Here is a 58497-nt window from a genome sequence, read left to right on the forward strand (position 1 = left end):
TTCTTGGGGCTTCCCATTGTTATTTCAGAAGCTTCTGGAGTCTTTCAGGCAGGGCTGTGATGAATGACCCTTTCTTCTTTCCAAGACTGTCATTAAAGGCACATACCACAGGGGTCCAGTGGGGCGTGGCTTAGGGGGCAGCCAGCTGGCAATAACCAGGAGGCTCTTCAGAATCATAAAGGTGGGAAGTGGGGTGCAATGGGGAGCTATGCTTTTCTGCTTTCAAGTCTTCCTAGCACAATGAGCACAGAATTGTAGGGCCAACGGAGAACCTTGAAAATCCACTTCACAGGTTTGTCATAGATGACTTTCACATTCTCTGCTCATGACTTCCAGTTGATACTTTCCAGTGACAATGGAAGAGGTGGAGGCTGCTGTCCTGCTGCAGACTCTGCCCACCCTCCTTACAGGTGAGAGGGACAGCACTCTGCCCCTGCTTTGATGGCCCATGGAGGATGCAGTATGGAGGCTCCTTTGCAGGTGATCCTGGGCTGCTGTTCAACCCAGGGCATGATAACTGCATCTAATAGGGTTTCTGATCTGAGGTACTTACCAGGTCCAGGGCCTCTTCAGTGACCTTGAAAAAACCATTTCTCATCACTCAAACCCACCAAGACTGATTCCCTCTCCCAGCACCTCACTAAGCTCAGAACTCTTGGTAAATATGGGAGACCGGAACAAGCAGCATATCTAATATCTACTTTCTATTTCATTGAATTTTTGCTCTCATCTATATTATTTCTTTCTATTTTTTTCTAGGTTTGATTTACTCTTTTCTAGCTTCTTCAAATGGAAGCTTAAATTACTGATTTTCAGCCTTTTCTAATATATAGATTAAGGCCTATGAAATTCCTTCTGAACACTGCTTTAGCAGCATCCTAGAAGTTTGATGTGTCACACTTTCATACTTTCTAGTTTTTAAGATCTATATTCTACTCTTTTTTAATAAAATGTTCGGACCAAGTCCTGAATTTCAGTTTAACCTATCAAGTTCACCTTACTTTATTTCCAGAACTACTTGGCTGCAGACTCTCTGTAAAAAGGTTTGAAAGAATAAAGCTCTTAGGAGTTTAGGGTTCCTAAATGCAACAGAAGAGGGTCAAAAGGAACAGTTTGATGACTCTTGCTTTTTGTTTTTGATGTACCATTTCAATTAAATAAAAATTGCAAACATGATCTCTTAAAATGAAACCAATAACTCATCTAAGCAAGGCCTTCTCGATGCCCATAGATAAGCCTTACTTTAAAACTCTTAACACAGTTAACAGAAAACCTGCCAACATCGCACATAATTAGGAGCTTAGAAATAGAAACCATCTGCATGTTGTAAATCTAGGCTTATTAAATTTATTTCATGTCACTGTGGTCATTTTTATATCTGTTTAGACTTATTTTCAATCACATTACTATTCACAGAATTCACAGAATTTGCTAGCAAACTAATATCCGAGGGTTTTCAGTAGCACAGGAACATAGAAGAGAGGCCCACGGGATGCTTTTCTGATTATTTAGAACCCGAGTCTGATTATTTAGATAGATGTCTAGAACATTATTGCTTCATTTATTATTATTTTATTATTTATTATTATTTCTGTTTTTAGAAATAATAAATTATTTCCAGGAAACCCACCCTTACAGGAGTTCTTCATACCGTGACTGTTCTAAATTCACTCATGGCATACCTGACACATGGGAGCTGATCAAACCACCACCTATGTTCTCTGCTGCTCCAAGTGCTGGGCCAAGGCAGAACACCCCTCTGCATGTGTAAATATTTTCCATAGCTCACCATTTTCCTCCCTGATCTTGCAGCTGACAGACTACATTCACATACGGGTCTTTATGTAAAACTTAAAGGAGACGTAAACGAGAGGGGCTTGGCGAATGGGGACAAACAGACACCATGCAGAGGACATCTGAAGCAACAGAAATACCCCAAGTCTGTTTGTGAGAAGTGTTTTAAAGAAAATGATGTCCTCAGTGATTATGGTTCAAGGTGGCTGCTTTGCAACGTGAACTTGAAGACTTCTCAATAGATTTCAAGGCTGGGTTTTCTTATTTTGTTCCATATTAATTTCCATTTTGTGAAAAACATGTTGGAGATTTCCTCGTGGCCCCCAAAGCTCTGTGGATCTGACTGGGAATAGGGGACTGGCTTCCTCGGGGACACTGGTGCTCTGACCACTTTTGCGGCAGGATCTCTGAGAAATCGTATCCTGTCAGCATCAGATTTGGGAGATGGAAGAGGATGCGGGGTGCGGGGTGCAGAGTGCAGGCTGCGGTCAGGGCCTCAGTCCAGCTTCTTGTTGTCTGTGTTGTACACAGAAGCTAAAAAGTCGACGACGAACTTAGCTGTCTTCCTGGGTTTCTCCACCACCACTGAATGCCCACAGTTTTCCAGAAGTTCCACTTGGCAGTTGGTGATTGACTTGGCCAAAACGTCTGCCCCAGATGCACTTAACACCTGCAGAACAAGAGAGGAAATGAGATAGAAAAGATTCAGATCCTTATGTGTGTTTGGTGGATAGAACTCTACCTGCAGGGGTGGCTTTTAGGACCCAGTCACTTAAATGTTGGGGCTTGTGTCTCTCTGATAGAAGTGACTGCATGCCTCATGTTTTACTCTTCAACTTGGTGCCAAGAGTTGTGCTGCTGCCAGCATCACTGAGGTAGATAGACACAGTCTCTGCCTGTGAAAGGGTTCTGATCTGGCAGGGAAGGCAGACAGGTCAACAGACAAAAGTGCAATGTGATAAGGCAGGGATCCCTAACCCCCAGGCTGTGAACTGGTACTGGTCCACGGCCTGTTAGGAACTGGGCCGCACAGCAGGAAGTGAGCAGTGGGCAAACTAGCAAAGCTTTGTGTGTATTTGCAGCCACTCCCTAGAGCTAGCATCACCGCCTCAGCTCCACCTCAGATCATCCAGCATTAGATTCTCATAGGAACACTGGTCCCTACTGCCAAAAAGGGTGGGGACCACTGTGATAAGGGCTCTGATGGAGGAGGGTCCTGGGAGCTGAGGGAGCACATGGGAGTAGAATTCATAGAAGAGGATGAGAGGCCATGGCAAGTGCAAGGGACAGCAAGTAGGTAGGTGCCAAGACACGGCACACTGGGAGCAGGGAGGGAATGGTGGAGAGCTGGGGTAGAGAGGAGGCGGCCCACTCCTCCAACCATGTTAGGGTGTCGGGCCTCAGTCTGAGGGTAGTGGAGAGCTGTGGGGATGTGTTAAGGACAGTGACATGATCAGGTTGGGCCAAAAGAATGCACCCGACAGCTGGACTAGGATGGGCCAAGCTGTGGAAAGGGCACACAGGGAAGATGCAAAAAGTGAACACTAATTACTAATTATCACAAGCTGGGGAGGAGTTCTCTCTGAAGGTCCTCTGGGGTCCCCAGACTGTGACCCCAGGCCCTTAAGTTTGTGAATAACAAGGAAAGCTTTCCCAACATGAAAGCCACCATTTTTGAGGGCTGATACTTTTCAAACAACTCATTTAAATTTCATTTTCATCTGGGTTACCTTGCTATTATGCCAATCCAACTTACTTTTTCTCCCCAACGCTCTTCTTCGGTATTGGATTTGCATTCACTCCCCTTCTCATAATCACTTTAACCTTCAACTCAGCATCACTTTAACCTCCTCTCATTCTTATAAACAAAAGCAAAACCCCAACAAACTTTGAGTGCCGTCTGTTTTTGAACTTCATCCTCATCACCTCAGATCATTAAAACCAAGATTCCGCACCCATTTGGAAATGGGGAGAGCAGAATGCAGAGCACTCCTGAGGTATAAAAAGGTACAGCTAATGGGAAGCTTAGAGAGAGAGGGGCACCCTGTGGAGGAATGGGACCCCTCTGTCTTATCCTTCGCTCACAGGTAAGGCAGTGGCAACTATCCGAGCAGAAATAAAGCCCAGCTACTGTGGAAAAACGCCCAGAGGAAATGTAAGTGGAGTCAACAGGTCAAAGCATGAAAAGCAGAAATTCCCAACTGAGTGTCTGTCCTACAGAGAGATCAGAAACCATAATTCTTAGGCAAAGATACCCAACTGTTTCCAGCTTTGAAACAGTTATGCTGTCAAATCCAGCACTCCCCATAGTTACCTAGAGGCATGTGAAACAGCTGAATGGGCCCTCGTGAGATGTGCACATCCATGGGAACCGGATCAGCTATTTCTTTGTAAGACATTCAGATAAACGGTGAATTTTCCTCCATCTCATTTCAGGCCAGGGCCAGGACAAGGGTGAGGGAAGTGGGGTACTTGACTCTAGCACAAAAGTGAGTGCCAAAAAACTGAATAATCAAGATGAATACTATTTTAATGCAGTATTTAAAAAAATAAATGTTAATATAAAAAGATCCATGATGAACAATATCAAAATCATAAGTAAAGACAGGATCTGACTCTGAACTTACACGACACACCTCACCTTAGTTCTAGCCCTGCCATGCATTCGTTATAGCGTTAGATAGGCCGTAAGCTGTTCGAGGGAAGAATCCTGTCTATCTTGGTCCCTACTGTGTTCCCAGGGCCTAGTACAGTGTCAGGCACATAGTAGGTACTCGATAAACATCTATTATCTTAAATGTATAGGCAGTCAGTTCGTGGGTTCATCACTTTGCTAGTTTGTTCACTCACTTTCTTGCTTGCTCATTCACTGTGTATTCTGGGTCTCTTGCATACCAGGCATTGTGCTGGCAGGGAGAGGGAACATAAAGAGTAATACACCTGTGTATCTCCCCAAGGCCCTCCCACTCTGGTGGACTGAACATAGAGGAAATACTTGAATGGGTGTGCAGAAATGCTCTCAGGAAGGTCTGCCAGTTTCAGCTGTGCAGGCTGTATACTGCCCAAGTCCAGGGGGTTTCATTCATATAGACAACAATACACACGGTCGCCCCTGCACAACAGCAGCTGGCCTACAGGGGTCCAAAGAAGAGGGAGACTGAAGTCAGCCTGGCAGGGGGCTGGTCTGTGACACCAAGTGTTGATGACAAAGCAGGAAAAAAGCCAGACAGCTCGGGAAGCAAAAGGCCATGAAATAAAGGGCCCCTGAAGTCTCTGCTATTTGGCCTCTGGCCTCAGGATGGTCCCCAGAATACATAAGGATCTGATCGTATTTGTAGCAGGCCCATGGAATGTTAGGCTCTTTTTCCAGAACAAAATGAACTTGAGACCTGGAAGAAATTCTGGACCTTGAGCAGAAGCCAGAAATCAAAGGCAAAGGATGTGAATAAATAATTTATTTTTGATAACTGGAGAAAGAGCACCTTCAAATACATTGTCTCACTTGAGCCTCACGATCACCCCAGAAGTAGAAGAGTGACCGAGTGACCTGATAAAGTGCAAAGGCAGGTCTGGACCCCAGACTTTCAGACTCCAAGGCCGGTGACCTCATTTCTGCAGTGTTTCTGCAGGGTGACAGATTTTCACCTCTCTCCCTCTGTTGGTCTCTGAGAGCCCAGAATCAACTTTGGGATTTTTAGAATGAAGAAAGGCCTTCATTGTTTTGACTCTGATTTCTGATTGAACCTGTTGGCCTAGCCTAGATCCTACTTTTCCACTCCAGCACATACAAAGCTTCTTTCAGAGTCTTGGCTGCTGCAGAAGGAAGCACATGAACCCTCCCTCCTCTCCACGCCCTCGTCCTAATCTGTGCATGGCTGATTTAAGATAGCTGCACCCTGATGATGCTATACACTGTGGGCACAGGTTGGTTTCTTCTCCCTGGTCTCTTCTCCTGGGCCATCCCACACAGTTGTGAGCCTTCAGGGCTGTAGCCTGAATTCCTGCCTGTGCTTTTTAATCAGGAAACACAGATGGGATGTGCCACTGGCCTAGGCAGGGCTTGCAATGCTGGCTTTCACCTTGGGGTCCTTGGAGGAACCGTCTCAATGGGAAAAGCTCCTCTATAATATACTTTTCTTACAATTTCAACAGTAAGACTCCTGAATAGTCTTTAACAGACACTATAATTCTGTCTGCCTGTAGAGCTTGTAAAGGCTCCATTTCTCACTGCCTCCTCTTGCTTTAAACTATAGAAGAACTTTCAATAAGATATGATTTCTAAAGAATAGTTGTAAACAAAAAAGGGGCTTCTAGGAATAAATCAGTATCACTTTGAAGGGTTTATTATGGTTCATCCTCAAACTCATATGTTGTAGTCCTAACCACCAACATTTCAAAATGTGGCTTTATTTGGAAGTAGGGTCATTGCAAATGTAATGAGTTACGATGAGGTCATACTGGGGGAGCAAGGGCCCTTAATCCAGTATGACTGACATCTTTACAAAAAGGGGAAAATTAAGCAGAGACACCCAGGAACAGAGAGGAAATGCCATGTGAAGATGAAGGTAGAGATTAGGGTAAGGCATCTATAAGCCAAGGAACACCAAAGATTGTTAGCAAACCACCAGAAACTAGAGGACAGGTGTAGAGAGCAGAATCTGAGACGGACCTATGGCCCAAGCATTGGCAAAGCCATGCTTCGCTGTGTTGCAATCTGCCAAGGGCAGAGAACCAAACAAAGAACAGATAGCTGCTTGTGGTTTAGCATAGAAAACCAGGTATAGACAGGCCTTGGGAAATTATTGCTGCCAGCAAGTTTCAAGCCCTGAGAAGAAGACTCCCTCCCTCCTCGACTTCAAAAGTATATAATAAATGCACAGAGCTTACTTCGGGGTCACTGTATCTCTATCCAAGTACAGTGTCCTACTTGGCCTCAGCTTTTGTATATACTGTCTCCGTGTTTTTCTTAATCCTCCGTCACTCCTCCTCAGGTTAACCGTCTAGTCGTGCAGGTTGCAGCAGAGAGGCATGGAACAGACTCTCCTACACACCTCCCAGAAGGAACTAACCGGATGACACCTTGATTCAGACTTCTAGTTTCCAGAACTGTGAGACAACTGATTTCTGTTGTTTAAGCCATTCAGTTTGTGGTACTTTGTTATGGCAGCCTTAGCAAATGAATATAGAGCCATCTGACAAAACCTATTAAAATTTAAAAATGCACATGCCCTTTTACCCAGTGATTCTACATCTATGAATTTGCCCTTCAGATATACTCTCACAATTCACAAACACAGGTATGATGGTGTTCATGATGTATTGTTTAACAGTAAAAAAAAACAAAAAACTGAGAATGACCCAAATGACCATCAGAAGGGCACTAATTAAAAACATTCTGGTAGAGCCATATAATGATATACTCTGCAGCTCTTAAAAAGAATGTAAAATGTTGTTTTGGGCAAGAATCATTCATGGATGATAAATCTAGAGGGAATGTTCAATGAGGAGCAGGATATGTGCACAGTCTCAAAGTGTCTTCTTATAGACTGCTTATCAGTTGCAAGGGGTCAAATAACTCTACAATGAAGACATCAGACAACGCCCTGTTGCACATTGGAAGATGTGATATTTCTAACTCATGGCATATTTTAGCCAGGGAATATAACCTCAATTTAATCATAAGGAAGCAGCAAACTCAAATTAAGGAACATTTCATAAAATAACTGGCCTGTACTCTTCAAATATCTCATTATCATGAATGACAAAGGTAGACTGAGGGATTGTTTCACATTAAAGGAGACTAAAGAGACATGACATGTAGTATGTGATCCTGGATTACATCTGGTTCAGGGGGAGTCCGTACAGGATGTTATCTAAACAACTGATGAATTTGGAATATGGACTGTAGATCAGATAAAAGTATCGAATCAATGTTAAATTTCCTGAATGTGATAATGTAGTGTGGTTATATGAGAAAATATTCATGGTCTCAGTAAATACATGCTGAAGTATTGGGGGTAAAGGGGCATAATGGAAGCAATCTACTCCAAACGGTCCAAAAAATATATATATATATACTTATAGATAGATAAATGAGAATGATAAAGCCAATGTGGCAAATGTTAAAACACTGTGATGAATAAAATGTGGTAATATATACCACGGAATGACATTGAGCAATAAAGAGGAACTACTGATACGTGCAACAATATGCATGAACCTCAAAAACATGCTTGAGTGAAAGAAGCCAGATGCAAAAGAGTACATATTATATAATACCATTTATATAAAAATTCTAGAAAAGGTAAAACTATGGAAACAGAAAACAGATCAATGGCTTTGAGGGGGCTGGGGTGAGGGTGCAGATGAACTGCAGATGATCAGGAGGGAACTTGCGGGAGTGACAGAAGTGTTCTACAGCTGGGTTGTGGTGGGGCGCACAACTAGGTGAATTTTATGGCATGTAAACCACACCTCAATAAAGCAGTTAAAAATTGGTGAATTTAGGTAAAGAGTATACAAGAGTACTCTACTATTCTTACAATTTTTTGTAAATTTGAAATTTTTTTCAAAATAAAATATTAAAAAAATAGAATGAGTAGATCTGCATGGGCTGATATGAAATAATTTCTAAGATACATATTTCTTATAACTATGAAGGTACAAAACAGTATATATAGCATGTTTAAAAAACTTACAGATAAAATCTATTTATACCTATGTACGTATGCTTAGAACAGGAGTAGGCAAGACACTGGCCCGCTGCCTGTTTTTGTAAATAACGGTTCACTGGAACTCTGCCATGTCTGTGTCTGCATGTTGTCTACCACTGCTTTGGCGCCACAACAGCAGAATTGAGTAGCTGTGACATCAAATGGCCCCCACAGTAGAAAATTTTACTGTCTGGCCCTTTACAGAAAACATTTGCCAACCCTCGCCTTAGAAAATTTTAAAAATATACATGAGAGAGTAAGTGCTGCCTCAAAGAAATGGGAATTGAGATGGAATGTTTTTATTATAAATCTTTTTGTACTCTTTGAAGTTTTTTGCACCATATGACTATATGGCTTTGGTAAAAATAATTTGTAAAAATGATTTAAAATTGCCTTTCATTTTAAAAGACCAATGTTGTTGCTCTCAGCTCACAGAATGATGTTCCCATAAACACTGACACCTGACCCAGGTGTGTTCTACCTCTTCCTGATATCAGAAACCAGCCAGTGTCACTGGCACAGGTGGCCCCAGGCACACACTACGTACCTGGTCTTGTTTCCCCCAGATGACCTGTGTTGGGACCTTGATCTTGTCCATGTTCTGATGGAGACAGTATCTTGACTCCTCTTTGATGAGTTCCAAAAGCACTTTTCAGAAAAGGAAACCAAAGTGAGTACATGCTGGGCTGTTCCTGTGGGCACCATCACACAGTATGGGGACAGTCATCAAGTCCAAGCCACCACATTCTCTCTTCAGGGGCTCAAGAAAACAGACTCGGAAATGTAAGAGCTAAAAGTCAGCCACCCATGAAGCTTCACTGGTCCTTGCTCAAAGCTTAAAGCAGGGCAACTTACACTTTCGATAGAAGTTGTTGTGAGGGATGCGGACGTCAACAAGACCTTGCAGGATCTAAGGATAAATAACCCAAAGTTAGAAGCCAAGAGAAGATTCATTTCCTCAGGCCCCTCACAGGGAAATAAAGTCCAGATAGTCACGGCATTGTCAAGGTTTTTAGGGCCTGGGCTGCTGAATTCCCGTGATATACTATACAGTATAATTGGGAATTAGGCTCCTTTGAGGCTTTTTTCTTTTTTGATTAGGAAGGAACTTGAGTGATACTGTGAGGCCATCAGTCCTCCTAGCATGTAAAAAACACTGGACAGAGACTCATAGACATGGACAATGGACTAGTGGCTACCAGAGGGTATGGGGGAGAGTTAGGGGGAAAAATTTTAAATCATTTCTTCAATTAAAAAATTTTTTTAAATTTAAAAAATAGTAAATAAACACTAGAGACGGCCAAACAGCCGCTTTATCTTGAGAAATTCTCTGTTTAGCCTAAGACACTATCAGAATGAAAATAATACCAAGTAATTGCTCAATAATATCTAAATGCAGAACAAGGTCCATTAAAAAAAATTAAGCCATTGGGGATGATCGGCCTCTTCAACAATGAAGAAATAAATGATTTGGAAAACCTGGGAAGGGTTCCAGAGTCCTTTGTTTACTACTTGACCTTGTATTTGCCTTCCCTGCTGAGGGCTGTGAAGGCAGCAGCAACTGTGGGCAGGCCAGATCTCTTGGACCTGAACACCGACCTGGGGGAGTGGGGGGTGCTGTGGCCAGAAGGAATACAGCCTTCTACTTTTTTCTGCCTCAGGGTTCTTGAGTTAGAGTCCTGGGTTCACATTAGCAATTGTCACTCTTCTCATCTACCCCGGAACAGTCTGAAACTCTTAAAGGCACTCTCAGGAGTCCTGTGTATAGATTGAGGGGGGAAAATCCAGCCATAACTGCTTTGGACTAAACCAACCTTCTGGAGCATGACTAGAATATGACCATACAAGAAGTGGAAGTCCAAAGGAAGGCCAATGGTAAGTTGTCCAACACACTGTGCTCAGATATTCTCTTTGTTCTACTATCTATTCTGTACCCATGCCTAATATCCATATTGCATCCATCCATCTATGCTCAATCCACATATCTGCCCATCCATCCTGCATCTCTGAATCATATATGCACATGTCTACCCACATATCCATCTATCATACATCCACAAATCTATCTACTCCCCATCCCTGCATTCTCCAGGCACCCTCCCATCCAGCCAACGACATATCCTGCATCCCTAAATCAACGATGTATGCACATGCACCATTTTCATGCATCCATCTATCCTGCATCTATCCATCGATCCATTCTCCATCCCTGCATTATCCAAGTAGCCTCGGGTCTACTGATCCACCCAATCTATACCTACGACCTACTTCATACAAACACTGTGCCACAGGTGGAGACAGGACAGCCAATTAAGACAAAGTCCCTGATTTTACAGAGGTTAGAATGGAAGGCAGAAACAACTAGACCATTGTAACACAATGGGCTGGGTGCTTAGGTGCTTCTTCTCTCCTAGGAAGGAAAGACTTTTGGAGCTGCCATTTATTTTCTCCTGGTGTTTTCATATCCCAGACAACTCGAAATTCTGGAATTTTCTACAATGCTGTTAGGAGACTCTATTTTGGGAAGTGATCAGTGATAGGAGGAGATCAGTGCAACTTCATAACTAAAAAGACGATTTGAGAGAGAAAATAGACCACAGAATCAGGGGCAGGCCATTCCTATTAACTGAGTCATATTCACAACCTCTGAATAGAGCCTGGAAGGACCTGCCCCATCCTGAGGCGGGGTCCAGCTCCTACAGTAGAGGGCGATAATTCTACAGTAGTGGGAGATAATTTGCTGATACAAAGCCTCAGCCATGGAGTCTCCTCTCTTGGTCTTTCACTCTTTCTCTAGATGACCTCATGCAGACCCATGACCTTCAATATAATCATTGGCTGATGGCTCTAATTATATAGCTCCAGACTGGGCTTCCCACAGCAAGATTTGTATATCCAACTGCCTACTTGACATCTGCACTTGGAGGCCTCACAGGCAACTTGAACTTAACACATCCAAAATGGAGATTTTAGCTTGTCCCCTAAATCCACCCTCCCTCTCCTTCTCCTATAGAAAATGCTAACTTTATCTAACTCAAGTACCAGAAGCCACCTGTGACTCCTCATCTTCCCTCATCCTTCACTTCCAATTTGCCAGTTAAGCCCCATTCATTCTTCCTCCCAAAGCCTTTCAGATCACTGTCTCCACTGCTACCACCCTAGTCTATACCACCATCATCTCCAAGCCATAACAGCACCATAATGGGTTTCCTTGCTTCTGTTTATACTCCCCTGCAATCCTTCAGGGGTCCTCTCATTGTACTTAGGAAAACCCCAGACTCCTTCCCATAACCTGTAAGGTCCTACATGATCTAGCCTAGTGGTTCTCAAAGTGGATCTTGGGAGTCCATGAGGTCAGACCATTTTCATAGTAATACTAAATGTTACTTGCCTTTTTTCACTTTTATTCTTTCAAAAGCATACAGGTTTTCAGACCCTATATAATGAGGGATAATGTCATCACTCCGATGGCTAATGAAATGAGTGCTTGTATATTCTTGTGTTTTAAGTTTTTCGGACTTTTAATTTCTAATGTGGTAAATATCAATAATTATAACACCCACAAATAAAAGCTCCTTGGGGGTTCTCAATAATTTTTCAGAGCGTAAAGTGGTCCTGAGATTTTTTTAAAAAATTGAGAATCTCTGATTCAGTCCCTGCCTCCCCTTCCAACCTCATCTCAATCCATCTTTTCCCTCAGTCACCCTGGCCTCCTTCCACCATCTTGAACTTGCCTGTTTTTTTCTACCTCTGTACATGCCATTCCCTCAAAAAGACTTATCAAATCTTCTGCTGCCTCCCTGTTTTTATTAACTGCACCATCTTCATTTCCTCTAGAAAACTTATTACAATTTGTATTTGTTTACTTGTTAATTGTCTGTCTCCCTACTAGCTTATGTCTGCCCAAAGACCTTTTCTGTCTTATTTCTTCATTACTGTACCCAAGCACAGTGCCTGATGTGTCACGGGCGTCATATAGGTACTTGTTGAAGGAATAAACAGATGAGTACAAAAAGAGGGAATGAATGAAAGCAGCTGGTACTGGCCACCTGAGCCTCTGGCAGAAGGCAGTCATATTGCTGCTGAGATTACATTACCTGCTGGGGCACCTTAAGGCGGACGTAGGAGCAGAGCTGAAGCATTTCACTCATCTCCTCTGCAGTGGATGGGATCAAGTGGAACTTCTCTGTGGTATCCAAGTTCTGTGTTCCTTCGAGCTGTAGTAGGTCTGGTGTTTCAGTTGTGTATTGCAGGCCTGTGGGATTCAAACCAAAGCAGCTTGGTGATATTTCTACCATCTTACCAACCCCCATTCTATACAGGAACTTCTAGCATCAGTCCAGAGCTAATACGTTTCAGGTATTTTCACCAAATTCCTTTTTAATTGGTACTGTCATCCTTGCTCAAAGTCAAAACCACACTCTGAAGAGAAATGTAGAAAAACAATCCTTCCAGACATTTTAGGGACTGGTGACTCAAACTGTAGTCTATGGACCAGCAGCACTGGGAGCCCATAAGAAATAAAGCCCCTCTCTAAGTCTCAGAATCTTTAACAAGTTGGGAGATTTATCTGTATGATATAGTTTAAGAAGCATTAGTCTAGAAGGCAACTTGCCTGAGCCCCTTTCACATCTGCATTATTGAGAGGAGATCTGACAAAATGCGTGGTGGGAAGAAAACACAGGACTTGGGGGACTGACTCCCTCCCCATGGCCTGAACCCACTTAGTGATCTCTTATTGAGGTCAATGCACAAAACTCAGTGAGAACAAGTCCCCTTCTGAGCTGTCCCCATGTTGGGGCAGTACCTGCCCTCTACACAGTCCCTCTTCCTCCAGGAGAACATTAGGCAACCAGAAAGCTTTGAGAATGATCATTATTTCCTGCACCCTGGAGCATGGCATGAGAGAGTTCAGTTCACATAGCTGGTGTACATAGGAGGGCAAAACTAATTTTCACTTCTGACACTAAGCAAATTTCCAGGTGTTTAACTTAAGTTGAAGAACTAGATTTTAGAAAGAAAGGCAGTGGCATCAATACTATGCTGCAGATACCACACTTTACATATCACCTATATTCAGCAACTCCTTTAAATCTAACATGGGTATCGTGTAGCTTTCATAATGTCATGAAGGTAGATCACATGATCCATTGCCTTTCGCTTTAAAAACAATCTTACACTAAATGTCGTGTAGTCTCCTCAGTTGGATCCTGGACTAGGAAAAGGATATTAGTGGAAAAACTAATGAAATCTAAATAAAGCCTGGAGTTTAGTTAATAGTAATGTACCAATATTGGTTTCCTAGTTGACGAATTTGCTTTTGGTAGAGCAAGCTGTTAACAATGGGGGAAACTGGATGAAGGGTATATGAGACTCTGTACAGTTTTCGCAACGTTTCTGTAAATTTAAAATTATTTCAAAGTAAAAAGGTTTACTGTTTCATTTTTACGTAGAAACAAACTTAATTTTAAATTCCAATCGAAACTCAGGTGTAAAACTCTCTGAGCAAATGAACATACACTAGAAAAAGCTAGTTAGATCTGACCTTCCATCAGCGATCTATAATCTAATAACCTTCCACAGGAGCTGTTTCTTCAATTCCCAGATTTTATTATTAAAAGGCCAAATGACTTCAGACATGGTGCTTGGGAAGAGGAGAAGAGAAAGACCATTGGGAGCTTGACTTCAATTTCAATGTCCTTAACAGACCTGAAAACTATCAACTTTCAGAGTGACTTAAAAGATTATAAAGGTCAGTTTAGTCACATTTCAGTAGAAGGCGTATGTGTTTAACTCATGGCTGGGTTCTAGTGGACAAAAGAGATACTTAGTGGATATGAGTCATATAAAGGAGGTAGTGAAAATGAAAGTACCTCCAAAAAAGCCACAGGTGGGGTTCTGAAGCCTGACAGCTCAAGATTGGTCCCTATCCTGGCTCTGGCACTTATGTAATTTCTTTGTGCTTCCTACCTAGAAAATGTTCCTACCTAGAAAATAAACATACTATTTTGATCTGACTAGCAATTATGTATGTAAAAAGTCCTTGAGAGGTACAGTTAAAATTTGGGCAATTCACTATGTGTAAAATCATACTCCAATGAAGTACCAGAGAAAGAGAAAGAGGGAACAAGAGAAGGAAAAAGAGAGAAAAATTAAGATTTTTTTTTCTAACGTATTATAAACCCAAGTTTAAAGACTTATATAAGAAAAATGAATTTGAAAAATCCAACTTCAGATTATAATTTCTGGGGACATGTTACAGCTCAAGTTGACACGTACACAAATAAGAATAGATAAACTAAAATTTGTCAATTTTTTAAAAAGATCTTGTAATGAATAAAGATCTTTGAATTTTCAGCAGAAAAAGAGGAGAGGCATAATAATAGTACCTTCACCTCATAAGGTTAAGGTGACAATTAAATCCATATAAAAAGCTTAGCTTAAAAGAACTCGATTAAATGTTGGCTATTAATATTATCATTATACTTCAAAGTATTCATGTGCTGCAAAGTACTATACACATTTTAATTAACTACCAAATTCTTTGTGGAACAAAGGTTGGCTCTATAATTTAAAAGTCGGTGTGGTTATGATTATGGTTAGATAATTCTTGTTAGGTTAGTTATCACTAAAACATTGCCTATCTCTAAAGTTTACATCAAAAGATAATTTTTAAAAAATAGTCATAGCAGACACTGCCAGTTGTTCCTTCAGAGATTGAGACCCTACTGTGCTCAAGTCAGTCATGGAGATACTTTAGCCTGGTCACTCACCATAGGGGCACACAAGGGTCAGACTGCCAATATCTGACGGGTAGTAAGCAGCATACACCCCAGCCACAGCGCCGCCCATAGAGGAGCCTATCAAGTGGAATGGTTTTTTGTTCAGCTTGAGGCATTCTACAAACTGGGAAGGAAAATGAGAAGAAGGCTTAGTTATATAGCTGTAGACAGTGACAACAGTGATTACAGAGTAAAAAAACCTCTATTGTCTCTGGGGACAAATGAAAAGGCCTACTGATGAAAGGGGTTTGAAACTCTACTGGATCCATTTTCCAGGTAAGCACTGTGGCAGGCATGTATTTATCTTTACCTGGCACAAATGATTGAAGGGCCATTTACAAGTATAAAACCAACGCGGTTTTCCCTAATTCATGAGTCAACGAATGTTTCTATAAAGGTCCTGAGAGTAAATATTTTCTGCTTTGTGGGCTATATGATCTCAGTTGCAACTACTCAACTCTATTGCAACTATTCAGTTGCAATTATTCAACTCAACTCAACTTAACTACTCAACTCTAATGAATGAGTATGGCTGTGTTCCAATAAAACTTAGCTTACAAAAGTAGGCAGCAAGCCAAATATAGCCTATGTGCCATGGTTTACTGACTCTTACCCTAATTTGAAGCCCTTCTCATCCATCCAACCATCTACTCATATAACTACCCATTCATCTATCTGTCTGTTCAACCATTCAACCATTCATCCAACCAACCATCTGCCTATTTAAAAATATTAATTAAATATCTGTTATGTATAAGGAGCTATGGTCAACTACTGAAGATACAGCAAAGAGCCAAATTAAAATACAAAGACCTCATTAAAATACCTCATTAAAATACAAAGTTTAACTGGAGAAGTCAGACATTAAATAAATATCCTTATCTGGGGAAAATATCTAATGCCAATTTGAAATGTAAGGACTACTAAATTCTGAAATTGTCTATGAGCCCTATGACCTTGAAATCCCAGCCAGAGAGGGGCTGAAGATAGATGCTGAAATAGAGTAAAATGCAAAGAGCACTCTCTCTGTCCATAACTAGGCAGAAGGGCTATTGCTGTCATATAACTGGTAAGCAGAAAAATAGATTCTAGGGAAATGGTCCTGAGGAATACTAAACTCCTTTTTCCAAAGAGCTGAGAAAATGCCCAGATGGTCATATTTCTTCACAAACAACTTCAATAGGCTTAGAGAAAAACAGTCTGCAATAAGCCCTGGCCTTCTGTGGCTAACCAAGGATACCTCTAGGGTGCCATTTTGTTTGCAATTACTTGACAGAATGCATTGAGACTGATTATGAGTCAGTATGGAGAACTCTCCTGCCTGCTCTCCAGTCCTGGGCATGCAATGGTGGGCAAATCCAGTCTGGGAAATTTCTGGGGGAGCCTCATGCTTACCTGGTGTATCCTCTTAACTTGCCCTTCTATGGACAGGTCATCCAGGGGAGAGCGGGTAGTACCCTCATGTCCTGGCATGTCTACGCAGACCAAGTGCAGGTTCTTTGGAAGAAACTGAGGACACACAGGCCCAGAGAGTCAGTATGTGTTATGCAGGACATGTCTGCCCACTTTTCTGGGGAAGTTGCACCCACTTAGGAAGTGACCTGGATAGCCATCCCTGGGGATGTATGAGTCTAGGCCATCCAGAGTTTTACTCTAGTAACCTCTGATGTGAATAAGCATTGCCAGTAGCCTCATAGGGAGCAGAGGGCCCCAAAGACTAATACACAGGAAGGAGGGGACTAGGAGGATGACTGGAAGAGGGACAAAGGTCAGGGGAGGGAAGCTTACACCTTTCACTCTTTCTTGACACCATTTGGCAGGTATTACCTCCTTCTCCTTTCCCTCACTTTTTCTACACTTACTCCAGTCATCCAGCCACTGACTTGGAACTAGAGGGAATAGTTCTGTCCTCCCAGAGCCCTGGCCAGCTCCAGAACCCACAGGAGCAAGGCTTTCTGTAAGAACAATGTCTAATCACCCTAATTCTGCTTTTGACTTTCTTTTCTTTGCCTTTCCTTTTTTTGCATTAAGGTGTAATTCCTAGGGTGGTTATTATCTTAAAACATCTTCTTCCATTTAAATAAGTGCCGCTTTTAACCAGGAAACAGAAACATCGTTATCAATAGACAAATACCCAGCTATATGAAAGATGCTCCTCTGAGAGGGGACAGGATGTGAGAGGTACATTACAGCATGAGAATTCCTTTCCTCACAGTGGAATTTGGAAATAAAAACACAAGTAACTAGAGGTTGTGTGGGCCTTTTCCTCCTGGTATAGATCACACTTGAGATCATTCTGGTATAGTCCTACTTAAAGTGAGAGCCTGGAGTGCTTCTCCCCTAAGACCTCTCCCAGCCCCAACCTTCACCAGCTGGTCACTCTTACTAAGTAAAGTTGCCACACCCAAGTAAACCAGAACAAAAACTGAGTGATTTGGAAAACTATCCCAGATAGCTGCCAAATCAAAACTGTTTCTCTAAATGGCTAGGGAGAAAAAAAAAAGAAGAAGAAAAAGAAAAGGCAAAAACAGGAAAAAGAAGGGAAGGAGGGGTCAGGCGAGAAGAAGAAGGAAGCAAAAGGGAAGAGAAGGAAGAGAAGAAACTTGGAGTATAAAAGAACAAATGATTTTTTAAAAGCCTGATCTTGATGACAGTTCTGAGATAAAGCTGAGTGTCAGACAATTTTCCTAAGAAATATTCATAAGGCGAAATGATTTCTAAAGCACAGATTTTACCAATAACATTCAACTCAATAAATTTTTGCCTGATAAAAATGATTTGAATAATATATTACATTAGTTTTAAGTGATTTGAGCCACAGTTCTGGATTCCCTTGGCTGTCTACAATTGCTGATGACAATATGTCCAAGTGGAAACCCTCTTCTTTACTGAATGACACTTTCTTGAGAGAGGGGGATCTAGAATTGCACCTTGACCATGCTGAGCCATAGATCCTTATGTGTAGAGAACCCATGGAGCATGAGGATGGAAGGTTTGTGCCCAGGCCTACCACGGAAGGAATAACAGAACTGATAGTCTTCATGGCGAGCATAGCGAACCTGCATGCCCAATGCCCTCCTCCAGTACCTGACAAGGAAAAACACAGGAAAAAACAAAATCAGCAAGCTCCAGAGAAGTGGTTTGGGGAGGGGCACAGACATATAAATATTCTGGTATATATGTTACTACATAATCTAACCAGGAAAGGAGAAAGGAGTGTTTTCTTAAGGAGCATGGCATGTAATGACCTTTTGTGAATACATATTTCTAGCAGTTTGAATGGCTCTGCAAAGCAGGAGTAAGCAGGTGGTTGGATCTCACTGGGTGTCCGACTAGCCCTTTCTCTGCCTTGATTTTTTTGAGCTTCGGCAGAATTCGAAACAGCTGGTGGTTGGGCTGGGAAGGACTCCAGAAGGCCTAGACAAAGGTGGTTTCCTCCCTCAGAGAGTTGGCTTGCAGTGCCTGGTGGGCCATGTTGATTGACACCTGAAATCTAGGACGAGCAGCCATGAAGGTGTGGGCAGGAGTGTGGCCGTGTATAGCACAGCCATCCTGGAGTGAGTACCTCCCAGCAGAGGTACTTTAATTGGCAGCAAAAGCATCAAAAAACTGAAAGGTGAAGCTTATTACCCTTCGTCACTTGCAGTTTGCTATTTGCAGAGATGAAGAATTTGATTCTCTCATCAAGGCTGCAATTGTTGGTGCCGGTGTCACTTCACACACCCACAAATCTCTGATAGGGAAAAGACACCAGAAGACTGTCTAGAATGCCTGCATCCCTTATGATCTCAGGATTCTAAATACTCTAATAGCTGTCCAGCTTGGGAGATTCCAGTGGACCTGATTGCTATAAAAAAAATACAATTTTACCTATTTATAAATCTATTTGAGTAAGCTGGAGGTTTAATTAACTTTCTAACCAACCAAATTTCTGCATTTCAGTCTTAACCATATTTAGGTCTTACTCTAGCTTTAAAGAATATATTGATTCTGAAATAGTGGATTTGATAGAGTTGATTAATTTTTTAAAAACCGTTAGGATTTTAATTGTGGTGTAGAAGGTATGGTAACAAACGTTTGGTTTTGTGCAGACATTATTTCCATATTTCCACTTCAGCAGATAAGCTCAATAAAGGTCATATCCCACTCCTCCCCCCCAAAATATTTATATTTTTCTTCCTAGAGATTTTGAAAGGGAAAACTTTCTTAAGAACTATCTACATTGGTCCCCTGCTTTTTATTCCTCACAACATATGGCGACTGGTTGAAGGCTCAGCTGCTGTTGGTTACATAAGATTTGGCAATGCTGGAGTTTGGCCTGAAATCGATTTCAATACGAAATTACCATCTAAACAACGTGAACTCTCTACATGAAGAATCTCTTCAAGATGCAAGGCAACCAATTCAATCAAAGATTAACTTTGTGGCTAATTTGCGTCACAAAGATAACCAAGTATTGCAAAAGCAAATAGCCTAAATTGACTGGTTTTAACCCTTTATGTAAAACAATGGGAGGAGAGAGGAGGATGTATATTTATATTTATATGGATCTGCATACAAAAAGCATGGGAGCATATATGAGATACCATTAAGATGAGTATCTGGAGCAGAAGTGGTAATACAGTGAGGAATAGGTGGAGCGGGAATAGTAGTGATAGGGAGACTTATCATGTTCCTTTTGGTGCTTTCCCAATGAATATATTGCCTATCCAAAACATTAAAAATACAATAAAATTGGCTAGCTTAAAGCTCTTCTTATGACAAAGCAATAATATTTCAAAATTCTAAATAGTGCACCATAACATACATTTGTTCATTCATTCATATCCTAGTTCATTCATTTACTGACTATATGATCTTGAACCTCAATTTTCTCATCTACAATATGGGGAAATATTGTAGTCTATTGAAGATATGGTAAAGATTAAATGAGATAATCCATATACAAAGTTTTGTTCAACACCCAGCATATGACAAGTATTCAATAAATGGTAGTTACTAGTATTATATTTAAAAAAATTCTATCCTTCAAAATATATCACTTGCCAATTCAAGGGAAAACTGGGGGAAAAACTGCAACAAACTGGGGGGAAAACTGGGGGGAAAATTGACAGGCACAGATTGACAAAATGATAAGAACCATGCTAAAACCCCAGTTCAATAATGGGCAAAATAAATGAAAAGATTTACTCAGAGTAGAAGAGATAGTAATGATTAACAAACATAGGAAACATGTTCAACTTCACTAACAAAGGAATGAGTATCACAAGAAGATATACCTTTTTAATAAACTTCTAAACTAGAAAAAAAATGCCCTTAAAAAAACAATGATAATATTTGACCTTTCTAGAAAGCAGTCTGGAATTAAACATCTGTAGTCTTTTAAAAACCTCATGTCTTTTGACCCAGTAGTCATACTTCCAGGAATAATCTGTCCCAAGAAAATAATCAGAAATCTTGGGGGAAAAAGCGTTTCTAAGGATGTTCAAGACAAGGTTATTTAAGTTATATTTTAAAAACCAACATTAACCTAATGTCCGCAAATGGAAAATGTATTCCATAAATTATAACATATACAATGTAATATTTTACTGTTATTAAAAATTATATCTTCAAAGAACAGGTAATAACAGGAAAATTATAAACATTTTCCAATTAAAATATTAGAACTTAATATTTTAATACCATTGATTTCAATTCTGTTAAAAAATTTTAAAACTATGTACAGACGAGATGGAGAAAGAGAGGTAGTGAGAACAAAAAAGACATTGAAGAAAATTATTTGAGGGGTTATGAGTAATTTATATTTTCTCTGTGTTACCTTTTTATAATCTTCGAATTCTCTACAGCTCCAACACAAAGTACAGTATGAGATCAAGGAAGAGCTAGAAGGACCTTATAAAAAAGGTGAGGTTTGCATAGGCGACTGGATGCTTAAGAACTATTAGCTGGAGAGAATGCAGAAAGGTATGCCATGAGGTGGGCACAGCAAAGGCAAGGGCATGGAGGATAACCAAGCATGACCTGAACCCAGAGTGAAGGGAGATAGGCTCGGAGAGGCAGCCTGAGTGCCAGGCTCAGGAATTGAGGGCTTCTTCATTACCAGATGGAGCTCTTTGGTACTAACCCACGTTTTTCATTTAATTGGTACATCCAATGAAAAACTTTACCAGGCTTTGGAAACAAGGAGCTGGAGGACCAATATTTTCAGTGATTTCTAATGATCCTCTCAATGAAAGAGTAGGAACAAGACTCCTTAAGCTACCAGGTCAGTTAAAAAATTATGAAAGACCAATGGCCTAGATGCAAAACAAAACAAAATGACAACTTTGGTTTAAGAATAATAAAGAATAAATTACCTCTAAATAATAAACATTACAAAGGCAGAGATTAGAAATAGTTGCAAGCTTACAGAACAGAAACAAAGAAAAGAATTAAGTTGGGATGAATGAATATCTCAGGAGAAAGATCTTTTACAGCAGTGGTCCCCAACCTTTTTGGCACCAGGGATCGGTGCTCTTATGAAAATCTAATACCTGATGATCTGAGGTAGAGCTGAGGTGGTGATGCCGGTGCTGGGGGCTGCAAATACAGATGAAGTTTTGCTTGCTGGCTCGCAGCTCACCTCTGGCTGTGCGGCCCGTTTCCTAACAGGCCACAGACCAGTACCAGGGGGTAGGGGACCGCTGTTTTACAAACAATCTTGGCACGAAAGCTGAACAGCTCGTGTGTCAGAGACAGACACCACTGAAGCCCCAAAAAGCAGCCTCCATGGGATTTCTCTTTGAGAAAGGCCCCCAGGGTCTAGAACCTTTATTTTACAAGTGTTGCCTTTGCTAGTTTACAGGAACTTCGGAAGAAAAGTACTTATACATTTCTTTTTTTTTCCCCTGTGGTAAAATACTGATAACATAAAATTTACCAATTTAACCATTTTAACTGTACAATTCAGTGGAATTCAGTACATTCACAGAGTTATACATCAACCATCACCACTATTCATTTCTAGAACTTTTCATCATCCCAAACAGAAATTCTGTATCCTTTAAACAAAAACTCCACAATCCTTCCCTTCCTTAGCCCCTGGTAATCTCTATTCTATTTCCTGTTTCTATGAGTTTGCCTAGGCTAGGTACCTCGTATAAGTAGAATCATACAGTATTTGTCATTTTGTGTCTGGCCTATTTCACTTAGCATAATGTTTTCAAGTGGATGCATATTTTGAGTGTTATCAGTAGTTTATACCTTTTTAAGGCTAAATAATATCCCATTGTATGGATATGGCACATTTGTTTATCCATTTATCAGTTGATAGACATGGGTCATTTCTAGAGGAAGAATACCATGTGAAGAGAGAGGCAGAGACTAGAGTGACTCAACTACGAGTCAAGGAAGGCTAAGGATCACTGTCAATCACCAGAAGGTAGGGGAAGAGGCATTGAACAGAGTCCCCCTCAGAGCCTCCAGAAGGAACCAACCTTGCCGAAGCCTTGATTTAAGATTTCCAGAATCAATTTCTATTGTTTTAAGTCACCCAGTTTGTGGTAGTTTTTACAGCAGTCACAAGAAGTTAATACAACATCCTTGCCAATATTTGGAATTATCAGTCAGTCTTTTTCATTTTAGTCATTCTGTTGAGTCTATAATGACATCTCATTGTGGTTTTAATTTGAATTTCCCTTATGGGCAATGAAGTTGAGCACTATTTCATGTTTATTGGCCATCTGGATAACCTCTGTTATGAAGTTTTTCTGTTTTCTTCTAAAAGCTTTGTCATTTCACCTTTCACATTTAGATCTACAATCCATCTGGATTTGATTTTTGTGTGTGGTGTGAGGTTGTAGATCAGGCTGTATTCTTTCCTTTTCTTTTCTGTTGCTTAATTACAAATAACCACAAGCTTAGCTTAAAACAACACCCATTTATTAGCTCACAGTTCTTGCAGTCAGACATAAGCTCAGCTGGGTTCTCTACTTAGGGTATCACAAGGCTGAAATCAAGGCATCAGCTGGCTATCTAGATGCTCTGGGAAAGAATCAGCTTCTAAGTCCATTCGGGTTGTTAGCAGAGGTCATTTACCATAGTCCTATTACTTGTGTTATAGGACTAAGGTCTCTGGTTATCAGCCAGGGGCTCTCTGCTTCTCACGTGGCCTTCTCCAACTTCAAACTAGCAACAGCAGTGAGTCCTTCTAGTGCTTGGAATCCCTCCACTTTTAAGGGCTAATTGATTAGACCACGCCTACTTGGATAATCTTCCTGTGTTGTGGTCAACCTTATACAATGTAACATAACCAGGAGAGTGATAGTTCCCTATATTCACAGGTTCTGGGGATTAGAGAGGTAGTAAATCTCTGAGGCTATTTTAGTAATTCTGCCTACTAAAGGGGTCAAGGTTAACTTTTTTCCAGATAAATACCTAGCTGACTCAGTCCCCTTTCTCTGCTGCAAAGCAGTGTTATCTTTATCATAATTCAAGAGACTATATCTATGTGCATCTGTTACTGGACTCTTCTGTTACACTGATTTGTCTTTCTTTGTGCCAATTTTACTCTGTCTTAATTTACAGTTGCTTAATTAGTCTTGATAGCTGGTAATGTAAATCATCTAGTATTGCTCTCTTTCAAGATTGTCTTGCTTAATTAGCTCTTTGCTTATAAATTTAAGAATAACTTTATTAAATTCTATCAAAAAATTCTGCTAGTATTTTAAATGAGTGTACATTGAATCACTAGATCATTGCAGGAAATCTGACTTCCTTATGACAGAAAGTCTTCCAACTCACAAATATTATCTATCCCTCATTAATTTAGGTCTTTCAAAATTTCTCTAATACTTTGCAGTTTTTTGTATAGAGGCCTTCAACACTGTTCTTTAGATTTATTCTTAGGTATCTTACATTTGTTGATACTATGGTAAATGATATGATGAATTTTTTCATCTTCTATTTGTTGCTGTTATATAGGAATATTAACTGATTTTTGTTTACTCACCTTGTACTTAGCAGTCTTGTCAAATTCACTTATCAATTCTAACAAATTGTCTACAGATTCTTTTGGACTGTCTACGTACCAATCATGTCATCTGAAAACAATGTCAGTTTCATTTCTTCTTTTCCAATTCTTACCCCCTTTTCTCTCTTATACATATGATTTTCTCTCTTATACATCTTGTTTTCACAACTGAGTTTCTTTGGGAAAACTAAAATCTTTAAAAACCTCAGTCTTTTTCATCTTAAGAATAGTCTTGCTATTTTACACAATGAAAATCAGAGCTACCCCTGATGTTATCCCCAGTGGCCACGACATCTCCAGTTGTGGCTCTGCTGACTGACAGTGAAGCATTTGGCGCCTCGTGCAGAAACAATCATAGGCCCCCCCATCACTGTGGAAACGAGTTGGCCATGATCCAGGGATACTTAGACCTAGTGATTGCTGCTCTGAAGACTAGCTGTGGCCTACCAGGGTTGCCTATTCCTGTTCCCTGAGGAGCCCAGAGGGAAGTCCAGGAGGGTGCATGATGTAATGATTTCACAACATCCCTATGCTCATATTGCAGGAAGCGGGGTGGGGGTTTGGGGTACCCGGCTACCTCTAATACCTGTAGTCCCTGTTCACGTAGCAATCTTAAAAATTAACCTGACCAACCCAGGTCTGCAGGGTGATCATTATGAGCAGCTGAGGAAATTAAGGCCTTTGGAGTAGCTACGGTTAAGGGACATAGTAACTTATAGCAAAGCTGCTCATCCTATGACAACCATTGTATAAATGTCACTTGCAATGAGGTGATGGGAAGGAAATGGGCAGTGCGTTTTGGTGGAGTTTGGGAAGCCACTCACAGGATTTCTGACAGCTCTCTGCAATGGCATCATGGGTTCTATTACTATAATCACAGTTTCCCATATGACAATGCCACCTGGCATGATCTGAAAGGTTTTCTAGGATTTTCATTCTCCCCAACTAGCTGGGTTTCTTCTTGGCCTGCATGCTTGAGTTCACAAAATAAAGAGCATTGTGTTTGTCCTCTGCCACAGCTCTGAGCTGAGTGACAGGCATGGGCAGGCCTTAAGATCACATGCTCCTATACTGACAATAAGGGATTGAATGCTCTGCTCTGTGGGGCCTCTCTGGTTTGGGGTAGTATTAATTGTGAATAAAAATGAATTACTTGCTATGTAGCATTCCATATAATAGCCCCAAATGGAAACAATATAAATGTCCATTTGGATAAATAAAATGCAGTTTAACTATATATTCATTATTCAGCCACAACAACGAATGAAGTACTGATAAATAGTACAACATGGATGAACTCTGAAAAGATGCTAAGTGAAAGAAGCTAGACACAAAAGGCCACAAATTGTATGATCTCATTTATATGAAATGTCCCCAAGAGGCAGATCTAAAGACATAGAATATAGTTACTAGTTGCCAGCAGATGAAAGGGGAGGAAAACTGGAAATGACTGCTAATGGGTATGGGGGTTCCTTTGGGGAGATGGAAATGTTCTGGAATTAGATGATGGTGATAGTTGTACAACACTGTGAATATAGTAAAAATACTGAATTGTACACTCTAAAATGATGAATTTTATGTTATGTGAATTTTAACGCAATAAAAAAGTGAATTATTTACTATGAAGTTATTTTTCTCTTTAAAAATCAAATATTAAAATTATACTGAAACTCTGACTCTGAAAGCCTTCTCCTGACAGCCCAAGAAACCCAGGGATTGTAGTATGGAGGCTGGTTTCTGCACGGAGGGGATGGAATGAGCCTTCATATAATCACGCCTCTGTAGGCAGCCATATCCATGGTTACCAGCCACACCACTGGAAGGCGTTCTCTGCTTCAGGTTGACTTGTTTAAGGAAAATGGCATGTGTGTGTAGAGGTCCGTGCCTCTGCAAGGATACAAGGGGCACACAACTCCGTCCTCTCCACGTCAGGCTACACAGGAGACTTGGCCCCAAAGTACACCTGCCGGCAGTGCTGCAAGGACAATGGCATTTAAACAGCTGGATGCTCAGCTTCTGTCAATGCAGAGGTGGGTCCTAGGTGAGCCTCTGAAGGGGTCCCTACCTCCCAAGAGCCAGTGAGAGAGTGAAAGAAGAAAACCTCCTTTCTGTTCAATTAGCTTCTTTTCAAGGATCAGAGTCTGGTTGGCAGGTGGAAAATTCCACACTCTAAGAAACAAAAGGGAGCCAGAAAGGAGGGCAGATAAAGGGCACAGGTACAACCTTCCTGCATTCTTCTCTCGGTACACTAGAGGTAGTTCTAACTTGCACAAAGTCCCAGTTAAATCTCAGTGTGCTTCCCTATGGCACAAGGATGAATTAGATCTAATTTGGTATTTCCTTCACTATGGGGGTGGGTAGGGAGATTTTATTTGGTAAATGGACTGTGGCATAAAAAGTCACTGATACCATCACGAGAAAGCTACTCTTCTTTTCAAATGTTAACTTTCTGATTTCATCAAGGAGAAAGGCTCTGTTTAGGGCTGCTACATCTTTCACAACTCTCTTAGACTTTGTAACATAGAGAAAGGAAACACAGAGTCTTTGGCAGGTAGCAGTATCTCTAGGCTAGAATTTAAGAACATTGTTTAATGGTAGTTGCTTATTTTTACTTTCTTATGTTAATTTACTACTTATGGCAAGTATGACAAGCTTTTCACTTAAGGTAATGATATTTATATTACTCTTAAAATAAATTGATTTAAGCTATAAAAAAACTGACTTACTCTAAAGAAAATACAGAAGTAGAGGTAATATACAGGTGGTATAAGGCTGACGGAAGTTTTGGAAACATCTTTTTCTTTCTGTCCCTTTACTAATGAACACTTTTGGAATAAATCTAAAACCATTCTCTTCTACGCATGCCATCTCCACCATCCTGCTCGAATTCATTTATCAGAGCACATCACCGAACCTATCAGAACATCACTAGATCAGTATCCAATGACCAAGAAACTGCCAAAGGAATTCCCATAAATGTGCATAATCCTTGCTTAAGGAAGAATCAGTGACTTTGGGAGTGAGGGTGGTTGGCCTCCTGGGCAAAGACGCTAACAGGAACCTGAAAGAATTTACCTTGTGAGAAGCTACCACCAATTCCTCAGAAACACTCCCAAAATTCAAAGAATGTCTTTCAACCTTTTTGTATGTTTGAAATATTTCGTGATAAAATGTTGAACAACAACCAAAAAGACAAGCAGAGAAGATGAAACTATTATAATACCCTCAAAAACTTCAATTATAAAATTAACTTACCAATAATAGATTTTTATCAGCACCGAAGGCCACAGGAAAAACAAGGCTACAAATGCCAGGATTGGGATGGCCAGCGTCCCGCCCGCGATCACAAACATGTTAACCACGTCAAGATCCATTCTGCTCTTTAAGGCTAGCTGGCACCTGCAGGGGCTGCAGAGAATGACAGTATTGAAACTCTGTCTCAAGAGAAAAGGTGAAGAAGCAAGGGGGAAAAGAAAAGCGAAAGACCCAGAATAAGGGTAAAGATGAGGAGGAACAAAAGCAGGCAATTGCTTAGAAAACTAAATAGGCAAGACAACTACCTGCAAAGAAGACTTCCTGGATTTTATTTTCAGCTACAAAAGAAATTGTTAGAACAATTGGAGAAATCTGAGTAAGGACTGGATATTAGATAATATTACTGTATCGGTGTTACAATTCTTGAGTGTGACCGTGAAGTTGTGGTTACCTTTGCATGTAGGAGAATGTCCTTGTTCTTAGGAGGTGTCTGCTGAAGTATTAAGGGGTGAGGTATAGTGATATCTGCTACTCACTTTTAAAAGTTGAGGAGAGAAAAAAATAGTGTGTGCATGCATGTGCATGTGTGTTGGTTGGGGGAAAGGAGAGAGAAATAAAGCAAATATGGTAAAATGTTAACCATTGGTGAATCTAGGTGAAGGTTACGTGGCAAACTTCAGCTTTTCTATAGGTTCTATAGGTTTAAAAATTTCTATAGCAATTTTTTAAAAATTAAAAGTTAGGGAGGACATAGGACCTTTAAAAAAATGAAAAAATATACAAGTACACATGAATGCTTGTATTCACAGAGAATATCACTGAATGGCTGCACATGAGACTAGTAACAGCAGCTGTTACTTCCTTCTTATTTCCTGTGAAATGGAGAGATCTGTCCCCCATATCTCTGTCAACTGATATGTATTCCAATTTTATAATAAACTCATAATGGCACAGCATGACCTCACAATCACTGAGCACAGGGATAGGCAAACATTTTCTGTAAAGGGCCACAAAATAAGTATTTTAGCATTGTGGGCCATTGGGTTTCTGCCACTACTGCTGGATCTGCCATTGTAGTAAAAAAGCAACCATATACAACACGTAATGAATGAGCATAACTGTATTTCAATAAAACTTTATTTTAAAAAATAGGCTGCAAGAGAAATTTGGTCTGTGGGCTGTAACTTACCAATCCTTGACACAGTACACCAACCCTGCGAAATAGGCAAAGGGTATTTTATCCCCTGTTTTATAGGCTGAGGAAATAGGCTCATAGAAGTTACTTATTTGTGCATGGGCATTCATCTGGTAGAGTCATAATTATGTAATAGATTTCTGACTTGGACCCACTCCTATTGCACCAAGCTCCACTTTGTCTTTTTTTTCTTTTTTTTCCCAAATGGCCTTTCCCCAATCTTTGTAACCTCTTTGCTATTAAATACCCACACTTATCTCCCCTAATTTTTCCACGACGATGTGACAACTCCATTTAGATGTCTTATCTCTTGTAAGAGATTTGGAGAAGGAGAGACAGAAGAACGTATCAGTGGGTCAGATGGTTCTTTTCAGTTATATATGCACCCTTTATCTGGGTGCAGTCCCAAGTGTACAGGAATGAAAGCTGCTACCTTATTGGACAGAAGCACTATATTGCGTTTCTGATTCAACTGCCCTCTCAGTTTCTCAGTCATGGGGGGAAAAAAAAAGTCACTTTTTCCAGCGTACCTAAATCATTGTTCTGTTTCTCCTTCTACAACCAGAGCTCCTCAAAGGAAAGGACAATCATACGTTCTTCCTCAGTGACTAGAATAGCACAGGACACAAATAAGGTGCAAACGAACTAATGAAAAGCAAAGTTACAAAATGGGCTCAATCCTGTTCGTTTTAAGGACAACCATTCACAATGATGCTGTAAGAGACTATTTTCCTCTTTCACTAATTACAAAACTCCCAGAGGAGTCACCTATTTAACACTGGGAGCAGGAGAACACTAAATAATGCTTCAGCGCTACACAGCATTACATAACACTGACACGCTACAAAAGATATACAAGTTATCTTTTCAGTTTTTTTTTTCAGTCCTGCCTAGGTCAATGAGAAACTCGGTGTCATTAAACAGCTCTCTAACTCTCTAGCTCTCTAACTCTTAAGCCTCCTGTGGGCAACAACATTTAGCTATTTAATACTATTGTTTCCTTGTATTGATTTTTATGGATACTTCCAATTTATAGTAGGGATGGAAATTAATTTATTTTTTTAATTAATTTTTTAAGTTAATTTAAGGTAAAAGAAGGAATCGATTAAAAAAAAAATGCTAACTAGGCAATACACAGATCTGGTGAAAATCATGATGGTGATATACGAATGGCTACCGCTGGGGCAGATTGGCGTGACGCACAGGCAGGCTGAGAGGGGCAGGCATTCTACCTGGCTCTCTCCAGCCAGGTTCTTCCACACACCAGCTACGAGACCTCGGTTTCCTCATCTATTAAATGAGAACTTATATCCAAATCATTTGTCTTTTCCGACCGTCGCGACTTTTAAAATGTTTCTAAAATTATGCCAGCAATTACAGAGTAGAATCTGGCATGACCCCACAAGAATCTTGTTCTCTGTTATATTCTCCCAGAACATAAAACAGAACTTGGCAAATATTTGTTGCTTGATAATGCTTATTGCCTGAATAGATTTAAAAGAAGAATGCACTCATTTTGCGTAACTGTTGTGTAAAGTGAGGCACCCCAGTGTTAAAGACAGAGATTTGAGTGGATTTGCAGCACAGTGTGAAGCAAGGCGAAGTCAAGAAGGACAGCTGACTGTCATGGTACCAGGGAGGACAACCCATTCTCACAGCCTAGGCTGGAGCTTGCTACTAGGCCTCCTCCTGTCAATATCCAAGCTGTGCATTCAGGACCTTTATCTCTAAACACAGGGACAAAGATTAATTGGATAGAGAATACATTGCATCTCATGTTCCCAAGTTTAGTCTGGTACTAGGGGTAGGGCATAACGTGTCACGATGTTCTCATAACGTGTCTTTTAATGTTCTCAGATTTTGGAAATTGGGAATCCTGAGTCCCAACACCTTAGTATTAGGGTATAAGCAAAATTCCAAGAATGAATAGAGTATAAATACTTTCATAGAATCTTTCCTTTCTCCAGATATATACACATATTTCATCAAATCTGACAAACTAAAGTCCTGGTCTCTTCAAAACAATAATTATTATAATAGCAATAATATAATAATATTAACCATGCAATAATAATAACAATAATAACCATGACCACTACCACCATAGCCAAAGATATAAGAGCGACAGCCACCTCTATTAACTACATACTGTAGCCAAGCCCTGCATAGGCAGTTCATATATATCCTCTCACTTTATCCCTCAAATAGTATGAGGCAGGAAGCATTTCTCCGATTTTAAAGATAGAGAAACTGAGACTTAAAGAAGTTAATAAATTCCCCCAACATTGCCTAGTTAGGAAATGGTATGCCTTACATTTCAGTCCAACCCTGTAGGTGTCCCTGGGTCATGCTACCTTTGCCTTCTCTCAGTGCTTGCTGTAAACAGGTACATATGTTGCATCGGTTATGAATGTCCTCATCGACATTCTTCGCACTTCCCTAGAACTGTTTAAAGAGCAACTTTACAAGTTATCAGTGAGCTTATTACTTTATTCCTGCTGGTGTCTTTTAAAAAGTATCCAGTCCTGCTTATAATTTTTTTCCTTTAGTTCTGTGATGTAAAAATTCTTTCCACATTCTTCTCTACTAGAAAAACACTACATTCTGGAAATCTGAGTATAATATCCTAGCTGTTAAATATTGTTGCATCAATCCAACACTAATTTCAGAACCAGGTTTTTATAAAGATAAACCGATTACTCAAAAGTATCAGTACTTATCAACAGCTGAAATAGACACAAAGACGATAAGATTCTCTTGTGTAGAAGCCCCAGAATTGATGAGACAGAATAATTCGAGAAATGGGCAATTCTAACTCCTTTTCATATATATCTTCTCCATCATGGAGGAAAATCACACTGAAATTTCCAAGCAGGAAGCTAAGCTTGCCCAGTCATCACTGAAAGTGTGGCACAATCCCAAAATACTGCCATAAAGATATACATCTCTGCCCTCTGGACCTTATTGCCTCCCCCTTACTCTGGCTGAGCCCATTCCTCCTCTGTACTTTGCATCTCTAATAGCCCTGCTGTTGAAACAAGCCATGGCTGTGAGCACACTTGGCTCGGGTCCTGAGATGCTCTCCCTTTTCTCTCCCCAGAGTATTATAATGCTCTCCTCTGTCTTCTTTGGAGAGCTCTCTATTCCTATATCCCCCCACCACTCCTTCTTGCAGGGAATTCAAAAATCAACATACCAGGATATCCTTCCAGAGTTTTCCAAAAGCCTGTTTGACCACACCCATGACCCAACAGTTGTACGACGTCTCAGACATGTCTTCCCCTTCTCCCGATTCACTCATTTCTGCCGACAGCATCCCCATCAGTCTAGTCTCCCAGACTCAAATGCATCTTCCACTCTTCCCACTTGCTCCCCACGATGGTGGAGAGGTGCCAGCACTGGAGCTGACTTGTCCAGTCTAAACAAACTGCATTGTTTGATGCGTGACTGTTTAAATTTATGTCATGAAATAAAGTTTGAAGTTCAGTTCTTCTGTCACACCCATCACATGTTAATTGTTTGATAGCCACATATGACCAGAAACTACCCTACTGGACAGCACAGTTTAGGGGCTTTACACCCCTGAGAGCCTTTTACTACCAATTCCTTACATGACTTTGGTTCAAATGTTGGGTGGGAAGAAAAATTCCCACCAGGTGGGAGACTTCGTATGAGTCAGACCACACACAGCTCCCTCAGCCACCACGTGGCGGTTCAGGTCCTCGCCTCTTGCTTCCATTTCTGTACACGTTACTCTTTCACAGCCCACTTCTTCTACCACCAGCTGCCAGAGGAATCTTCGCAATTCCCACAAGAGATTAGGCTGCTCTGATCTAATGTAAATCCTGACCATTCCATATGATCCCAACTCGACTTCTTGGTCTGGATGCCCACGTCTCTGCCTGAACTCCAGATAACCAACTCTTGCCCTCATGCAAGCCCCACACAGCCTCCTGTTTTGTCCTTCCTCACACTGCCCCCTTCATATGGAGCATATTCATGTCCTGGCTGCCTGATGAATTCTTCTCTGCCTTCAGGGCTAGTCATACTCTCCAGTTAAGCATCCTGGTCCCCACAGGCCCTGGTCTTCTAGACTCCCTTCAAAGTTAGTGCCCAGCTCCTGGTAAAGTCTTTGTGAACCATTTGTAGAGGGCTTTTGGGTGAGTATCTACGCTCTGAAAGCCTTTAGGTGCCAAAACTCCTCCCATCAGACCTACTGAACCTGAGAGAGCACCTACCACAGGATGGCCTGCAGAGGGGTCTCAAGGGAGTTTACAGAGGAGCCCCAAGCTCATTAAGGACTGCTTTTCTTTTTTTCTGGTAATCAATGGTGTTAAAAATCCATACTCACCCTTCAAAGAACACAGCCTTCTTTCCCAACCACTACTGGTTCTAGCGGAAGATGAAAATGAGATTCTGAAATCACAAGAAAAAAATGAAAAAGCACTTAATCATATTAGGAAATATGAATGAAGTGCTAACAGTCAGCAAATTATTCGCTTTGCGGGAGGAGAAGGCACAGGCAAAGTAAAAAACATCATGTGGCTTTATGGTTGCCAGTTATTCAAGTCACCTCCTCCAGTTAAGCAACCTGCATGATGGTCAGACTAAGCTCTTTAATGTACAAACCAATACAAACAACACAAAAAAAAATCCAATAGAAACATGAGCAAATGATCTGAATAATTTACCAGAAAAGAAATCTGAAACATATAAAACGATGCTCAATCTCATTTATAATAAGAGATATGCAAATTAAATCTACAAGGTAATGGTGATCTTTATTTATCATACTGGCAAAGAACAAAAAGTTTAATAACAGACTGTGTTGCTGAGACTGTGGAGGAACAGATGCTTTCATGTAACGTACCAATTTACATTCCAATCAACAGACTCAGTAGACGGCAATTGGCAAAACCTTCGGCAATGTAAAATGCCCATATCCTTGACCTAGCGATCTCACTTCTGGAATGTTTACACATGAACATGTGTGAAAATGTTTTTACAAGGTTATTTGTTACAGTATCCTTTGTTATGGCAAAAGATTGGAAATAACTCACATGCCCAGATATAGGGAACGTGTTAAGTAAATGATGGTAGAACTTTATAAAGAAGTATAATATATAGCTATTAAATACAAATGAACTTAAATGTGAGCCATTAAGATAATAAGGCAGTTTTATTTGTCTCTATGGGTATTAATCTACAAGGTACGTTATTAACTCAAAAAAGCATGGAACAGAAGAGAAGGGATAGAATAATACCTCTTGCACTGAGCAAGAGAAAGAAATATATACATTATGATTACATATGTGTGAAATGTTTCTGGATAGATATACAAGAAACTGGTAGTCATGGCACTGGTAATCATGGCTGGCACTGAGAAGGGAAACTTAGGGACTAAGGGCAAAGATGAGGGAGACTTTTAACTGATACCTTTTGTACCTTTTGAATTGCTATCATGTGTATATATTGAGTTTTCCCTATTTAATTAAAAATAAACTCCTCAAATAAAACAATGGTCTATCCTGCATTGTCTAATACTAAGCCACATGTGGCTGTTGAAATTTAAAGTGATCAAAATTAAATAAAATTTAAAATTCAGTTCTTCCTTTGTACTAGACACATACCACATGCTCAATAGCCACATGTAGCTAGCTAGTAGCTACCATATTGGACAGGAAAAAATTTTCACAAACTTATCACAAAATGTTCTACTGGCCAGTCCTGGACCCTATGCTAACTAAAAAGGCCCACTAGAGAGAGCAACCAAAACTCAATAGTTTCTCCTTATAAGGAAATAAATATAAATGTGAATGCTGTTAGGCTGAAAATCCTCTCTCTACACAAGCTAGATGGCTTGGCTGTCTACTCAGATAACAAAGATTAGGTGTCTCCTGCCCCGTGTGGCTGTCCAAAGGTGTGGCTTTCCAAAGGTTAAGTCAACTCGGCAGGAACTAAAGTTCTTAAGCCCTCTAAGATAGAAGATAAAAATTTCCATCCTGGAACCACTCGTGGTCCAAAAACCAGAAATTCATACCTCCTTTGCGGTTCTGGGAGAGGTACTGATAAAAGGATCCACTCTTGCCTACTTTGCACCAAAGCACTAGCAACTGGTTCCTCACGGGGGTTCTTGCTCAAGAACCAGTCAAACCCACAGCCCTCTACCCTACTTCTGCCACCTAGGGCAGTAGTGTGGACAAGGAAACAGACTATCTAGAAAGGTCCTGTGGGCAAAGAATAAGAGAACCAGAAAATCTTGCCACTCAATCCTCTAGAGAAAGAACACAGCCAGAGGCAGGAAAGGCAGGTAGATCAATCAGGAGCACAGGTGGAAGGCAGGTAACTGGTAGTGGATCCTACAGCATATCTTCTAAAAATCATACTAGCCAAGAAGGAAGGGAATGAAACATGCAACACCTGCCCTGACCTAGCCGAGGACTTTCAAAACTTCCGTCCCTGGGTCCAAGATGTGGGCTGTGGTGATAGTCTGTAATAACCACCTGCTCGAAATCATACTTAAAACAAGAAAACCCTAGAGAAACATAAGCCAGTCTCCTGCTGGAGAAGAGGAGCCAAAATCCACCTGAGCTTTCACCTCTAAGGACCCCTAAGTCTTCAGGCTCTTGGGGAGCCCAGAATAATCTTTTAGTCTATGAATCAGTGTGAATGCATATGCTTTATCAGCCGAGGCCACCTCTCAAAGGTAAAGTGCTAGAAAGAGCATCACATAGGGCCAATTTTCCACATGACTGAAAAGAATTAAAATAGCCCTCTATATGGGTGTGCAATAGCAGAGGGCCTAAAATAGAACCTCGGCACCCAAAAACATTCTCCCAATGCCAGAATCTGTGCTCCTACAAAAAAAAAAAAAAGGAAAAGCAAGGAGATCAAAGAGAGTTTTGTCATTTCTGAAGGAGGTGAAGGTGGCCTACATTATTTTCTAATTGTAGGAACAAAGTCGGTGTTAGACAAAAAGGAGCTTTATTACAAACAGCCAGCAGGGTTCTATCAGGACAAGATTTCCAGCTCCCAGCATGAGGTCCAGCATTCAAGGCCCTTGGTGAGCTGTTCCCCACCTTATTTGTGGGCAGAATCTCCTCAGAGGAGGAGATCTCTGTAACCCAGGAAAATTCGCATCGGAAAAAGGGAGATGCAGTAAAGCCACAGGCAAAATTTAGACCAATGGCTAAGAGTAAAACAGTTTTGTCTAGAACTTTATCCAAACAAACAAAAATCAAAACCGGTCTATTTTAAAAGCCATAATAAATACTGAACAAAACTTAGGTTATAATTGCAATCCTGTGCTAATTTTGAAAACAAAAAATAAATATCAGGTAGACTGTCTTATAGTATGATAAACCAATGCTATCATAAAGAGGACATTTCTGCAAAAATACTTTACTGATTTCTCAAGAGCTTTTTAATTCTTGACTTTCAAGTCTCTCTCCCTTTTTTGTCATCAATTAACAGGTCTCACATTTCCATATCCTCATCTATTACTGCCTGGACATGTCATTCAAGCAGTTCTCCAACATCCTTGCTTCACAGAGTTACAATTTCACTTTCCACTGTTTGTCCTGTATTTGCAAAATGTCCTACCTGGGAGAGACAGATGACCAAGATATGCATGCTTCTTGAGCCTGGCAGGACACGGGGGTTGAAAATGGGGAGGGATGATAGAGTGGGATCTAACTTTGTAAGTGGCAATATTTTCCTGTTATGATACTTGTTTCCCCTCTACAACCTGGAAACTGTGGGGAATCAGATATGAGACACACTGATAATCTGACCCTCTGGTGACTGTACCTAAATTGGTTTTCTATTTTTCTCCATTTCCCCCCTACTCTCTCTACCTGGAAGACACCCTCGACCGACCCCATCTTCTTTTCACAAATCTTTTGGCAGAGCTAGGAGTCATCTCCTCCAGTTAACCTTCCTTTCCCCTCGCCCCATCTCCCACTAGTCATTAATAACCTCTGCTTCATTCTCCACATCTCAGAGTATTTTGTACGAACACTCTTTTCTCACGGCATTTGTGATTTGCGCCTTTTATCATAGTACTTGTGAGAACACTGGCTGTAACTTCCATTAGGCAGCAAGCTCCTCAAAGACATGTCTGTATCTGTCACAGCACTCGGGGTCTGAGAAGAAATTTATCTGCTGAGATGGGCTCCCCATAGTCAACTGATGGCCTAAATTTTATAAATAATAAGAGCCTAGTGGCCATTTGCTGACATTGGCTCCTCATGTACTCTGTAGACCAGGAAGAATCTCAGACTGAACTCTTGGCTCCCTGTGTTATGCATCACTTGTTTACGCCTGAGTCAACCACTGCAGGGAAGCCCTGGTTTCATCTATCTATCAACAGTATAGACTGAGAGCTGCCTCATCCAATCAGAACTGAACAATTTGGACACCTCATTTGCATAAAATTGGGAACTTGGGTGAGAACTTTATCTATTAAAGATGGCCTCCCCTATGTCTCAGTGGAACATAATTTAAGTTGCTATCTGAGTCTGTCTCCTGGGCTGCAGTTCTTTTTGCTTAAATAAATGCTTTTTATTCTTTATTACAGTCTAAAATTAACTGTGGTCTACAGAGCAAAAGCTTCTATTATCTCAGGTAATTATTTAACAAGAAGAAGATATAAGCTCTGCTCACATCTTCTTCCGATTGCTCTGTCTCCCTAAATCGGCAGTTTCCTTAGTAGAGCCCCAAACATTCAACCACAGGCAGTAACACCTACATTGCTTCTGGGATCATGAAGCCTGTCACACGATCAAGAGAGTTTCTGAGCACTTGGTTTAGGGGCATATCTTCATCTTCTTTGAAGAGGCAACAACATCCAAGGTCAGAGAGGACTTTGGTTTGCAAAAATTATATCTAGATTAGAGTTTCTCAATTATAGCACATTTTTATTGTGGGAGGCTGTCCAATGCACTATAGGACATTTATTGGCATTCCGGGCCTCTACCTACTTACTGGATGCCATACCCAAGTTGTGACAAGGAAAGATGTCTCCAGAGGCTACCAAATGCCCCTGGGAGGCAAAGCTGCCTTCAGTTCAGAGTTCCCCTAGAGGAAGTGAGCCCACTCAGTTGTAACCCTCCATTTATTACCACAGTAAATCAATGCTGAACATTTTCAGCCACTCGCTATATCTACATCGAAACACTTCCATTCCTTGAAGATATTTTTTAAGTTCACAGTTTTGAAGGCAGTTGTTCTCAACCTTGGCTACATATTAGAATCTGCCAAGAAGTTTTTTAAAAATAGAATTCCTATCCCCTCCCCCACCCCTCACCCCTCACCTTCACCCACAGCTCCAGAGATTCAGATGCAGTTGGCCTGGGGCAAAGGCCAGGCAGGAGTAATTTTTTAAAGCTCCCTAGGCGGTTCTAACTTCCAGCCAGGGTAGAGAAATACTGTCCTCAGACATTTCATTATATTCCACCCTCTCCACCATACTTTGAATCTGGCAGTGTGAAAAGCCTCTGAGCCAGACAGCCAAAATGAGGCTATGGGGATTTATTAAGATCTCTATTTTTTACAATGAAACATCCTCCGCACACTCCATTTCTTGGCCTGCAGATGACTTGCCAGAAGGAATGGAACTTAACCCCATAATCAAGTAGCTTTCCGTGGCCTTATTGATCTAAACACTCCTGTGCCATAAAACTTTATTGGAACACGGAAATGTTCTCAATCTGCTCTGCCCAATATAGTAGCCACTGGCCACATGTGGCTATCACAGCACTTGAAATGTGGCTAGTGTGACTCAAGAACAGAATTGTGAATTTTATTTTAATTAATTTGAATTTAAATAACTACATGGTGGCTAGTGGCCACCATATTGGGTAGTACAAAAGTTTTTATATCCCTACAGGGTCACAGAAAGAAAAGTTATAGAGCCTACTAATGTCCAAAGAACTGTGAAATTTACAACATTTATGTGTTTAGATATCTAAACTCAACAGTCTTTAAATTATCAATTGGAATTCAAAATTATTCTAATAAAGGATCAATTTATGAGAAATTTTAAGATAAATGTTTTATCAACATACAGAACTAGTTTTCCGGCATGTTCCAAATACCTTGACAGGGAAGCTTATTTCTACTCTTAGCTATCTAATGGCCATCTAGGATAAAATACTGACCCTTTCTTTCTTTCCCTTCAAATCCACAAATAATCTTTGATTGGAACCTATACCCCCAAGACAGGCCTGAATCAACACACACTGCAAACCAAGGTTGCTGCTAAAAACAAGGTTTTTTTTCTCATATCATAAGGTTTTGTAATTACTTACAATTGCACAGACTGCATTCACACATTCACTCTAGGTGTGTGGATCCTCACAGAACTCAAAGCTTATCAATTTTTAAAGCTAAAAAATAGAAAGCCCTCAGGCATTTAAAAAAATTAAACTTTACCATTTGTAACAACATAGCTAGACCTAGAAATGTTATGTTAAGTGAAATAAGTTAGAGAAAGACAAATACCATATGATTCTACTTATATATGAAATCTAAAGAACAAAATAAGAAAACAAAACAAAACAAAAAAAAACACACACAAAAAAAACAGAAACAGAGTCATAGATATGTTACCATTGGGGCTATCTGAACTATAGTGCTGACCCAGTACCCTGGAGATTCTCAGTTCTTTTCACTGTTACAGAGACAATTCTAGCACAGTGAGATTTAGAAGTAAGATTGTTTAAAAGTATATTCTAGAAGGAAACAGGCCACACTAAGGAAGGCTGTAGCCCTGTGGAATATGGAAGATGAAAAGATAATAGAGTACACACTCCAAGGAAAGGGCAGGTTTTCAGTGAAGAGAGCTATAACCACACAGAAGTGGGAAGGTCTATTTATATTTGGGCCATGATGGGAGGCCCTAGACCATCCTTTGTGAGGTCTCCTTGACTAATGGTTAGCTGTTATGTAACACTTTGCCTATCGTGCATGTACTTACCCAAAATTCACTCTATTATAATTAGATTCAGGAATTTCCGGGCACAGGCATGATATTATAATGATGGTATCATGAAGCTGATACCATCATTATAATAGGCAGGTTAGGATAGTACTTTCTGCACATGCATTTGTGGCTGGTTAGGCCAGCAGCTTTTATGGCCTTTTTACTCTAGGATTTGAGATAATGTATAATCCTAAAAGGGAGGTATTTCTGGGAGGTCCTTAAGGAAGGTCTTTGAGGGAGGCTTCCATGGTTACAAAGTTGGGCCTTCACTCCTGTTGCTCATGCCTGCCTAACTACCTAACAGATAAAGAGAATAAACTGATGGTTACCAGATGGGAATCAAGTTAGGGGACTGGGTGTAAAGGGGAAAGGATTAAGAAGTACAAATTGACAGTTACGAAATAGTCAGGGGGATGTAAAATACGGCATAGGAAATATAGTCAGTAATATTGTAATAACTATGTTTTGTGCCAGGCAAGTACTAGACTAACCAAGGAGATCACTTCATAAATTATATAAATGTCTAATTCCTACACTATATACCTGAAACTAATATAAAATATTGAATATCAACTAGAACTGAAAAATAAAATAATTTTTTAAAAATAGAAAGGCAATTCTAGCTTTTATTGCATAGGCAATGGGTGGTTTAGAGTAGAAGAAAGCCTCACAGGTCTTTCTGAGCATAAAAAAGTGCTTACCTCTTCTTGGCCCAAATTCCCTTGGCCCACCTCTGAGTCAGTGTGAGCATTTAACTAATGTTAAATCATTTCTCCAGTAATTTGAAGTGATGGTCAATTATCACTCACTCTTCATAATAGTGGGTATGTATTGAGTACTTACCGCTTGTGGGAGGGCCAGTGTTTTATCTGAATCCTACCACTGCCTTCTGAAGCAGGTACTATAACCAGAAACTGAGGTTAGGTAACTGGCCCATGGCCACAGAGCTCGCAAGAAGTAAAGTCGGGATTTGGACCCAAGTCTCTCTGATTTTCAGTCGGTTGAGGTTGCAGGGAGGAGGAAACGCAAAGGCGAGGGAACAGAGGCGGGCTGGGGAAAAAGGAGCTGGGGGGTATTGGCTGGGAGAGGTCTTGAGGGGTATAGATGTCTAGGACGGGTGGGGAGGAAGTGACATCGGCTGAGAGGGCGAACTGCAACCCTTCCCCGGGAAGTGGGAACGACGCGGGTGCAGGAGCCTCCAAAACAGCCAGACACTGGGATGGGCGCCTAAAGGCTGGAGCCAGTGCGATCGGTGGGGAGGAGAAGTAGAAAGAAGGTGCAGGTCCCCACCCGTCCTCGCCTTGTCCGGGGCTTGGAGAGGCAAGCAGCCCAGTCCCGGGAAGTGAGGGGACCCGGATTCTGGAATGTCAAACCTATCCCAGCACTCAAAGGGAGCAGGCGAAGGTTGATGCCAGAGCGGAGGAATCGAGTAGAAAGAGAGGTGCAGGTCCCCGACCCGACTTCGCCCCGTGCGCCTAGGGAGAGGTCAGGCATCCCAACTCCGAAGAGCAGGGCAGGTCGCTGGATCATTGGGGGAGCTCCCGTATACCCCGCTCTCAGGTACCCATCCCTGCCTCGCCCGCGCTCACCTGACCTGACAGCCGCCTGGGTATCTGCTACGCGATCCGGACGCGGATCCTCATCCCCAGCGCGCTGCTCTCATCTGGCCGCAGCGCTCGCTCTCACCTCACTCGCAATTCCCGACGCCCAGCTCTGCAGGATGCCTTAAAGGCGCCGCGCGCGAGTCTGCGTCCTCCGCCGGTAACACTGGCTCCGCCCCCGCGCGCCCTCAGCTGCCATGATCCGTCTTGGTTCCAGGACGAGAACCTCCATCATCTCCGTGCCCCAGGCTCATAGCGTTAAGCCTGAAGGGTAAAGTAGTGACCCTCAAAACCCCACCACAGCAACCTGTGTCTAAGAGCCAAAACCCCAGCACAAGCGCCTACAGTGTTTCCCACAGCGCAGGTCCGGTTACAGAGGGCAGAACGCAGTCACCCTCCTCTGCTCACTTGGGGTATGCGAGAGTGTTTGAAACCCAAGGCGCCATCGTTCCACAGTGCGACGCCAAGAATTGGTAGGGGCATTGTTCATTTACTGAACAACTACCACTGTTTAAATCCCCACTGTGGTCAATTTTTAACTTTTAAGGACAAGTAAACCTCATTAGGCAAAAAAATATAGGTAAAGGAGCATAACAGTTATGTATTAAATTCAGTGGTGTTTTCTAACATCAAGGCCTGGGTTTTTGAGCACCTGGCCTCAATTTACCATTTCAGCCTCATTTCCTAGTATTCCAGGGCACACAGGCTGAACTCTATCACCTGGCCTTTTGCCTGGGCTGTTCCTTCCTTTTCTGCTTGGCCTGGCTACTCCTTCCTCTTTTTCATGCTACAATTTAAATGTCACTTCCTCCGGAAAGCCTTCCTTAAGTCCCCTGTGGGCCCACACTGCACTGGGAGTTTCTTCCATCAAAGTGTTTATGCATTCACTTAACAAATATTTACTGAGCATTTACTATGTGCTAGGGGTGTGCGTGTTGGCTGGCAGGGGCTGGGGGGTGGTCTTCCTGCTGTGCTGAGAGCTGAGTATATGGCTTGTTGTCTGCCTCTCACTCGTATCTAGGTGGGACAAGTGCCCAGCAGGACTCTCTTGTCCATTTAAGTCCATTAAGTCCACCACAAAGGCAGCTTTGGGGCCTGTGCCCACCAAGCCCTCCAGGCTTGGCAAAGCCTGGCCAAATCGGGCAGGTCTTAGTATTGTTGGGAGAAGGCAAGAGAACTAAATGTTAAATCAAGCTGTATTCCGAGACTGCAATATACCGATCAGTCCTATGGCCAGACCCCTACGAAACATAGAGAAGAAAGGAAAATTTCAGCTGAGATTACTAACAAACCATTTACCCATACCATGAAGGAAAACAGAGCCTTTAAGTCACACCTTACACAAAATAAAATCATTCATTCCCTAAGGCTAAAACCATGGGGAACCTATGGATCAAAGGTTGAGAACTGCCAGCAGGTCTTTCAAGCTACACAATCTTACCTTTTCACGCTTCATACTCTTATGCTTTCACACTGTATGCCCACACCATCAAAGGAAAATGAGTAAACAAAGTCTTTAAACGGTAATTCACAGAAACTAAGAATGTTATATAAACCTAATTCCCCGAACACTTGGAGTTCCTCTCAGTATCTTTTTCTATGTCCCTCTCATTCATTGTCTCTGTCTCTCTGTCTGTCCCTCTGAGTCTCTCTCAGGCTCTCTCACTCTCTGCCTCTACTAGGAGACCATTCTCTGTATATGGAACGTTACCCCTTCTCTAGTAAACTTTCCTTTTGGCTCTTAACTGGTGTGCATTTGAATTCATTTCTGCACTCAGTCAAGAGTCCTTCTGTTGCGGATTTTGGACCATGTACCCGGAAGAAGCAAGAGGCCCTCATCGAACTAAGAATCAAAGGAGGTTTATTTACACTGACAGGCTCAGAGAAGTCACTCTCCAGAGTCTGAGCCCCAAACAAAAGCAAGCAGGCAGATTTATACATTGATTACTTCTGTATACTTGGCGGTCTTTTGTTTCGCAAGTGCGGGAAAGGTAGGGTTCCAGGGAAAGAAGGTTGGAAAAATTCCTCCGGGACAGGGTAGCCATCTTAGATATCTTTGTTTCCCATATCATTCCCCGCTTTTGATGCCCATCTAAATTCTTTATAGGACATCACCTTTTGGGCTATCTTCTTGATCTCCCTCTTGATCTCCCCGGACCAAGGACCGATAATTCTATTGCATAAGTATCTTTGCTGTAGTCTTTCTCTCTATAAGGGAGGTAATTGTCCAAACAAGAGGCAACAGGCAAGGCAGAAGTAGGCAGGTACCGAGGAGGAGGTGTACTTCTCTAGTTAAGGTCTTAAAGCTTCTGAAAGTGGGGAATCAACCTCTAAAGAGGTTATTGGGGTCCCATCCATGCCATGTTTGCACGGGCACATGTGCCAGTTTTGTCTGTTTGACAAGATCCTCAACTGCCTAGCTCTGGTCATCTATCTGTGTACAACAGTTAGTGAGACTGAATTTCCCACATACATCTCCTTCTGCTGCTAATAGCTAATCTAGTGCCAACCTGTTCTGGTAGATGGCATTTCTCATCTGAGTTTCTGGATGTGCCAGGAGGGTCAGGGCTCTCCTAGTTTTATTGATAACTGCCTGCAGTCAGATAATTTGATTTAACATGCAAATGGGGGTATGGTATCCCCACAATCACTTTTGCCTAAGTGGCAGGCCTATAGTATTATGTGTTCTGGGGGCCACTCATTATCCTTCCAGTCCCTTATTTGGAGTTCCCTTTTTACCCAGTGTAATAGAGACAGGATCTCGCTATGTTGCCCAGGCCGGGAGTGCAGTTGACTATTCATAGGCACGATCCTACTACTGATCAGCACAGGAGTTTTGACCTGTTCCGTTTCCGACCTGAGCCGGTTCACCCCTCCTTAGGCAACCTGGTGGTCCCCCGTTCCTGGGAGGTCACCATATTGATGCCAAACTTACTGCAGACACCTGTTCGGCATAGCACCCTACAGCCCAAAACTCCTGGGCTCAAGTGATCCTCCTGCCTCAGCCTGCCGAGTAGTTGGGACTAGAGGCGCATGCCACTGTACCCGGCAAGGGCTTTTGGGACCGGGTGACCAAGCAATTCCTCTGTTCTCAGAAGTTGGAGGAAAGCTTTATCATGCCAATTATACAGCTTCCTTCCCAATTTGGGGGAGGTGATCGTAGGCCTTGTTTCTGCAAATCTAGTCAAGCCTATGTGGGGCCACCCGGTTTTGGACCTTGCCTGGGTGGGAATCAATTCGGTAGCTTCTTAATCTTTTCCCAGGTTTAACTATTTACAGTTCCTTCCTCTGGGAACCAGGGACAAGTTTCCCATATGAGATCTAAAAGTGCTGAATCTGGTGAGTGTGCACACCATATTTCTAGCCCTAAGTATAGCTTTAAGCATCTGTACAAAAACATTGCAGTCCTTTGACCCTTGTTGTCCTATGTTTTACTTCTGGTTATGATAGCCTATTCCTTAAATTTATTTAACAAGCGTGCTTTCTTAAATTCTACCCGGCTGCGATCTGTATTTTCTCCCTCCTACTCTTTTGTGTACGCTTTTCTGGAGGGAGTCTACTCACCTTACCTCATTTACATGTCTTCCCATACTCAGGTCCCTGTTTAGGTGCCACTTGCTGCATCCAGCAAGTGGTAAAGCCTGCCACGTCCAGCGCGGCTTTGGAAAATATATCTGAAAAGCACTGCCATTCATGGTAGCTATAGAAAACTGAGGTAGTGGACATTCTCTGACCTCTTTTGGTAACATGGACACATATTCACAGTTCTTTGCACCAATTTCCTTCCCAAAGTCCAATTATAAGGAGTCCCACGATGAAATTCCTCAAGCTTCTGCCAAGTGTAGACTGACCAGCTTCGGGGGTGGCCAGAGCAGGGCCGACGATCTCAGGTAGATTTTCTGCTGTCTCCAGAATGCGATCCAGAGCAGCTGATCAAGAAGATGTTCTGCAATCTAAGTTTCCCAGTTCTCTGGAGACGCTGTTTTCTTTATCCAAGTGTGGTGGATTCACGGAGTAATACCTGTAATTTTAATGGCAGTGAGAGTTGCTTATATAATAATGTGAGAGCCTGTTTAGTTTGGCTGGAATGGTTCCTTTTTCTAATCCTTAACCTATATTTCTTCTCCTGACTAAAAGGGGTGGACTTAATTCCCTAGAATTCCCTAGATGGGGGCTCTTTCTAAAGTTTAATTTATCTTTTAAATGAGAATTATATTACAATAGTTAGGAAAATAAGCCAATATAATCTGAGTCTTCTGCAAACCTTCTTTCACACTTTCTTTATTCCTTCAGTTTGCCTCTTTTTACTAGTTCAGGAATAACCACCTCTGAGGCAAATACCTTTCTTGAAATTCTTTAACATATTCTCAAGGACGATTGCCTTACTCTGACCTGACTCCATGTTTCCTACTGTGTCGGTACCACAAAGACAGACAAAGGATGGAGTGTCCCTTTTCAGAGATCCCTCAGTTGCCCACCGGGCCATGTCTCTCTCGAGACTTTCAGCGCATCTTTGCTAAGGCGTACCCATATAAACCCCGGGCCTGATGTTCCTTGGAGGGACTAATCACCGTTATGCCTTATGAAGTCCCTATGGAACTGCAGGTTGGTGCCCTCTCAGACCCCAGAGTTCTTCACAGGCGGGAAACCCGGAGACAGGTGTCTGAGATCCACACAAAGGCACACACCCTCTCACAAGTTAAAACATTCCCTCCCTGGTGGTCCCTGCCTGAGGGGAGCTTGTCTCTGCGAGGTGATCGGTCTCCCCTTCTACCCTTGAGGTGGGCCTATCTGGGTCCAGGAGGCCCCAGCCTTACCGTGTCAGATGTGTAGCTGCCAAATCTCCTTATTCTTGCCACTCAGAGTCCGGGGGAAACAACAAAGCGGGGACGGCCAAGCGCAGCTGGGCCCAAGACCACCCAATTGGGACGGGGTGCACCTTCTAGTTCCTCAGTTGCCTCGGCCGACCAGCATCTCAGCATCGTGCCCAAACTGGTGGCTTCAAAGGGCCAGCACGGTTTGGTTTCCGGGTCAGGGTACCAAAATGTTGTGGATTTTGGCCTGTGTACCCAGAAGAACCAAGAAGCACTCAGTGAACTAAGAATCAAAGGAGGTTTATTTACACCAGTGGGCTCAGAGGAGTCACTCTCCAGAGTCTGAGCCCCGGACAAAGGCAAGCAGGTAGATTTATACAGTGATTACTTCGCATACTTGGCGGTCTTTTGTTTCCCAAGTGCAGGAAAAGTAGAGTTCCAGGGAGAGGAGTTTGGAAAAATTCCTCCAGGACAGGGTAGCCATCCTAGATTTCTTTACGTTTCCCATATCACTTCCACTCTCGATGCAGAGCTTGAACCCCTCCCTCCCCGACTTGGGGAATTTGTCCTGTCTTGATCACTAGGTTTTAAGAATTAGACGTGGACAAGCCCCAGTGATGTGGCTAAGGGGAATCTCCAAGGCCACTGGTGACCAACCTATAAAATCTGTCTCGTCTAGAATTTGGGATGATCTCCCTGGCTTGGGTGGAGCATCTTCCTTTAAGATGTTGGCCACCTCATCACTCAGACTTCAAGAGCTTCATTTGACTCTCTTCATAAAATTGTTCTGAGAGCTTCAGTGAATTTAAATTTATTCATCAAAGGGCATATTGCCCAGTTCTACGTCTCAGGCCTTATCTCTTCTCACTGTCCCTCTGAGTATTGAAACTTGAAACTTTCTAAGACAGCTATCTTCCAATAGCCCCAGAGCAGGCCAGAGAGGCAGCAAGGAATAAGACTAACCAGACTTTAATACCCACAAGCCACTAATTAGCAATCTTAGGCTAAGGGAGTATTCATCAAACAGGTATTGAGGGGATGTATAAATAAATGAATGAATGAAATGCATGAATGACTTCCTGGAAGGCCCACCCAGAAGCCATTAATAAACTTTACCTGGTGTACTTGAAAACAATTGTCTTCTAAAAAGCGTTCCCTCTCCAAACCCTTGAAAATACACAATTTATCTTTTCTTTTAACTAATAGCCTGTGGCCCCAGGAGCCTCTTAGGGTCTAGAGTTTCTAAATCCAGAGAGATTTTTCCCCAGAGTTTTTATAGTTAGATATACTGAGCTGAGCCCCAGGAGGGAGTTACATTCTTCGTGACTCTTCATCTGGTGACTGCCAGGAAAGAAGGCTTAATTAGCCCGTTTCGCAGTGACAGTTATAGGTAAAAAAAAATCTTTCTAAACAACTCAAAATATTGCTCATTCATTTATTTGTGAGCATCTGCTTTTGCATCGAACCAAAGCATTGGAAGATACAAAAGATACATTTTGAATTTTTCCTTCAAGGAGTATAATCTAAATTACAAAATGAGTTACATACATCTGAAAAAAAAAAGAACGTCAATGAAAGGGTTAAGTAATAAAAGTATATAATGAAATAACAAGTCAATATATGTCAAAATGTAGTATGTGATCATGGAAAGAAGGACTCAGTAATAAGGAGTTTCTAAAACTACAGTTCTCACTGTATTGATTCTTTTTAAAAATGCTGACTGAGCACAGCACCAGGCCAGAGAGGATTCTGGATGGGAAGGAAAAGGAAGACTTTGAGAAAGCAATAGGAAGAAAATTAGGGTTCAAAATTGTTTCAATAATTTGGAATATGCTCAAAACATGGTAAAATTTAACCACCCCACTTTTGACTTTTAAAATTCAAATTGCATCTCAGCATTTGGTAGACAAGATATTCAGAACCACTCTTCTTCTCAAAACACCTCTATCTTGGATAAAATAGATTTTGTCATGTGTTGTTGGGCTGAAAGTATGTCAAAACAAGAGTAGGGGAGAGTGAGCAGCAAATATATGTGAAATGCAGGGTTGTCTTGAGACCAAAGGTATATATCAGACCTAAAAACGGTATTAGAAGATCTTAGCCAGCTCTAAGTTGGAGTAGCTGAACCTAGAGTCCCATACTTATCAGGGCCCTCTAATGAGCTAGAGAGGTCTCAAATGGGTAACATTCCTTCACTCCAAGCATAAATAAAACAAGGATGCTTTCTATAGGAAAGCACCCAGGATTCTCATATATGATGATTAACCAAATACAGTGATTTGGAAGACAGATCTGAGGAAATTACTTAGAATGCAGCAAAGAGTGATATGACATGAAAAATATGAAAAAAGATATTATGGAATATGCAAGAAAGACTGAGAAGATCGCAATCCATTTAATCAGCATCAAAGAAGGAGATAAGAAATGAGAGGCCATATTCGAAGTAGCAATGGCTAAGAATTTCCAGAGCAGAAAAAATACATGAATCCAGAGATGTAAGAAACATATCTAAAGTAGGATAAGTAATAGGAAATCGATGCCAAGAAACATTGTAGTGAAACTACAGAACACTAAAAGTAAAGAAAAGATCTTAAAAGCATCTAGAGATTTTTAAAAAAAATACAGGTTACTCACAAAAGAAGGAATTAGATTGTCAGTAGATTTCTCGGTGTCAACGTTAGAAGCTAAAAGATAGTAGAATAATATATTCAGAGACTTAAGAATTGTATACTCAGTATTTCAAGAATAAGGGTAAAATACAGATAAAACAAAATGAACTTATAACTGGGGGACCTGACTAACTGAACTTCTAAGATGCATTTCAGAAAGAAGAAAAGTGACCCAATTAAGAATTGAAATGATGCAGCTTTATTTATAATAGCTGAGATGTGGAAGCAACCTAAGCACTCATCAATAGATGATGGAATAAAGAAGTGATATACATATACAATGGAACATTACTCAGCCATGAAAAATGATGAAATCTTACTAACTGCAACAACATGGATGGACCTAGAGGGCATTATGCTGAGTGAAATAAGTCAGATAGAGAAAGACAAATGTCATATGTAGAATCTAAAAAACAAAACAAACCAACTAACAAAATAGAAACAAACTCACAGATACAGAGAACATTTTGATGGTTGCCAGATTGGAGGGGTTTGAGGATGATAAGTGGAGAAAAGGATTAAGAGGTACAAATTGGTAGTTACAAAATAGTCATGGGAATGTAAAGTATAGCATAGGATAAATATAGTCAATAATATTATAATAACTATGTATGGTATCAGATGGGTACTAGATTTATAGGGGTGATCACCTATTAAGTTATGTAAATGTCTAGCCACTATATTGTACACATGAAACTAATATAATGTATGTCAATTGTAATTGAAAAATTAAAAAATATTTTAGAAAAGAACTAAAACGAAAGGAAGAATAAGTGAAGAAATTGGTAAATATAGTGAATTTAAACAAAATTGCCAGTATAAAACCATAATAATGACAACAATAATAATAAAAAATATATAGGTTTAAATAAGCTCAGAACTAAAATACTGGGCAACAACAAATTAGGAAAGGTGATTGGTGTTAAAAGTGTTCTAATGCCTTTGCATTAGTGTGGGAAGGGAATTGAGATATTAGCTCTAGCCTTTGTTAAATATGTGTGATAAAATCTCAATGGTATTTACTAATATAATAAAATAAGATACATAACTTTCAAACTAGTAGAGGCAGGGGAATGATATAAGCCAAAAGCAAAAACAAAAACAAATAAACACCAATCAACCTGAAAGAAGTATAAAAAAATTTAGACTCCTCCCCCCACAAAAAAGATAGTAAATATAAGTTCAGATATACTAAACCAATAAATGTAAATTAACTATACTCATCAGTTAAAAGTCAGAAATTGTCAATGTGGATGTTAAAAAATCTAAGAGGCACTGTTTCAAGAGCACTCCTAAAACATAGGAATTTGGAAAGGTTGAAAGTAAAAATGTAGAAAATGATATACCTGACAAATACTATCCAAAAAGAAAGCTATGATAATATTAGATAACATAGACTGACCAAAAAAAAAAATTATTAAGGATCACTGCAAAATGATAAAAAGTTCAGTTCACCAGCAAAATGTCAGTTCTAAACTATAGAAAACATGAGTCTTATAATTATTAAAGAAATTGATGAAATCTTTAGTCAAAGAAAAACATTAAGCCCAGATGGTCCTAGAAGCAAGTCTAAACTTTCAAGTTTCATTCTATTCTCTCATAAAGTCTTCTGGAAAATAGTAAAAGAATACATCCCAGCTCATTCTAAGATGCTCTAAATTCAACACTAAAACAAGATCAGACCAACATTACTCATAAATCACCCAAAAACATAGAAGTAAAAATCTTAAATAAAATATTAGTACATCAAATTCAGCAATATCTAAAAAGGATAATACCTCATAACCAAGTTGGGTTTATGTCAGGAATGGCAAAATAGTTTAATATTAAGAAATATATTTCTGTATGATATATCACTGTATTATATATTTCTGTATTATATATATATATATATATATATATATATATATATATATATATATATATATATACCACGTCAAATTTTAAAGGAGAACTATAAGACCATCTCAATAGCTGCAAAATTTTAAAATAACATTTGACAGTCTCTCATGGTAATAACTCATAGGAAACTAGGAAGAGAACTTTCTTAATCAGTTAAAAGGCATCTACTAAAAGCCTCAATAATGAAATTTAGAAATGCTTCTTTCAAAATCAGAAACAATTCCAACCAAAAATCTCAACAGGGCTTTTCAAGGAAGATGAGAAGGGGATTCTAAGATTCATATGTGGAGTGGAAAAAGCCAAAATATGCCCAATGAAGAAGAAAAAGTAGATATCAAGGCCTATTATAAAAGCATAGCTATTAGGGCAGTATGTATTCATGTAGGGCTAGATAAAAACACCAGTGAAATCATGGAAACAGACCTGTGCACATTAGGAAACTTGGTTTAAGATAAAGGTGACATTTCAGATCGGTGGGGAAAGGAGAGACATTTCAGTAAAAGTGCTAGGACAATTGATTATTCATATAGAAAAACATAAAATTTAACAACTCTCTCACTACCCCCTCCCATTCATTCAAGATAGATTTCAAGACTTTAATATAAAAGACAAAACTCTAAACTTTTAGAAGATAATATAGGAAAACATCTTTAGAATCTTACCAATACTTGGCATAATCAGACTTTTTCTAACCTAGTGGGTATGAAATTGTATCTCATTGTGATCTTAATATTCATGTCAATGATTAATGGGCTTGAGCAATTTTTAATATATTTATTTTTCATTCATATTTTGTGTCTATGAAATATCTGCTCAGGTCATGTCCTAATTTTTCTAATTGTCCACGTCTTAATGATTTATAGTTATGTATGTTGCAAATATCTTCTCTCAGTTTGTGGCTTTTCACTTTCTTTAGTGTTTTTGGATAAACAGGCATGAATTTTCATTTTATCGAATTATCCTTTATGTCTAGCGCTTCTTGTGTCTCATTTACAAAATCCTTTTCTACCTCATCTGAACCCTGGATTGAGATTAGGGGAGATATAGCGTTCCAAGGAAACTGGTGAAGCAGCTATTGAATTGACCCTAATGGCTATGGGGCTGGCAAAACTCCACAAATGGCAGTACAGATGAAGAAACACAAGCTCCAAGTGTTTGAGTCACTTGAACACATCTCAGGTGAAGATGGTGGGCTCTGGTTTCAGAAAGTCCGGCTCTGCCACTTATTAGCTCTCTGTCTATATAAACCTGTTTCTTCATGTATAAATAGGAGATGATGATAAAGAATGGATGATGGTACCAACCTCATAGGGCTTCAGAGAGGATCAAGTTGAACAATATGTTTCCAGGTTGGCACTATACATGGCACAGAGGAATTGTGCAGAATATCAGCTATCAGAATCATCACCTTTCATACATCAAACATTTACTGGGCATGCCTGGTCCTTACAGGGGCCTGAAAACTGAATAAAGTGTAGCCTGGGAATCAACGTGTGAAGGTTACCAGAAGGTGTGGGGGGCGGGGGCAGAGTTCTTATTAAAAAAAAACACTCATTCCTCCAGGGCTTCTTGCTGGATGCCTCACAGGCTTCATATCAGCATCTGCGTCACCCATATCACTGTACCAAGACCTCTTCCTCCTAGCTGTCCCTGGTGTCTCTCATTGGGCTTTTGGGCTTTTAAGCATTCTACCATATAGAGCCACTTAAACATGAACATCTTAATAAAACTTTCAAAGATGCGCATCACATTCTGCCATCTAAATCACGATACTTCTTGATCTAATTTATCAAAAGGATAAAGCATGCTCATTTGTTCCTATCCTGTTTCTTCTCTGACCTGCTGAGGTTATACAGGAAGCCAGGGCACATATCTATATGGGAGAATCATAGTCTGGCCACCCTTCAGGCAGTGATCCTTGTGTGGGGTTCTGGAAACTGGGAGTACTGGGTACCCAGTAGGGCCAAGAGCAGAAGAAATCAAGTTTGGTCATCTCTTCCCACTGGCACACAAGTGGCTGGGAACAGTCCAAAGAGCCATTGGGAAAGAGCAGAGAAGGATAGGGCAAGTGAAGCCAGGAGGAGAAGCCAGTCTGGGGAATAGGCTGTCATATGTTCCTTTCCGTTAGTTCTCAAGTGGATTCCAGCCGTAGGATGGGCAGTTGGCAATTAGTAGCTAGTATACATTTCTTCATTGCCTGCGCTGTTCTGGGCATTGTATTTTTCACCCACCGCTGCATTTGTTTTCATTTTCACAACAGCCGTGACATGTGGGTGTTAATACTTCCGCCGTTTAATGGATGAGAGAGCTGGGCTTGTATGTTAGGTAACCAGCCAGCAACTGGTGAGTGTGTTTGGGTCTTCTACTGGCTTCTGCTTCCAGAGCAGCCTGCTTCCAATCTCTGAGAATTAATTTCAAATGTAGTTTTGAGACTTCATCCACACTGCATTTATACATAGACTTCTGAGGCAGTACAGAGTTGTGGTTGAGGACACAGAATTTGCTCTCTAGAAGGCTGACTCTAGAGAGCCATTTACCAAAGGTACACCTCTGACAAATCGTGTACTCTCTCTGGGTCCCAGTTTACACCTCTATAAAATATGAGTAATATAATACTTACTTCATAAACTTATTCTAAGTATTACTAAATTTGGGAACAAAATAAGTGTTAGCTATTAGTACTCCTCTCCCATCTACCTATTCCCCTCCCACTGCCCCTCCTGTGCCTAACTCTAGAGTGACAAACTTATCCCAATTTGCTCAAGACTTTCCCTGCCTTTACAGTGAAAGCCCCCCACCCCACCGCTTAGTCTCAGGCAAATGGGGTGGTTGGTCACCCTCCCAACTCTGCAGTCAGAGGTCATAACAGTCCAAATCAAATGGTGGCCAGAGGAGCTCCAGAAGGTTTGAATCTAAGATTTACGTTGGTAACTCAAAATCATGACAGTTCTGTGGCCATTGGATGGAGAATGCTAGTTTAGAGGCAAAGAAAACCCATGGAATCCAAAAGTAAGTCCAATTTGTTATCTAATTTTGAGTCTCCAAGGGCAGGAGCTGCTTTATTCATCTTTGTATCCCCCTTCACACTTAATAGGGTAAACTGCTGAATGAGTGAATAACAAATCCCCTAAAAACACCAAGGATATGAAATGACCCTAGTCCCTTGGCAGGGAACTGCTTGTATCAGGAGGTCTCCAGGGCTGATTTCTTAACATTGTACTGCTTGTACCTGGAGGTCTCCAGGGCTGATTTCTTAACATTGTATGTTATGAAAGACACTGGCCCGCACTAAATCTGGCTGACTCTGGAGCAGGCTCTGCCTGTGGCAGAGAAATCCCATCCTGGAGCAGGGCTCCCACCTGAGACTCATTCAAGTCATTGTTTGGTTAAGGATTGATATCTTCTGCTTATATTTGCTCTCTTCACCCTATCTTTGGGACAGATGTAGTTTCCAATGCATTTGTAAATAATTATCCAGTGCATGCTGACTCAGGAGAGGCGTCTGTCTGACCCTAGAGAATGTCACACAACCTACTGAGGTTCCCTACTCACAGTCTGCGGTGTCTCCCAAGCTTTCATACCCTTTCTGTGTTGGGTAAGCAGGAGGTTCCAGAATATGGAGAGAAAACATCCCCATTTTCTGGGAGTCTAGGGGGTAGGGGCATGTATTATCTCAGTGTCCCCAGCTGGAACACTGAAGGGGCCTTGTACTCTGGTGTCAAACAGTCCTGGCTGTGCATCTTCCTAGCTGTGAGACCTGAGGCAAATGATCATCGTCTCTGAGGCTTGGTTTCCTCATCTGTAAGTTGAGGATAATAGTAGTACTCAGATGGTAGTGAGGTTTAAAGACCTAGTATATGAAAAAAAGATGTATAATATGGGGCCTAATACAGCTCAATACCTGTAGTTGCTATTATTGTTTTATTATTGTTGTGATCCATCACAACATTGCTCCAAGGGGTGAATACCCTTTAAATCAACAAATGCAGTGTCAAACCAAAACCACATAATAAATGTTAGCTGCCCTTATTAAGAACTTTTAAATCATAATCTGCTTCCTGTGTCTTGGAGTCACCCAGCTGCCCTGTGAACCCCGGGAGAAGTTCATTTAGGAAATCTCATGAGACACATAAGAAGTATTCCTGCCAAAACCTCATCACCTGAATCTAATCATGAGGAACCTCGGAGAAACTCAAGCTGAGGGAGAGTCAACAGAATAACTGGCCTGTGTACTTCAAAAATGTCAAGGACATGAAAGACAAAGAAAGACTGTGGAACTGTACAAATCAGAGGATACCAAGGAGAGAGGACTGCTAAGTGCAATGCATAATCTTGGATTGAATCCTGGACCAGAAAGAAAAAAAAAAAAATGCTGTAAAGGACATTGTGAGAGTAATTTGAACAAGGTCTGTAAATGTAAGTTGTGCAATAATATCTTATGATTGCTAAGCCTCTGCTTTTGATAATTGTCCTGTGGTTATGTAAGAGAGTGTACTTGCACTTGAGAAATCACCTAGAATTATCTAGGGATAAAAGATCAGAATGTCTCCAACTTACTCTTTACCAGTTTAGAAAAAAAGTCTTTATATAGAGAGAACTGATGAAAAAGCAAATGTAGTTAAATATTTTTTGATGAATCTCAGCAAAGAATATATAAGAGTTTGGAGGTTCTATTAGCAATTTTTATGCATGTTTGAAATCATTGCAAAATAAAAAAGTAAAACATAAATAAAATGAAGCTAAGAAAGTACCAAACCCTTAAAGAAGACATTGCGGTTAGGCAAGCAGCCAGCTAGCTCCCTGCTCAAGGTCCCCAACCAGCAGCTGTGAGAAGCCCTCTGCCTCTTAGTTCTGCTTCCTCACTGTCCCCTCTCCTGGTCAGCCTGGAAAGGCCAACTTTATTTTAACAGGCAGCTTTAAAATCTGCCACAGAGGCAGAGACAAGTCCTTGGGCATGTTGATAATAAGAGAAAGTCAATGGATCTAGCATAGTGCAGTGGCCAGAGGAAGAGTTGGGCCTGGAGCTTCAGTGGCATCATTTGACCTGTCTGCAACCTCTTAACCTAAAAGAGGCCAGGGTGAAAAGTGTTGTAGTGCCTCAAGTGTCTGGACTAGCCCTGGCTTGCTGCTGCCTTAAGGAACAAAGAAGGTGAACTTGGCTTCCCAGGAGAAGAGCAGCGCTCACTGCTAGCCAGAAGAGGGCGCTGTTGTCTCCCAAGTCGCGCTTAGACCAACAAGCTTTCCTCTCCAGGGAAGTACAGAATGGTTCCACAGATCTGCAGATCCCAGGGACAGGAATAGGGTTAGGTGAATGACAAGGTTGGATCCTGTCTTTATTTAAGATTTCAATACTTTGCTCATCATGGATGTTTCTGCATTAATTTTGATTAATTATTCAAAATATTGCATTACAATATCCTTCATCTTGATTACCCAGTTATTTGGCAACCCCTTAAATTTTGCACCAGAGGCCAGTGCCTCATTCGTCTCGCCCTAGTTCCACCCTGGCAAATCTAACCCATTAATTACAACACCACCAGCTCAGAGTTTGCAATTGGTCAAATGCGGTCTGGAGTTAAGAGGATCCTTTTATATCTACAAAGAAAAGGCTGGCAAAGGAATTAATCCTGAAAACCCAAATTCCTGCCTTTGATGTCACTTCACAGTTAATGGCTGGGGCCTGACTTCTTTATCTCTAAGTCTAAATTTTCTCCTCTATAAAATGGGAATAGCAATCCCTTCTATGCACAGTTTATTCTGAAGACAGACTATCACCTCTACCTGAGTACTTCTAAGGGCCAGACACTGCTGAGTCTGCCTTTTAGTTATAAACTCACTAAATTGTCACGGCTCTACCATGTAAGAGTTATTATTGTGCCCATTTTTAAAGGTGTGGAAATGGACACAGTGAGGTTTAGTTTCTTGTCCAAAGTTGAACAGCCAGTAAATGGAAGTGCATCTGCTTTAACCTGCACACCAGCATGGATCTATAGGGGGTAATCTTTACCCCTCGGGGACATTTGACACATTTTAGCTTGTCATGATTAGTGGGGTACTATGGCACCTAGTGGGTAGAATCCAGAGTTGCTGCTAAACATCCCCCAACAACACAGAATTATCTGTCTCAAAATGTCAATGCCAATGCTCTGCAAGGTCAGGGAGTTAAATGAGAACTTAGCACTCAGTGCTTCAGGCTCCTAAAAGAGACCATCTCAAGCTCCCAATTCCCAACACTAGAGCCCGATGGAAGGATGAGTGGAGGACTTCTGCCCTCCCTGGGCTAGCCAGTACGGACTGTCACTCTGAGCCCCTCATTATCAACGACTCCTGGGGCTGGGTGAAAGCTGCCCTTGGCTCAGTTGCACACAAAGTTATGCTGGCATGGACATTGTTTAACCTACTTAAAAGAACAAAAAGCTTTTAACATGTTTATCTTTTTCTTTAATTACTAAACAAGTACATATTTTCATAAAAATGAAAAAATACCAAAGTGTTTACAGTAAAAAAACGGAACCGTCCTTTCAACTCCTCCCCACCCCCTACCTGAAGTGTTCCTTATTAAGGTTTGGTCTGGTTTGGTTGGGGAGAAGGCTGGTCGGGGGTCATACTGCCTGTGCTCAAATCCCAGCTCTGCCACATGCCAGCTGTGTATCCTTAGGCACAAGCTTGTTTGTTCATCTGTGAAGTGGAAGCACCATAGTAAGGGCTTGGGAGAGTATTGAGTGAGATGAAACACAGAAAGCACTCAATGAAGCCACTGCACCTAGTTAGATTCAGTTCAAATTCGACTCTTAGGATTATCCCTCCAGAATTCCAGGTACTATTCTTTTTTTTTTTTTAAGTCCAATTCCATGCAATGAATGTGCTTATTACAGACTGGAGTCAATCTCTTCTGTTTATTCATGTGATTTTGATTTTCAGTTCTCAAGGACAGTTTATATATGCAGAAACCATTCTTCAGAGGTTTATTTTTCAAACTAATATTTAAGTTATCAAAGTTAATAATTCAGAAACAGATTAGTTTACTCTCTCATTCTATAGGTTAGCTTATTTTCGATGCTGGGAACTAACACCTAATAACATGGTGGTTATTGCCCTAGAAAATATTATGCCTTTAAGTTTATCTTATAAAAATCCTTATTCTTTTTATAAGTCCAGCTAGGATTGCCAGAAAAAATATAGGATGCCCAATTAAATTTGAATTATCTAAAATTCACGTTGACCTGTATTTTTATTTGCTAAATCTGGCAACCCTATATCCGGCAAACTTAAATAATTACTTTTAAGGGGTTATGGGCCCATTTAAAAAAATTTTTTAAACTTCTTTTATAACTTTAATGTATCCTATTTCCTAGTAAAGTTCTTTAACTATATAAACTAAAAGAAAGCTTCCCTTTTTAATACTAAATAATTCTAACTCAAATAAATTAAACTTGTAAAACACTGTTAACCCAAAATTCTTATAACTGTTCCAGAACTGTACATAAACTTCATAAAGTTTCAACTTAAAGTCACGAATCTTAATCAACCCCAACATTTTATATTAGAGTTACAAAATTGTCCCTTTAACAGGCCAAAATCTCTCATATGTTACAAGATCGTAAAATACCAGATATGAATAAATTCTTTCCTAAAAGACACAAAAAAGGTGTGCCTCATTTAATTCTAAAGCTTCTGGTTAGAAGGTACCTGTTCACCAAGGAAGACAATCACCATTCCTTTGACCAGAGCTGTTTTCACCAGAGAGTTAACCAGGCCTGAGGTCTGTGCAGTAG

At 40.9% G+C, this 58497-nt stretch overlaps 1 protein-coding gene across 3 annotated transcripts; it reads right to left on the minus strand.

The window, feature by feature from the left end:
* Nucleotides 1-1333: 1333 nt before the first annotated feature.
* ABHD6 (abhydrolase domain containing 6, acylglycerol lipase) lies at nt 1334-41465 on the minus strand. 3 transcript variants are annotated; one of them, XM_039858535.1, is made up of 10 exons: nt 41326-41465; nt 33104-33168; nt 27558-27710; nt 18220-18376; nt 16685-16798; nt 15281-15413; nt 12605-12762; nt 9363-9417; nt 9055-9155; nt 1334-2464 (listed from the first exon to the last, which is right to left on the minus strand). In XM_039858535.1, the coding sequence occupies exons 3-10, from the start codon at nt 27674-27676 to the stop codon at nt 2291-2293; spliced, it is 1011 nt and encodes a 336-aa protein (XP_039714469.1). In that variant the 5' UTR covers nt 27677-27710; nt 33104-33168; nt 41326-41465; the 3' UTR covers nt 1334-2290. The 3 variants fall into 3 exon arrangements, with proteins under 3 accessions (XP_039714469.1, XP_039714470.1, XP_039714471.1); XM_039858536.1 differs by having other exon boundaries at nt 41331-41451; XM_039858537.1 differs by lacking the exon at nt 33104-33168 and having other exon boundaries at nt 41326-41457.
* Nucleotides 41466-58497: the final 17032 nt, after the last annotated feature.

This window comes from Pteropus medius, unplaced genomic scaffold, assembly GCF_902729225.1.
Source record: "Pteropus medius unplaced genomic scaffold, Ma_sr-lr_union100, whole genome shotgun sequence".
Taxonomy (NCBI): Eukaryota; Metazoa; Chordata; class Mammalia; order Chiroptera; family Pteropodidae; genus Pteropus; species Pteropus medius.

What these genes read in the sequence shown, in the direction of transcription:
- ABHD6 (XM_039858535.1), bottom strand. Translation starts at nt 27,676, where the DNA reads ATGGATCTTGACGTGGTTAACATGTTTGTGATCGCGGGCGGGACGCTG. An exon ending in AAGTTAAGAGGATACACCAG is followed by an intron (nt 15,414 to 16,684) that starts GTAAGCATGAGG and finishes TTTCCTTCCCAG; the next exon opens with TTTGTAGAATGCCTCAAGCT. An exon ending in TCTGGGGGAAACAAGACCAG is followed by an intron (nt 2,465 to 9,054) that starts GTACGTAGTGTG and finishes CTTGTTCTGCAG; the next exon opens with GTGTTAAGTGCATCTGGGGC.